The sequence below is a fragment of the Megalops cyprinoides genome, chromosome 1 (genome assembly GCF_013368585.1).
Source record: "Megalops cyprinoides isolate fMegCyp1 chromosome 1, fMegCyp1.pri, whole genome shotgun sequence".
NCBI lineage: Eukaryota > Metazoa > Chordata > Actinopteri > Elopiformes > Megalopidae > Megalops > Megalops cyprinoides.
The window spans coordinates 5480141-5552229 of NC_050583.1; the positions used below are offsets into that span (position 1 = coordinate 5480141).

General features: G+C 49.2%; 3 protein-coding genes and 1 non-coding gene across 7 annotated transcripts in view; 2 read left to right on the forward strand and 2 right to left on the reverse strand.

Annotated features, from left to right (window-relative positions):
• The window catches only part of LOC118774167 (bromodomain-containing protein 4-like), a 31724-nt gene extending 24882 nt beyond the window's left edge, over positions 1-6842 (reverse strand). The window contains 1 exon segment of the mRNA XM_036523325.1: positions 6200-6842. Coding sequence (XP_036379218.1) covers positions 6200-6300 — 101 coding nt within the window. The 5' untranslated portion in view covers positions 6301-6842.
• Positions 6843-16616: 9774 nt separating this feature from the next.
• On the reverse strand, positions 16617-44487 carry akap8l (A kinase (PRKA) anchor protein 8-like). Its single transcript, XM_036539544.1, has 14 exons — positions 44387-44487; positions 43066-43110; positions 41851-42079; positions 38658-39171; positions 37362-37479; positions 36717-36766; positions 36497-36530; positions 36133-36271; positions 35186-35327; positions 34196-34301; positions 33579-33709; positions 33388-33483; positions 32474-32700; positions 16617-16746 (listed from the first exon to the last, which is right to left on the reverse strand). The coding sequence occupies exons 1-14, from the start codon at positions 44409-44411 to the stop codon at positions 16617-16619; spliced, it is 1986 nt and encodes a 661-aa protein (XP_036395437.1). The 5' UTR covers positions 44412-44487.
• Positions 44488-46471: 1984 nt separating this feature from the next.
• Positions 46472-46554, forward strand: trnal-uaa. Its single transcript has one exon. It is a non-coding gene; the product is annotated as a tRNA-Leu (tRNA).
• Positions 46555-53972: 7418 nt separating this feature from the next.
• Positions 53973-72089, forward strand: part of LOC118775295 (calmodulin-regulated spectrin-associated protein 3-like) — a 39264-nt gene continuing 21147 nt past the window's right edge. For all 4 annotated transcript variants that reach the window (XM_036525135.1, XM_036525144.1, XM_036525155.1 and 1 more), the window contains exons 1-2: positions 53973-54560; positions 67663-67934. In XM_036525135.1, coding sequence (XP_036381028.1) covers positions 54428-54560; positions 67663-67934 — 405 coding nt within the window. In that variant the 5' untranslated portion in view covers positions 53973-54427. The remainder of the gene's footprint in view (positions 54561-67662; positions 67935-72089) is intronic.

The following is a 72089-nucleotide window of genomic DNA, read 5'->3' on the forward strand; positions in this document are numbered from 1 at the left end:
TGTTTTTTTTTTTTTTTTTTTTAAAGTTTTGCCCAATTGAGTTTTCACGCCACTGCGTGCCTTTCCGCTTAACGCTGTAATATGCAGGCAGAGAGCCCCCCCCCCCCCCCCCCCAGCGTTGGCGAGCAGGTCCTGGCAGCCGAGGCGGGACACAGACTCCGGCACAGGCTTCCCGGTAGCCGGTGATGTCATACGCCTGGCAGGGGAGGCTGGGGTAAAAAGGACATCTGAGTCAATGAGCAGGGATTGGGGGGGGGGGGGGCACGCCTGGGTGGTGTATTTATAATGGTGTGCGTTTGGTGATAAATCTTTGTGGGGGGGGGGGATCACACCATGTGGTCATATGCCAGGCAGAGTCATCACAGAAAGACTGGGAAATGACCTCTCCTGACTGATTCTTACCCTGAGGGGATTTCCCCACGGGACCACCCTCCAGTCTGAACGCCAGCTGGATGGGTTAGGCCAAAGCAACCACAGAAATTTCTGACGCTACCTCTATATGTTATGATACTAATGAAAAGAAACACCTCATAAACATGTCATGATGGCTGTTGTGATGCTGTTATTGTTGTCAAACCAGCGCGCTGTCTCATGGGGAAGAACTTTTTTTTTTTAAACATAGAATAATTCCACGCTAAAATGCTGTGCGCCTGTCTACCCTAATTTTAAACATCATAACAGCATGTGGAAAACAGTGGCTTATCCTCTGAGAATGTCACATACCGCGGCAAATACCGGTTTTCAGAGCTTCTGCATGCCAGCGTAGTCGCTTTTAACGGCTTAAACGCAACGCACTTTGATCTTCTGTTCGGGCCGCCTGTCTCTGAAAGGAACCAGCTCCGAGCGTCCCTGTCACTCACTCTGTCACGCGACAGTCCCTCATTCAAGCCACCCTTTTGAGATTCTTTCATATTTAAGGACCCCGATGAAGTAAATGCTATTAAAAAAAAAACCCAGATGCCAGCACTATTCTGAACACGGCAGTGTGCTGTCAGTTGGTCAGTCGGGTGTTTGGATTTCCTGTAGGGAATGGGTGAAAATGTCATTCGGTGGTACTGCTGGTGCAACCTCCAGTGCAAGCACTCACTGTGGGTGAAAAAAGACTGGAAAAGACCTTTTATTTAGCAGTGGTAAGAACGTGGCCTGTAAGGATAAACGTTACCAGCTCCCCTTCCCTAATAGGCCACTGCTTTTGTACCTAGTCATACCCAGAGTGACTTGCATAAATTACAGTACTATTTACATATATACAGCTGGATATTCACCGAGCAATTCAAGTTAAGTACCTTACTGCACCTAACCCTGACCCTAACCCTACTACAACAGCAGCATCTCACTTAGCCGAGAGGTTGCCAATTTGATTCCTATGAGCCCACCATAAAACAAAAGAATGGAGAAGCATGGCTTTTGACATGCTGCAGAACAGGGGCAATGAAGTGGCTAAAGGCAAATTACACACAGTGAGCCAACTATCATTAATGAAATGACAGTTATGAACTTTGCCGTGACTGCAGGACATTATGTATTTAAGACTGTAAGCATCAATCTTAATATCAGTCTGCAATTACAAGTTATGTTAATGTTGCAAATTTAAACAAATTTAAAAAGTAATGACAATGATAAAACAACATTTTCCTCCATTTTCTCTACTGTGATACTTGTTGCCACCTCCAGCACCTAACCTTCTGCTGACCCATCAATGTGTCGGATGTTTGTTTACCAAGTTGCCTTGGAAACGATCTTTTTTTATTTCGGGTTACCGGTCCAGCTTCACGTGTGAACTTCTCTCTCGAAACGCATCATGACGGTAATAACCACACCACAGAGTTAAACCAGAGCAAAGGCAGAGGGGCCACACCCAACACCTCTCGCCCAGTTCAGGCTGACACACACAACGTGCTACTTATTCAGGGGTAGGTGTACAATTGCCTTTTAATATGCAAGAGGCTCACTTAAAGTTGCACCTAACAAGCCGTGAGGGTTTCTTGCCCTGTCAAGGCTAAATTTAGGAGAGGGTGATGATTCAGGGAACTTTACAGATAAAACGGAAGGCAGTATTTCTGGCCTTGTCTAAACTGATAGTCAGAGCATATTTCTGACCGTGCTGATCTAACACAGTCAGGTCCTGATGAAACCCCCTCCTCAGCACCGGGTCACGTGGCGCGGGCGAGGGCCATCGCTTTTAGCACTGTGTGAAGTTAACCGAGGGGCTCAGAGATTTCCCTGGCAAAAACCGAACAGAGCACAGCACCCCCTGAGGGTGGACAGAGCGTGTAACGCGTAGGAGAGAAGGAAGGGCACCGATCACTTGTTCTTCAGGTGTGAAGAGTGACCAGCACTCAGATCGTGGGAGATAGGCAGGTATGCCAAGGCCTGCAGACAAAAAAGCAAAAAAGGAGGGAGGGGAAAGGGGGTAGAAAATGGGCAGGAAGGATGCGGAGAATGGAGGGAAGGGCTGGGAAGGGGAGAGAACGGGGGAAGACGGGGGAGGACGGGGGAAGGAGAGAGGGACAGAGAGAGAGAACAGGAAGGGGGGATGCGTGTGTCTTTAGCGCAGCGGCCATCAATTATTTACGATTCTGCTTTCAAGCAAATAGCTGGAGCCGCTCCAGCAGGACAGAAGCAGGGGTCAGAGAGAGAGAGAGAGGAGAGAGAGAGGGGGAGAGAGGGAGAGAGAGGAGAGAGAGAGGGGGAGACAGGGAGAGAGAGAGAGAGAGAGGAGAGAGAGAAAGAGGGGGAGAGAGAGAGGAGAGAGAGAGAGGGAGAGAGAGAGAGAGGGAGGGAGAGAGAGAGAGGGAGAGAGGAGAGAGAGGGAGAGGGAGAGAAAGGGAGAGAGAGAGAGAGAGAGAGAGAGAGAGAGAGCACAGCAGGGGTCAGAGAGAGAGAGAGAGGGGGGAGAGAGAAAGAGAGAGAGAGAGAGAGGGGGGGAGAGAGAGAGAGAGAGAGAGGCGCGTGCGATGGGCTGAGAATCCTCTCAAACCTCGAATTACACCAAACAGGCATTAATAATGCATCCAGGGGATGAGGGGGAGGGAGGCGACTGCAAGGATGCCACAGCCAGGATGCTGCACCGGCCTGCCTGCAGGAGACGCATGAAGGGCCGGGGGGGTAGGGGGCAGAGAGGTCACTGCACAGGGGCACAGATTGTTTTTTTCTCAGGAAACAGGCCCTCACTCCTCTGGCCCTGTGCTCATTCCTGAAGCGGAAGGCGATCTACATCCGGGTCAGATGCTCCACTTCCTGCCTGCCGGGTTCTACTGCCCTCGCCGGGCTTAACACGCGCAGGGCGGGCCAGCGTAACGTTCAGGGAACGCCGCACAAACGTTCGGGCCAGCTGGGCCCCTACGGAGAGAGAGAGGGGGAGAGAGAGAGGACAAAGGGGACAGAGGAGAAGGAAAGGGAGAGTGAAACAAAGGAGGGGGAAACGGGAGAAAGAAAGCAAAAGAGAGGGAGAGCGTGGAGCCTGTGCAGACTTTACATGACAGCTGGCTCTCAGGCATTAATTTAAGAACACAGCAGCCTGCATTTTTACATAAATTCCCTAACTATTTTGCTAGATTTTTCAAATCTGTTTTCGTGGGTTTTTTTTTTTTCCTGTGGTATTTGTTGCAGTAGCCAGGTAGGTATTTGTTACAGTAGCTGCAACACAGGCGCACCAAAGAGGAAGTCCACTGTAACGGCTATTCAGAGTGACACAGTATTGTGACAAAGGGCATTCACGGACACGCTGGCCAAGCTCACGACCCTGCTCCGCAATCCAGGCATCGGCCAAAGTCTGCAGCCTCCTGGGGCGCTTTCCAGCACAATCTATATTTCAAATGATGAACAAATTAAAGACCTCCAGTCACTGCTTCAAACATTGTCTGGGTGAGGCCTGAATATAATTTTTGTGGGGGAAGGAGCCCATGACACAAGGTGCATTTCAAAGTGACTTCTGAGCAGAGCTGTCAGGCAGTAAACATACAGTAGATGTACTTCCAATAAAATATCATATGGGGTAGCTGGCAGCCCCAGGTGTATATGTGCGTAACGACTCCATGTAAACTCTCTCATGTTTTAACAGAACTTTTTAAAATTATTGTCGGGGTTACCGGTTGGGGTAACACACAACTGGCCTTTTTGAGACAGCGGGAGTTTTGAAATAGAAACTTCACAAATCTTCAGTCTCTTCCCTTTATTCTGACCTTTCGCTAATTGTTTCTTTTTTCTCTGTGACACACCAGAGTGGAAGTTCTCTCTGGATGGTCCGAATAAGGCGGCGGTCATCACATCTCTCCCGCCGTGATGAGCGGCTTGGAGAAACCCCCCGCCCCCCCGATTTGGGTTTCGCTTGGCTCTGCTCCATGCTTCCCTTTTTCTACGGGAGGCCCGTGTGGTGACCGCACCCTGGGGGGGGGGCGAGGTCTCGGGATTGGGGACGTTGGCGTGTGAGCCGTCAGCGTCAAACTGAAACTGCTTTGCGTAAGTTTAAACAGGCTCTGAGCAGGGCCTGGCCCACAGTAGTAGTAGGGGGTACTGCTGCTGTACCCTTGGACAAGGTACTTAACCCACAATTGCCAAATATCCAGCTGGATAAATGGATAACATTGTAAAAACCTGTAATTGATGTAAGTCGCTCTGGATAAGAGCGTCTGCTAATTGCCAATTGTGTGTTGTAATGTAATGTAGTAGTACGACCAGAGAGTGTAGCAATGTCTAGGTTATGGAGTGAAAAATATACATGGATATTCCGCAACAAATTAAAAACTGGCAGCAAAACCAGTTGGCAGGACTGATGAGCCTGCAGATTTTTCTTGCATTTACAGGGGAATGACTTCACACGTGGCCTTGACTGTCTCTGTTTCAGCCTGCAACGGCAGGCCTGTCTGTGGCTTTATTTGAGATAGGACACTATCAAACAGCGAGAAGGTTACAGCGGACTCCTGCAGCTGTGCTGCGCTCATCCTGAACGTGCGGGCGTGAGTGAGGGTGCGTGCTTGTGTGAGCTTCGGAAAACACTGACCGAAATAAAAATAAAATGCGAACCCCCCGCCCCAGAGCACAAACATGGTGGTCTTTTCCCCTGTCAGGGTTGGAGTGGGAGTTCTACCACCTGTTCAAAGCTGTGCTGCCATTTTCTGCCTAACACCACGCCAAGACAACACTCCTTCCTGTCTCTGAGACATAACCCCCCTCTCAGCACCATTCTCAGAAAGCACTCCCTGTCTGACAGACACACACCCACAGAGGCAGACAGACACACACATACAGTATATCCTGTACTGGCTGAGAGAGTGGGGTGTGTGTGTGTGCGCGCGTGTGCGTTAAAGATGGTCCTACACTTGTGTTTAAAACAAAGGTCTCTGGGACAAAGCCCTTCACTTACTGAAGGTGCAAGATAATTCACTTTTTTCTGTCCCGAAAGCCCTCTTAGGTGGTGGCTTCGCTACTTTCTCCACAAGAGCCAGACGACTCTGTGCCATGCAGCTATGAAACCATTCAGCGCGGGGGCTGAGCCATGGGGTCAGAGAGGTTTTGGGACCACTAACAGCAGGGAGTCAATATCACACAAGAAACTTCCACAGAACTCGCTTTTCTTTCTCCTGTGAAACATTCACTTCACCAAAAAAAAAATGCTTGTTCTGCCAAACTCTTCCCTACTCTCTCTGCCTCCCACACACACAAACACACAAGCAATTCCAAAGTCCTCCTCAGAACTAGAGCATTTCTCCAAAACTTCCCTTCTGCCACAACAAATGAGGCCCCCCTCCCTCTCTCCCCCCCCCTTCCCACTCTCCAACTCCCCTGCTGAGAGAGAGAGAGAGAGAGCGAGAGAGGGACTTTCAGCCCTGTCCTCAGGGTAGCTCCGGCGTTGCTAACAATGCAGTCATTAAATCGCCGATAGCCACAGTTCTCAAAATGAGGCTTTTTTTTTTTTAAACTGCCACGACAGAGAACCAACCAGGAAGTGCTTGGTGGGGTTCAAATGCTGGCACCAGTTTTTAAAAACAATTCAACGGAATACAGGTTAGACAAGTTTACTTTCACTTCACAAAGCCCTGCGTACTACTGACTCTGTTTCCCCAAGCTTGCTCGGGCGCACACACACACACACACACACACACACAGGGCACGGTTCCGTGGTTAAATACACAAACACAGACAAACCTGAGATGCAGTAAAAAAAAAAAAAAAAAAACAACACGCGAGCATTCGTTACCTTTTCACAGTGACCGAGTAGTGTGCGATTTTTTCCAGGAGGGCGTCTAGGGTCTGAAAATCCAGCAAATCGTTGGACTTGGAGTGCATTTTGTAATCCATTTAAGAGTTAATCTCCCAAGACCAAAAAAAGGCAACCAAAAAAAAAAACAGAGGAGAAAATCCAAGAAGGGAGGAGGGAAGCACTCTGTGTTCCGTTCCTAACCCCGGCGCAGGCTAACAGATCCACGGCTCCACTCTGCCGGCCACAATCCAGACGCAGGGCAAATCCACTCCGCTTGTCAAGGAACACACACACATACACACGCGCGCTTGAAGCCCCACGGCTCGGAGAGATCAGGCAGGGACGCGGCGACGGGAGAGGCCCTGGCCCGGCGAGCAGCGGGATCCGCTCTCCATTCTGCGGCCCCCTCCCCCCCCTCAGCCGCGCGCCGGCCCTGGCCGCGCACTCTCGCCCCTCGGCGGGTCCATCCTGCCCCCCGCGGCCCGCGGAGGGAGAGCGAGAACGAGAGGAAGCGGGGGAGAGAGAGAGGGAGAGAGAGAGAGAGAGGAGGCCTCGGCGTAGATCCACAGGGAGAGCTCTTTCTTTCGCTCTCTCTCGCACGCACACTCGCACACAGGGCCAGGCGGTTCCTCCACACACACTGAAAATGGCTCTCTCCGACTTCCTCATTGATGATACTTTAAACCCGCACACCCCTCCCACTCTCCTCTCTCTCTCTCGCTCTCTCTCATTCTTCACATGCTCCGCCCCTCCCTTTTCTTTTCCCATCAATAGCTAGAGGCCGCTCTCCCTCCCGCTCCCCCTCTCTCTCTCTCACACACACACACACACACACACACACACACACAGATACCGCCCCCCCCCCCCACCTCCTCTGGACTGCCTCCCCTGCCCCTCCCCCAACCCCCTCCTTTCAGACTGGTCTGCCGCCGCCTCTCCCCACCCCCACACCAATCAGGGTCTTGCTTATCTGCTCTAACCCCCCCACTACACATCCCCCAGCCCCCCCCCAAACCCCCACCCGAGTAGTTGTGTCACATTCACACATGTCTAGACTAAACCACCGCAGAAACAAAAGAGTGTGTGTGAGAGAGAGCGTGTGTGTTCAAAGCAAAGTGTGGAACATTGGGCTTTCAGAGCAGAGAGACAGAGAGAGAGGGAGGGAGAGGGGGAGAGATTGGAAGGAAAGAGGAAGAGAGAGAACAGGGGCAGGAAGACAGAGACAGCGAGGGAGGAGAGGAGAGAGGGGGAGGGACTGGAGGCAAGCGGCCTGTTTGGGCTGCAGGAGAGGGGGATGCAAGGCTTACTGGTGGATCAAGAAATGAGCCCTGCACGAGGCTACGCTAGCAAAAGATCACCTGCACCTGACAGCCAGGGTCACACAGAAACTGACCACCAGGGTCACACAGAAACTGACCGCCAGGGTCACACAGAAACTGACAGCCAGGGTCACACAGAAACTGACCACCAGGGTCACACAGAAACTGACCACCAGGGTCACACAGAAACTGACCGCCAGGGTCCCGCCAGGGTCACACAGAAACTGACCACCAGGGTCACACAGAAACTGACCACCAGGGTCACACAGAAACTGACCACCAGGGTCACACAGAAACTGACCTCAGGTGTTGCAGTGCAGCAAGACTGACTGCCTGGCTGGTACTGTAACGACACAACAGCGTAGAGAGGTGAGAAAGTAACCGTGTAACATGGTTCTACAGCACAGCAGAGTAACAATTTAACAAGTCTGCAGTGCAACAGGCTGACAGCGAATCAGGGGAACAATTTGAGAGGATAACATTACTACATTACATTATTGGTAATAGTATTAATTTAGCAGACGCTCTTATCCAGAGCGACTTACACAGGTTACACTTTCTTACAATGTTATCCATTTATACAGCTGAGTATTTACTGAGGCAACTGTGGGTTAAGTACCTTGCCCAAGGGTAAAGCTGCGGGGAACTGAACCGGCAACCTTTCGGTCACGAGTCCTGCTCCTTAACCACTATGCAACAGTGTAACACAGCTCTACAGTGTAACAGAGTTATAACTGAACAGATAATCAGTGTAACAGACAGTAAAAGTGCATCAGGATAAGAGGGATCTCAGGGTGGCACTGTGGCACTGCAATGTTTGAGCAAAGCACGTGAAAAGACACAGGGTCTGCATGGGCCGGCTCTCTGTGGCAATTTTCTCAAAGCATTCACATGACATTCTTTCGTCATCCTCCGACGCACCGTTCTGGGTCTCACAACACAGTCAGAGCTCCGCAGAGAGGCCGCCGCAGAGAGGCCGCCGCACAGAGGCCGCCGCACAGAGGCCGCCGCACAGAGGCCGCCGCACAGAGGCCGCCGCAGAGAGGCCGCCGCAGAGAGGCCGCCGCAGCGCGCCGCCGCAGCGCACCGCCGCCCTGGAGCGACCCGAGCCCTCCGGCAGAGGGACGGCCCACACCACGCCACCGTTGGGACAACGGTCCCCTTTGTGCCGGCCGCTGGATCGGCTCACCGCCACGGGGCGCGTTCTGTGCGGGCAAACGGGCAGCGTGATCCCTGCCGGGCCGGAGAGAACGGAGCCTTTCCAAGCTCCCACGCTTCCTGTCTCTGCTGTGACTCAGCTCAGGAGGCCTGGAGGGCTGTCTCATGCTATTTCCATCTCTCTCCATCTCTCTCTCTTTCTTTCTCCCTCCCTCCCTCTCTCTTTCTCTCTCTCTCTCTCTCTCTCTCTCTCTCTCTCTCTCTCTCTCTCTCTCTCACACACACACGCCTTCAGCCCCCATGTCTTGTTCTCCTGTATGCACATACACGTAGAGTGAGTAATCAGTATGGACTTCTAAGGAACAGATTACTATAGAATTAGTCATCCAGCTGTGTGTGCATGTGCATGTGCGTGTGTGTGTGTGGTTAGTCAGGAGGAGGAACTGTAATTACAGTGAACATGTGTGTAAAATGTTTGTGAATATACAGAAGTCTATTTCAGAAAGGAGTAGTACTGTATAGTGTACATTACTAATGTACCTGTATGTGTCAATATACTCAGTCAAAAATAAGAGCGTCAGTGTTCACCTCTCTGCTACACAGAGTGATAGGTTGGGAATCATGGAACACAGAGAACACCAAGATACTCATCATTTGACATGGGATTTGCTCCCAAACAGAACAACAAATTTAATGTCGTAACACAATAAACCAGTGAAAAATGTGTATTTCAGTAATAATGCAATACATGCATGTGATATTTCAAACAGACATCATCAGTGTCGGCACTCTGGTGCTGTTAGTGCTGGTTTATGAGTAATAAGTACAGTATGGATGTAAGTATTGCATGCATGTTGATTAATAAGGAGAACCGAGTACAGTATATGGGAATATGGTATATGAGGTTTTTTTTTTTTTTGAGAGTAGTGTGGAGTACTGTTATGTGAACGTGACAATGGACAGTATGTGTGTGTTCATGAGGGCAGAGAATATGCTGTATATGACAGTATGTACAGCGAGTATATGGAGTATAGGATGTGAATGAGAGTATGTAATGCCCGGTTCAGACCACACAATTTTTTTTGTCTTTCACAACGGTCACCATGTCAGATTAGGCATTCATAATGCCATAAAATCTTGCCTCTTCTTGGTCGGGAGACTGGAAACACTACAAGTTTGATCCCGACCAGCCATCGTTCACGTCCTTGCGCGTCATCGGGGAGGCGGGTCAAGAAAGTGTCAATCACGGCTACAGAAGCGCTGTGTGTGTTGTTGCTGCTGAGTTCACGCATTAACGTTACACCAGAGAATTTGCTGTCAGCTCCTGAATCGCAGATACAGAATGTGCCTCGTTGTCTCTTGTACACAATTTCTACAACTAGTGTAAATGTCGTTGTAAGTTTAACAAATATGATAATAATACTGATTACTGTTATTACTGTAACTCCATGCAACTGACAGTTAGGCTACTGTAACACTTTATATGTAACCACAATTAAAATAAAATTACCGACGTCTAACAATAATATACTGTTACTATTCCTAATTTCCATGTTTGCAGAGAGCGCTCTGTCATCCTATTGGTCAACTTCATGGAACATGTCGTGGGAGATTCTCAAAAATTTCTGACATGCTAGACTTTCCGTCGGGGTGTCGTGGGGTGTCCCAGATGCCACATCGCTGTTCGTTGATGATGTCACATTATAAGACCCGTTCGTTGTGCGGCATTGTTCCCGATGTTCACAATCAGGCCCGACGCGGGAAATTTCTCAACTACGACAAAATCGTGTCAAAATCGGGGTGAAATCATGTAGTCTGAACCCGGCTTAAAGCAAGAGTATGGAGTATAGTAAGTGTCAGAGTGTATAACGCGTGTATAGTACAGTATGTGTCAGAGTGTATAACGTGGGTACAGGACAGTGTGTGTCAGTGTGTATAACGCGGGTACAGGACAGTGTGTGTCAGTGTGTATAACGCGGGTACAGGGCAGTATGTGTCAGTGTGTATAACGCGGGTACAGGACAGTGTGTGTCAGTGTGTATAACACGGGTACAGTATGTGTCAGTGTGTATAACGCGGGTACAGGACAGTGTGTGTCAGTGTGTATAACACGGGTACAGTATGTGTCAGTGTGTATAACGTGGGTACAGGACAGTGTGTGTCAGTGTGTATAACACGGGTACAGTATGTGTCAGTGTGTATAATGCGGGTACAGTGTGTGTCAGTGTGTATAATGCGGGTACAGTGTGTGTCAGTGTGTATAACGCGGGTACAGTATGTGTCAGTGTGTATAACGCGGGTACAGGACAGTGTGTGTCAGTGTGTATAACGCGGGTACAGGACAGTATGTGTCAGTGTGTATAACGCGGGTACAGGACAGTATGTGTCAGTGTGTATAACGCGGGTACAGGACAGTATGTGTCAGTGTGTATAACGCGGGTACAGGACAGTGTGTGTCAGTGTGTATAACACGGGTACAGTATGTGTCAGTGTGTATAACGCGGGTACAGTATGTGTCAGTGTGTATAACGTGGGTACAGGACAGTATGTGTCAGTGTGTATAACGCGGGTACAGGACAGTGTGTGTCAGTGTGTATAACGCGGGTACAGGACAGTATGTGTCAGTGTGTATAACGCGGGTACAGTGTGTGTCAGTGTGTATAACGCGGGTACAGGACAGTGTGTATAACGCGGGTACAGGACAGTGTGTGTCAGTGTGTATAACGCGGGTACAGGACAGTGTGTGTCAGTGTGTATAACGCGGGTACAGGACAGTATGTGTCAGTGTGTATAACGCGGGTACAGTACAGTATGTGTCAGTGTGTATAACACGGGTACAGTATGTGTCAGTGTGTATAACGCGGGTACAGTATGTGTCAGTGTGTATAACGCGGGTACAGGACAGTGTGTGTCAGTGTGTATAACGCGGGTACAGGACAGTGTGTGTCAGTGTGTATAACGCGGGTACAGGACAGTATGTGTCAGTGTGTATAACACGGGTACAGTGTGTGTCAGTGTGTATAACGCGGGTACAGGACAGTGTGTGTCAGTGTGTATAACGCGGGTACAGTGTGTGTCAGTGTGTATAACGCGGGTACAGTGTGTGTCAGTGTGTATAACGTGGGTACAGGACAGTATGTGTCAGTGTGTATAACGCGGGTACAGGACAGTGTGTGTCAGTGTGTATAACACAGGTACAGTATGTGTCAGTGTGTATAACGCGGGTACAGTATGTGTCAGTGTGTATAACACGGGTACAGTATGTGTCAGTGTGTATAACGCGGGTACAGGACAGTGTGTGTCAGTGTGTATAACGCGGGTACAGTATGTGTCAGTGTGTATAACGCGGGTACAGTATGTGTCAGTGTGTATAACGCGGGTACAGGACAGTGTGTGTCAGTGTGTATAACGCGGGTACAGGACAGTGTGTGTCAGTGTGTATAACGCGGGTACAGGACAGTATGTGTCAGTGTGTATAACGCGGGTACAGGACAGTATGTGTCAGTGTGTATAACGCGGGTACAGGACAGTGTGTGTACAGGACAGTGTAAATGTGTGTGCTGGTTAGTGGGGAGGCACAGCTGTGCTGCCAGCAGCTGGTTGGGCCTCTCAGGCTCATTAATCTCCCCTGTAATTGGGGCTGGTGCTGTGTAATGACTGCTTCATTTGAGAGCAGCGTGGAGGGGTGTATGCAGGAGGCAGCACAAGTCACCCACGCGCTGACCTACCTACGTTCACACACACACGCACGCACGCACGCACGCACGCACGCGCACGCACATTCACACGCACCCCCCCCCAGCTCACCCGTGGCTGTGAAGAACCCTGTACCGAGGTGCACCCTGTGACCCCCATGATCCTTCGGCAGCAGCGCATATTTACTCTGGCCCTCCCCCGCCGGCGCGCACCTTTGAGCTCAAACAGCAGGGTCCCGGCAAACAGCAGGGTCCCGGCAAACAGCAGGGTCCCGGCAAGCACACAAACCCGTGGCCTCCAGCGAGGGACCCTGATCCTCTCCCCGCTGATCCTCTCTCAGCCTGCCCTGGGTTGCAGCTCCGCGGTGCGTTTACCCAGAGCACGCACATCCATTACATTACACACACACTACCCAACCAGCGTTACCCACAGCACGCACATCCATTACATTACACACACACTACCCAACCAGCGTTACCCACAGCACGCACATCCATTACATTACACACACACTACCCAACCAGCGATACCCACAGCACACACATCCATTACATTACACACACACTACCCAACCAGCGTTACCCACAGCACACACATCCATTACATTACACACACACTACCCAACCAGCGTTACCCACAGCACACACATCCATTACATTACACACACACTACCCAACCAGCGTTACCCACAGCACGCACATCCATTACATTACACACACACTACCCAACCAGCGATACCCACAGCACACACATCCATTACATTACACACACACTACCCAACCAGCGTTACCCACAGCACACACATCCATTACATTACACACACACTACCCAACCAGCGTTACCCACAGCACACACATCCATTACATTACACACACACTACCCAACCAGCGTTACCCACAGCACACACATCCATTACATTACACCCAACCAGCGTTACCCACAGCACGCACATCCATTACATTACACACACACTACCCATCCAGCGATACCCACAGCACACACATCCATTACATTACACCCAACCAGCGTTACCCACAGCACGCACATCCATTACATTACACACACACTACCCATCCAGCGATACCCACAGCACACACATCCATTACATTACACCCAACCAGCGTTACCCACAGCACGCACATCCATTACATTACACACACACTACCCATCCAGCGATACCCACAGCACACACATCCATTACATTACACCCAACCAGCGTTACCCACAGCACACACATCCATTACATTACACACACACTACCCAACCAGCGTTACCCACAGCACGCACATCCATTACATTACACACACACTACCCAAGCAGCGTTACCCACAGCACACACACCCATTACATTACACACACATTACCGAACCTGTGTTACCCAGAGTGCAGACATCCATTACATTACACACACATTATCCAACCAGCAACCCCTGAGTGTGCAGTTACCCAGCATGCAGCTCACTGTCAATCACAGCCCTGCTGCTGCCTCTGCTAAACCCAGCCCAGCTCTCACACGGCGCAGATGCAGCGTGGCAAACCCTACCAGAGACACGCCTGCTGCTGAGATCAGAGGACACCTCTGACACAGACCTCTGGGCTAATGCAGCCGCCCTGTACGTAACAGACCTGGATAAAATGACAGTGTAGCATAGTGGTTGAGAAGCAGGGCTTGTAACCGAAAGGTTGAGGGTTTGATTCCCCACCAGGGCACTGATGCTGTACCCTTGGGCAAGGTACTTAACCCACAATTGCCTCAGTAAATATCCAGCTGTATAAAGGGATAACACTGTAAAAAATATACTGATGTAAGACGCTTTGGATAAAAGCGTCTGCTAAATGCCAGTAATATAAAAAGTAATGTGAAACAAGCCAATCCAATATGGATTCCGGAACGTACACATACAACACAGCTACCGCACACTCCAGAGGAACCACTATCATTGGAAAAAAAATCAAAACATTTATGTTTGAAAAAAGATGATATGGGCATGTAGAATGTAGGGCTCATATAGACGAGGGCTCATAACCTAAAGGTTGCTGGTTCAATTTCCCACTGAGGCACTACCATTGTAACCCTTGGGCAAGGTAAATAACCCACATCTGCCTCAGTAACCACCCAGCTGTATAAATGGATACCATGTAAAAACTGTAAGATGTCAGTCGCTCTGGATGAGAGCATCTGCTAAATGACAATAACTTGATGCGATGGATGTGAACAACAGGCATAAAAGTGTTCATTCATCTCATTTCCAATGCTGAGGTCTGTCCTGTTAATATTCAGTAATTCCATCCGAGTTCACTGCCTGGTCACATTCAGCCACAAACAGGATTCACGTGATCTCGTCAACGCCAGCATCGTGACAGTTGCCCTCACGCCCGGGACTCTGAACACACTGTGCTGTTACAGGCAGCCCAGAACAAAGGAAACACGGGAGAAATCAGAAAACATGCCTGTCAGTTCACAAGGTTTTCTATGTCCCTCCCAAAACTGTCAATGGTTTCCGACCGATCAAACTGCGATATGACTCACTGTAACACCCACAAAAGAAGAGCCCTGTTAACTAAGAGGCAGCTAACTTAAGCGCAACGACCCCCCCCCCCCCCCCCCCCCCCCCCTCCCCGAGCCACGCCAGGGTCCTGCTGAATTCAGAGCACATTTAAGAGTGGGTGGAGGCGGCAGAATGCTTGTTTTAATGACAAGAGGCCTTCAAACTGACATGCGTCTGACATAATTAAAGGGAAGACGAACGAGATTGTGACTTTTATTTGACTTCGGCACAGCGCTTGTGCTGAATTCGGACTTAGCCCTGTTTTCCCTGTGTGCATCTCTCCCTCTCCCTTTCTCACTCTCTCAAGCGCAGGTTATCGTCCTGAGATTCCCCTGAAATATCCAATGGCATGACCAGTATCATAAATCAGATCAGAAAAGGTCACTGGATGAAGATAAAAACCTGTGCTTACCCGCATAATAGCTAGCAGCAGCAGCATACTGTCAGTGTTAATGAGAGTTCAAGCCAAAACATTAAAAAAATAAGTCATTTTAAATACAACCGCGTGCACGAATTCTTTAAACTGTTTCATTCATGCATTTCATTCATTAAACCATTAGGTTACAGGTTTAGTTGTCATTAATGGATAATCGCATATCTCCCAACATCCTCATTTGCCACCTGACTTTGTCTGCCTTTATTTTTAATGATGGCACCCTGCATGCACTGAACTACTCCTCGCTCACAAACTACACACACACACATACACACACACACACACACACACACACACACTCTTCCTTTGAGTCTGCAGGTCTACACATGTGAAGCACAGCACTCCAGTAACCTGAGCAGATGAAGCTTCTGCCGGCCCCTAAGTCACCAGCTTCCCATCTCCGTGTGACACCATGACACCCCAAGCCCCCCCCCCCCCCCCCCCCCCCCCCAACTCGACCAATGCCTCCAGGGGGTGGACAGAATGAGGAGAGGTGATAAATCTATCCAAGAAGCCCAGTAATTACCCCCCCCTCCTCCAGCACAGAGCACAGACGCTGCCTCAGAAACCTACCCCCCACCCCCCACCCCCCCCACACCACGTGCATACCTCCGGGAGACAAAACAGCAGCTGCCACGGTGACAATGCAGCCTGCGACCGCAACGATGGGGGGAGGGGCGGGCCACGGAAACAGCAAAGCCCATTAATCAAGTGTGCCAAGTGTGTGAGCAGGGTGTGCACATGGGGGGAGGGGGTTGAAGCCACCAGAGTACAGGGTGAAGGGAGGTTGACACCCCCCCCCGCGCTCGCACCCCACCCCAACCCCCACCCCCCTCCTCCACAGCAAGCAGCAATTCCACTGGTACTGATCTGGTACAAATTTAGGTCCAGGTCCATTTTTTTCCCATTAATTGGCACCTCTGGGTGTATATCTGTGCGTGTGTGTTTGAAAGATGATGGTGACAATGATGATGATGACGACAGAGATCCCATTTTCATCCAAAACTCCACAAAAAACTCAAACTGCTAAATGACAAAGCTGGCCAGAAACCTTAATCTGCTGTGGTTTATGCAGTAGACACCTTTTTCAAAGGCAACAGGACGCAGTTCACAGCACACAGTCTCACTCACGACCAGTCGTGTAAAGATGTATTTGATGTAACAATGTTATTTGGCCACGCTGCCCCCCCCCCCCCCCCCCCCGACCCCCCGGGAGGCTCACATGCTTGCGTCCCGCGTGACAGCGCTCCTACTCCTTAGAGCTCATCGTCCTCCGGGCGCTCTCTCAGCAAAGAGGAACCGGTGCAGCGGCAGTGGATCAGGAACAGGCGGTCGGCGTATCCAAGCCCGCGGTCGCAGCAGAAACCGGGGGGAGGGGAGTCGCACCTGCGGGAGGAAGAGGAGGAGGGAGAGGAAGAGGGGGAGGGAGAGGAAGAGGAGGAGGGAGAGGAACAGGGGGAGGTTACATTACGTTACCGTCATTTAGCAGATGCTCTTATCCAGAGCGACTTACACAGGTTGCACCTTTTTAAATATGACTAATAAGGTAAATATGACAGGGCGCTTTGTTCAAGGTGACGGTGCCCACGCCTCACACACAGGCATCCTGATACCCGGCCAGAAACAGGAGTCACTGCAGAACAAGCTGTAAATGGCATTGCATTACTGTCATTTAACACACGCCCTTAACCTGCGGTGACAATTTTCACACGTTACCCACGTATACAGCTGGGTATTTAGTGTAATTGTAATTGCGGGTTAAGTACCTTGCCCAAGTGTACAGTGGCGGTGCCCCAGCAAGGAATCAACCCAGCAACCTATCAGGTATGAGCCCTGCTCCTTACTGCTATGCTACACTTCCACCTCACATGACGAGATCATGACGAATCTCTCAGTTAAATGGCCAAACCCCTGCACAGCTGAGGAGATGTCCCTCAGACAACTCGAAAAGAATGACGCACCAGGCAGCAGGAGGTGGGGATGTAAGGCCTTTCTGAGGAAAGGCAGCAAGACAGAAACGGAACCAGCACCAGAAGCAGGCTTGAGTCCGGGCTTTACCTCAACATCACTAGTAACTATCCAGAGCTGTGAGATCAATGATAATATAATTTTAAGTATAAATAATTTGCTTATGATAATAATAACGAAGAATTAAGAGCTGAAAAAAAGAATAATTATAATGCATAAAGTTAACAGGACCTTTCATACATAGGAAGGAGGAAGGAGAAAAATTACTCTAGGAAAATGACTCCAACCACAAAGCACTGGTTGTCATTTCTCACACTATCAAAAGCAAGTAAATCTGTGGCAAACTACTGACTGTTCAAGAGATGTGAACAAATGTCTGTTTTTCTTATTACACCACAAATGCATCACCACCAAATCTGTACACACTTTACTGAACACCACCAACTACAACCTTTTGCTTCTCAAGGCTTCTATGGTGCTGAGCCATGACGGTCTGGCACAGAGACAGCGCCATGACTAACCAAACCCTCGCCCTCAGTTTGGATGGCGACTGCCATCTGCAACCCTCCCAAAGCCACTCCCAAAGTAATTCTCAGCTGAGGACCCAACTGCAGTCTATTGAAGAGATCGTTAGTGAAGAGCGTCAGTTTTTGGCGGGTAAATTCTGAATTGTTTTTGGTGGCAACCCCACCCCCACACGCGCTCTCATACAAATATACTGCTGTTGGTTTGTGTGTGTGTGTGTGTCTTTGAACTGACACATGCTCTGTGGTTGTTTGGAAGAATACAAGACCACATCAAGAGCGTACCCAGAGTCACCGTGGCCCACAGTAACAAAGGTAAAAACAGAAAAAAGGAAAAAATAAATGCACAGGGTAACACCCTCCCTCTCTCCTCCTCTCTCCCTCCCTCCTTCCATCACCCAAGGAACCAGGAAGGTTCTATCTCCAATTAGGCAGAGGATGTGGTTTCCACGGCAACAGAACCAACACATGAATATAAAGAAGCTTTTTTTTTTTTTTTTTTGGAGGCGAGCAGAAAAATGTACATGACCACAGCAGAAGGTGCAGAGATTATGGAATCACTGTGCCAAAAAAAGGTGAAGTGTGTGTGTGTGTGTGTGTATGAGTGTGAGTGTGTGCGTGTGTGTGAGTGTGTGAGTGTGTGTGAGTGTGTGCGCAGTATTTGAGGGGACGCCAGATGAGTAATACTCCACATTACAGACATGTGAAAATCCCGTGAAAGCCAATCTCCACTTGCCATCTCACGCAGTGTGAAAAGTGGCACACCCATTCACTTTAACGGAATTCTTCCTCTTCCAGGAAACTTGCCATTTCCACACCCTTCTGCATTCCGAAAATGCGCTGGGAGCACTGGGACGCGTTTGTATCCACACTTCACCATAATCGTCCCAGCACGTTAGGATGTGTTTGCATCATGAATCTGGCGAGGCACACCGCCCGTGTGGGAAGAGTGCCGGCGCGTCCTGGGATGCCTCCCCCGAACGAAGGCAAACCGCGCTCGCCGTAGCCGAATGCCTCCTCATCGACATCTTCGCTGCCCGAATCGGCGACATCGTGTGCATGTCTCGCCTGGCGTGGAGGAGAACACGCCGTTTCCTCAGCGACGGCAGAAACGGAGCACTGCGCCCTGCGCGTCCAATGCTTCGCCGAACAGTTTGCCTTTAAATTGTCGGACGTTTAATTCATTTCCTCGTCATAGTAACACCCCAGCGGGTGACCTCATTTGCATTCAAGCTCTGTTTTTTTTCCAACTCTACAAATCGGAAGACTCGAACTAATTCCCTGTAATTACGCAAGGAAAATGTATTGAATTAAACGCGGCCAAGAAGCTATGCCTCCACATGAAAATTTCGGCTTAGAACAGGAGCAGGATTTGAAAATTTCACATCAAAAAGAAAAAAAACTGCATTAAACTCAAGAGGAGTTTCAGACAGGATCGCTGCTGACTGGGGTACAGGACTGGCCCTGATCAAAAGGAAAGGAACAGCTGATAGTTTCCACAGCAGCGGCAGCGGACAGAAACACCCAAATGAGAGAAGGCAGCCCCGCGTGCACATCTTTGTTTGAATTCTTCCGGAAGCCCACAGGATGGAAAAAAAAGCCTAACACTGTGGGTTAGCTGAATGCTGGTAGGATTTGCAGAATGCAATTCTGAGGTGCATATTTGAATATAGGGAACTGTAGTTCAGAATGTTAACAAACACGCTTCTGGAGCAGCAGATATTACGACGCGACATGAGTGACAACATATCAACAACGGGAACCGAAACAAATTTCGCTTTTGCAACAAAAGCGTAGCGCACACAAAGTTGTCCACGGGCTCATAAAGACTCTTGGCAAAACGCGATGCATGTGATGTATTCGTACCTCAGTTTAACCCTGCTCCACTGAACGGGTTTAAATCTGACAACCTACAGTACTCACCCCACTGCTACGGTCGTAGTTCAGATACTCAGATCAGTTGTTACCCACTCTGCTAGCACCCACATTTCCGTACGAAGAACGTTTACATGTCACAGCTAAAATGGAAACCCAAGGGAATGTCAGATTACTACAGATCAACTGAAATCAATTTGGGATAGAGCTACTTCGCTAATCTTCACCTAAGCAGCAGTCTCAACAGTCTTCTAATCCAACAGAAGACATGATAAGGAGAATTAGCCGGCTAATGCTGTTGTTTCTTCCGTGCTGCGTTCCCTTGCCTTGTTCGGGATCCACAGTCGACAACGCCTTTCTCAGTCAGGCAACAATCAGATGTTGCCGTCGCTGTGATTTAGTGTTGGTACTCTGCGCTATTAGCAACTGACTCTGGATCAGAGTCAAAATTCTCAAGTTGGGACTGGACAAACTCATGTTTTATCAAGAGTAAAGAGCCCTCACGTCAGTGTTTTTAGCTCAGCAATAGAGAGACAACAGGGTACAGACTGGGCTACGCATGAAACCTTCTTTATGAGAGGAAAATAAAACCCATCCAACATGCATGCGACCAAATTAATATGCCAATATGCCTTCTAGCAATATTAAAGCATTCAAGTAATACTGCTCGTACAGATGACCAGGTACGCAATTACCCATGGCCATCCCGAGCTAACCGAAATGATTTATGACTGTGTATCCAGGAGTTCTAGTAAATGCTTTATAGCCTTTGTAAGGGCAGCACCAGTATCCAGCATGTAGCACATGGCTCTGAACCTGCTGCCAATCCCTGAGGTGACGAGGCATGGGATGACCCCCCCAGTTTCAAAACTTGGCTGGTGGGTCGGCCCCCGGCTCCTCCGATCCTATAGTGGTGTGGGCTTAATGTGTGCCAGGTATGCTTGCTTGTGATATTAAATAATCACCGTGTGGATACTTTTTTTTTAAAAATATGACTAATAAGGTAAATATGGCAGGGCGCTTTGTTCAAGGTGACGGTGCCCACACCTCACACACAGGCATCCTGATACCCGCCCAGAAGCAGGAGTCACTGCAGAACAAGCTGTAAATGGCATTGCATTACTGTCATTTAACACACGCCCTTAACCTGCGGTGACAATTTTCACACGTTACCCACGTATACAGCTGGGTATTTACTCAGGCAGCACTGAGTTGAGTACCTTGCCCAAGGGTATAAGAGCAGTTACCCCAGCAGGGACTTGAACCAGCAACCTTTCGGTTATGAGCCGTGCTGCTTACCACTCTGCTACACTGCCACCTATAACTGATAGGTTATCAGTAAAAAACTGCCGTAAACAAGGAACATGGGCATTTGAAAATATGGGGTCCCAAATGAACTTTTTGGTTCAGGAGGCAGGGTGGCTGGTAACTGAATTAATTCACCAGCCAGTTGGATTTTTCTCCAGCTAAAATAATTTATTGCGACTCAACCGAACACTACACTTTAACAGGACCCTGCAAGGCACACGTCTGTATGGAGGCAACATTGGATCTTATTAGCAAAAACAACTAGCCAGCAAGGCAAAGTTGCAGCTAAAGCCAACAGCTAAAGCCACAGAAATGTTTGCTACTACCACTAGCTAGCCAGACATTATCTAAGTACAGGCAGACAAAGCATCCATGAAGTTGAATCAATGACGCTGCAACTTCTACCTGCCAAAGAGAAAGTCAACCCACTTTTCTGGCCTGTGGGTGTTCCTTTCTGACCCCGCAAACACTAATGAAACATACAATAAACTGCAGCTTTTGATGCCTCTGTTAGTAAATTCCCTGTAAAACGCTCTGAAACTCTCTATTTATGGTTCCCTAAAATGGACAAACTATTGATTAGTTGCAGATTAGTCACAGGTTGACCACAGGAAGACACTGCACAACTGTGGGGCTAGCAGCCTACAACCACAATTCATACAGCAGATCATGATCACAGTCAGTCAACTTAACTGTGCATGCATTTACAGAATGCTCCATACGGGACACTAAAGTTAGCAACTAATGCACAGTAACTTCTCTGACTTCAGGCTTTCTGAAGAGCGTGGCCCTGCAATGGCTTTGCAACAAACTCCTCAGACAAGCGTCAGACTGCACATCCTGGTCGCCTCCGGGGAAACACGTTTTTAAAAACACAGCGCCGATTCGCACAGACGGGTGATTCATCCTTTCCCCTGTGCTGACTGTATCAGCTGATCCACGCATCACAGATCAGTAAACATGCCCTCACACACAAATCCAAGTGAAGCAACCTTTTGACCTCAGCAAAAGCTGACAACAGAGGCCACATATCTGGCAGCAAAGACTGTGTGTATTGAGCAGACCTGACTCAGGACTGCGTGAGAGCAGACTTCTTCAAAACAGGGAGTGTAACAGAGTCTGGGTCAACTCCATTTCTGTACAGTTAATGCAGGAAATGAAATGAAACACAAGTCGCCTGTTGAGAAATCTTCATGACGGGCAATTTTCAATTCATGACTTGAATTTCAGTTCATTTCCAGAATTGAGTGAATTGGAATGGGACTGCCCTCAATTCCGCAGTGTGAGCAGTTCAGGACAGATGTAGAGCCAAAGACAGGACTGCTAAACACTGAAAGACTGCCAAGATTACACATAACAAACTCTTACAGCTGGACTGGAAATGCAAAGAAACCTAACCATCACTGCATCAGGATGAGAAGAATCGCCTTCTGAATTGGACGGCCCTTTACTGTAACAACTTACTCTGGTATACACCTGCGCCTGACCCTGTGCCACACTTCAAAGCCCTGAGACCATCGCGAGGTCTACAGCAGACAGCGACGAAACTCACACAAACCAGCGTGAACTCATTTTCTGCCTTCGCTCACGACTTGTCCGATTCGGCTGGCGTGGCCTGTCACACACTAGCACACTGTGTCCGTTATGTTGTCACACGGTTTTTCCTTCCGGTCTCACTGGGTCGGCGCAAGACGTATTAGCGTACCTGGGCCTTTAGGCACCACCTCCTCCTCCTCTTTCTCCATTCAAAATAAATTCGGTTGGAGAGAACACTCCCTCTGATGGGCCATAAGGCCAGCAGGTAGACAAACACCTCTCCCTCTGTTGTCTCCTTGCTCTTTGTCTGCTCCTTTTCATTTTGCCAGCGGAAAGTCCCTTAAACCCCCCCCCCCCCCCCCCAAACACACATACTCACAGATCAGTTTACATGGGAAGCTCTTGGAATCTCTTCAATGCAGGCTGCGTGAGGGTGTGTGTGTGCGTGTGTATGTGTGTGCGTCCGTATGGCTGTCCGATTTATCAGCAGGGAAAAGTCTGAACATTCCATGTCCATGTGTCAGAGGTCAAAGTTTAGCCTGGTGCAAACCAGGGAGGGTTTGGGCAGGAAGTCTTGGCCTTTGACCTATCTGGTCTCAAATGGCCAACAGGAAAAGCAGACCTCGTGAAATCTGACCTCTGGCGGGCCAGAGTCACTGGGTTCAACCTGTTCCAGCTGCAGCCGCCTCAAACCGACTGTGCTCAGCTGCTTTCCAGAGAAAAGCCAGGTCGGGTCCGCACCCCACCAAGGCCTGTTTACTTCTGAAGGAACTTCCCGCCTGTGCTGGAGTTCACCTCACAGCAGACAGGACCAGCTGGGGAGACTGCAACGGCACTCCCTCTCTTCCCAGCAGAAATCTTACAAGCCTGAATCCTTCTCCCGCCTCCTGGCTGATGACAGGTGGAGATGGGTTCAGTTAGTACATGAATGGAAGACCTTCCAGGAAGGCCAGTTTACTCCTGGAAGTGGTACCAGTGGGCCAGTCTTCCCTCTAGACCAAGTCAGGAGAACAACGCCACAGTGCAGTGATTGGCACACTGTGCTGGAGGAGGTATTGCATTTTCGATGAGACGTAAAGCCAACATCCTGACTCACTGTCTAAAGACCCCATGGCACTTTCCGCAAAAAAGAAGGGAGGTTCCCAGAGTCCCGGCCAAACTCCCAATACCGTTATCTTCTTCTGGCCGTCAAATAAATCCCAAGTAACTGGCTAAATGAATCACTCCCTCTTGACCTCTGCTGACACATGGTAGGTGTTACGGTGCAAAATGGCTGCCCTGTGCATCATTCAGGTAGGAGATATGCATAGGTGAGGACAAGTGCTTTAACATCTTCAATATGGAGCATATTAATGCAATCCATTTTCATTATTAGTAATGCATAGTCCGCTGTGGATAACTGTGGGTTTCTCTGAGTACAGTAATTGACACCAGACAATCACCTCCAAGGGGCATTTGAGGACAGTCACCCTTTTAAGATTTCAGTAGGCAGCAGCTCAGCCTGGCTCGTACAAAACAATGTATTGCAGATCTGATATCCCAGTAATGTTATTACTTTGAGTTCTGGCTGGCTAACCCAAGCATCACCTCCCACAGCTCAGTCCGTCTGTCCTTCTGTCCATGGGAGCCAGCGTTTATACAAGGAGGTCCTCTGACTGGGAGAAGACACAGCCTCCATCGCCTCCTTTCCTACTTCCCATCACCGATTCATTTTATAAATATTCCTCCTCATCTCAGAGATGGCGACTTGTTTTCTGTCTGCACTGTCCATGGTGCTGACACTGGCAGGCCGACTACGAAACACTTTTTCAAACTCTGATATTTCTGCTCGCCGCGCTGCCTTCATCAGCACGCTGTCTCCAAAATACCGCAGGTGGCATAGATACGAATCCTTCCCATTTGAAACACAGGCTCTGCGCTCACGATGCCTCTTCTAATCTCTCTCTTTACTGGGGGCAGAACTCCCTTGTAGCATGCAGCCCACAGGGAAGTGGGAGGCAGCACTGGATTCCAATCTTGTCTTTGGTCTCCTGGGTCTCCTGTGACCGAATCCCTCCGTGACACCCCCACGGCACCCCACCCCATCAAAAACACAGCAACAGTTTAAAATTTTTTTTTTTAAAATCCCGATTATCCAAATCCTACTTGCGCTCCACAGGGGCATGTAACAGACTGTGCCAAAGCAGGCCGAACGGGGCTGGGAGAGAGCCAGGGCTGCAAAGAGCGCGATGTTTCAACAGCCAAAGCTGAAATGCAGCCAAGGAACCAACGGACAACAAACAGCCTGTCTGTTCAAAACCTTTCACCTCTTCCCGTGGGGAGAGGCGTCCACCAATCACATTGTGTTTTGATGCTGGGGTTTCTGAACAGGCGCTTCCATGGGGGTACGCTGGATACTTTGCTTTACAGAAATACACCCAGAAAGAGGCATATTTAAAAAAAATAATTCAGCTAGCATCCCAAATTCACTGCGATAAGAAAAGTAAATGACGCCTGACACGCAATTATGTCATAATTTGACAAAACTCAGACTCCAGATTCAGTTATGATAAACTGGTACGGTTATTCAAAACAAGTTCAAAAAATGTAACTGGACTAGTAAAGACATCAGGAGCCCCTGTGCTCTTTAGCTTCAACTCAGTAAAACACAAGTGATAAAGTCAAAATTCCTCCTCACAAAACGCCAGAAAAACAGTTTAACATGAATTTAAGCTTGCTAACGGGGATTTTTAAATTCGCCCCGCTGAAGTGGTCTTCACTGACAACAGCTAATTCATCGTCAAAGGCTGCACTGAAATCCCTAGCGAATATGCACATACAGAATCGAGTTTTTCTCCTGGCAGATTGGTCACCTGCTTGAGCACTCTGATGCCACCCGGCCTTACAACACGGCATCTAAATTCATGACAGAGTAGCAGCTAGTAAAACTCTTGCTGTTTTTGAGGAGAGTTAAAATGGTACATCATATCGTGACAACATGAGCCACCGCCAGTGTGTCATCCCAAAAACTCGCTTTACATCAGCGCTGACAGAAAGGCACTGCTCTGGCTGCATATCCCTCACTCTGTCAGCAGTGCTACAAACATCAGCACTTCACACGCAAGACAAGTGGATGTGGACACTTCCACAATGTGTATTATAACAGGGTGCTGTTTTTGCTGCTTCATTGCAACCTACAGATATGACTCTAGGGGTGTATGCGAGTTCCTTTAACATCTCACACATGGAGGAACAGGCCAACATTGAGGACGAGGACAAGGTGAGGTAACAGAAACACACACAGGCTGAACGCACTGCTGACATGCAGACACTTAGCTGCTCTGTGCTGTGATATGTCGTGCAAGCAGACTGTAATTTGTACCGGTCATTCATCTGTATGACTCACTGACCTCTGCACCAGAAAAGAAGACGGCAGAGCAGAACAAACAGTTACCACAGAGCGGCGTTCTTTCTAAGAACAGATCAGGCAACTTTTCCTCTTCGTTGCCACCTCACAGGTTCCCTGAGCAAAACAAACTGAAGTACTAAAGTGGAAAGGAATCCAATTAAAGTCCCTCAGTGGGGACGAATCTTCAGCGTTTCCGTGTCTGTCTGTCTGTCTGTCTGTCACTCGAACCGTCTCTGGCTCCCCCACTGACACCCAGCAAGTGCACCCAGGGGGGGCTTCTCATCACCGGGACGTTCTCATCTCCCAGCAGCTGCCTGGAAGTGTCTTTGGAGAACAATGCACCGACAAACAATGTCTTACCAGGTGCTGAGCAGTGGAGAGCACTAGCTTACCAGCACCACTGGTCTCAGTGTCTACAGTACAGTCACCGGGCACAGAGAAAGTTCACACGCACCCAACTTCACACCTTCAGTTTTACTTCATATGTAACAGGGGGACGGGGCAGGGTGTGTTTTGAATTTCTTTTAAATACACATTATGCATTACAAACTGGACATTTTTCCAAGACATCCAGGTCACGCGACTGAGTATTAAAAACAACCATACCCAGGAATCAGAGCCTGCAACCTGTTGATCTCAGCATCAAAACAATGAGAACACAAAAAACTCCTCCCTTCAACAACAATTAAATTATATGCATTCTTGGGCAAACTAGTGATATGGTGACTAACTAAAACCAAAACGCAACAAACACTGCAGACGAGTGTCTCCCGTTATACAGAGAGAAACCATGAGCTGCCTTCCCTTCCTCAGGCTGAATGCGATGTCTCTCTCTCACAGAACAAACCTCACTAGATAAGGGGTCCAAGGTCGATGCAGGAGGACTCTCTTACATACCAACTCCAGCCGGGCCACTGGGAAGCCCCTCTCTACTATCTGCAGTGTTCTCACAAATGCAATCAACCCAGACGACTGGCTTCCCTGAAAGCAGACTTTTTGGTGCCTCGCTGCAATCCGGCGCAGACCTGTTCTTCGGAGGCGCTCGGGGAAGCTGTCACCGGGACACCTCTGCCTAAACAACACGATAACTCTTTGTCCCGTTCGGCAAGATTTCGGCGTTTCGGCAGAACTCATCGATAAATAACAATGAGATGTACACGATCTGTCCGTGCGACAACGTCAAGGTTTAAAGAAGCCCTATTTCTATGTGCAAGCACGTTTTGCTTTCCTGGCGCAAGCGCTGCGAGCTAGTCTGACTAGCCAGGTACTTTGGTCAATTACTACAAACGTTGGTCCTTGATTTAGGAATGCATCCAGCTAGCAACGCAACAAAAAAAACTCAGGCTAAAACAAAGCTCGTGCAGAACGCACCTCTGGTGGTAACTAAGTAACATGATCAAGAACTACCTGAAGTACTCCTCTCCAAGTGGCTGGCTAACTGGCTTTGACAGAGGTGTCACGCATGTGAAACAAGTTCAAGAGAAACACGTGTCGCGTTGAGACTCCAGCAGTCAAGCTGAGTACACCTTTAGCAAACTAGCTAAAAGAGCAATCACCCAACAGTTAGCTATCAGCCACACTCGCGAGTTTATAAAATATGCTACTCGGTGGGGACGTGGGTGTATACAAATAGGTGTCCCAATTTACAACCGCCAATCACCGTAAATATTCGAGAGATTCTGTAACGTTAGCGGGGTCGAGGGATTTTGATCTGCAGTCAAAACACTCTAGGGCCAGAAATCAAGCGGTTATCCTGCTAAACCAATTGTCTAAACGCGTAAGACACTGCTGTAAGATAACGCCCTTAAAATGTCAAGATTTAGCGGTCCCTTCTGCCTCTTATCTCTTCCCGGGCGCACAAAATGGCGGACGCGAGCTAGCCAGCCCAAGTCCATTTTTAATCCCAAACGCAGAGCTTTTTTTCTAAAAGTCCAGCGGATTGCTAGATAACACCTAATCGTGTATTTACTGTGGAGATCACAGTTAAAACCGTGTTAATCTGGTAAGATAGTGGACACACAAGCCATATTTTACCAGTTATTTGCTCCTTCCCTTGAAATCACTATCGCTGCAGCTGAAAAAATCTCTAGCTAGCCGCTCGCTAATGCTAGCTACCTAACGTTACGTATATTTTGAAGTGTCGCTAGTGTAGCTAGTTGCTTCACTTACGCATCCTACGCAGCAGCCACCATTGGGTCCACCGTCGCTAGTTAGCCAATATAATTTCTGCAAACATCGTTGTTAACATGTTAATTCAGTTTGATAATGCCATTATGCCAAACTGCCAATGTCATAGCTAATGTAAAAAAATGCCCATTTCACAGACGTCAAGAGGTCTCCGTACGTAAACACCGTTTCAGAATCCACGCTAGCCTAGCGTTTCCGTAGATTTCCTCCCCCCGAAACGATCTATGTGAGATTTCACACGTACCAACAGCGCCACAGAACGTCAGCTACGCTCCGCAGAGGACGTAACTCGTGTCACGAATACGGGCCTTGGGGCTACAAACAAACAACCTACGAAGGCTGGGAGCCGTTCAGGAGTCACATCCTCCACCGTCGGCGACAGCCGCGGACACAAAGACCGCTTAACGGTGACACGCAGTCGCCGCCGGCCGCCCGCAAGGGCCCCGAAACAACTCCACCTGAACCCGAAAACGTCATTGAAAATGTTTTTATCTTTTCTCCGCCTCACCGGGCGACAGGGCCTCCTCTCCGCTATGACTCCTCAGTCCCCCCCTCCTCGGTTTGGCGCCGCATATCCCGAGCGGCGACCTCGATACCGCCTCGGTGGGCTCCCGGTCGCGCTAAATTCGACACCCCGCTTCGAGGGCCGTCGTTTGCCGTCCCCGGGCCGCTCGAAACGGACGCCAAAAGCCGTTTATTTACCTCCGTTAATTGGCTGTCAGCGTGCGCGCGGATCTTCCTCTCCCCGAATCCAGAACAAACAGCTCGAGCGACGTCGGTGACGTCATACGCAAAGGCGAACGGAACGGAGCGTCGCAGTAAAGCAATTTCGCCGCCACCCGGGTCTCAAGCTCCGTACGATGCGAGAGCAATGCAATACCCACGCACTCATATATATGTATAGCCTGTATATATGTATGTAATATATGTCTATAATTAATATGTACTATATGTATATATAATATATGTGTGTATTTGTTAGTTTGTTTGCGTAGAGAGACATTACTGTGCGCACTTTTTGAAAGCCTATAACATGCGGAAAAACAAGCAGAAATACCTTGCCCCCGTGTCCTGAATTACGTTTAATTAATTTCATTGCATTGCATAATTACGTTGCATAATACCTTCATGCATGTGTGGTATCTGTCAAAGTCCTCCTGTCAGCAGAATGCTGAATCCGACAAACTTCGTTTTGGAAAACATTTTAAGATTTTTACACCTGGAAAATGTGTTTAGTGGTTTCCTACAGACATGTAAACGTTTACTTTTTGCATCTCTGTAAGAATGCTTCAAGCAATTATCAGGTCGATTCATATTTTCGAGTGGCGTTCTGGCGGCGCCATGTGGTCGGGTGAATATCCCCTGATTTCGGAAGGCTGGGACTATCTGTAGCCATGCGCTTGTCGGATGCATATCAGGAATATTGCCGAGGGCCGGGGGACTGATTTTCTACGCTTAACTGTTTGGATCGAGCAGAACTGCTGTCCGGTTCGTTTAAGATATCAGTAATCGTCCCAGGAGGGAATGAAAACAGTCCATAACGTGGAATGAATCTGATGCCTTTGTGATCTCGGTTCTCCCAAAATTGTCCAATATGAAAAAAGACATTAAAGCGAAATTGTGTTCAACTGCAGTGTTCCGTTCCGTTTTTACTGCAGTTAAGATAGCTGCACCAGCTGAGCTCAGTGGAGACGTTGACATGTGAAAGCTAACTAGCTCTTGTCCACGGGTAGAATCAAATGGATTACACACGCGCAGGCCCACTTAGAATTAATCGGTTAACGAAGTCAAGTGCACGTGCATTTTCCTGCTCTGAAAGTAAGGGGAACCATTTATGTAAAGTTCCCAATGCAAACCAACTGCATGTGAACTACTGGGAACAACTGGTGCCTTTTGTTTGAAGAAAGTAATGTGAGCTTTTGAGATCGTTTGAGATTCAGGGGTTGTCCCTTAGCTGACGTTCGTGTAGTAAAAAGATCATTCGTTCCTTTCCGGTAGGCGCGTCCACATGTGCGGTCATGGCCCTACTGTAAAGCGCACAGAAAACGGAGTATCAGAAGGTTGCAGCTAGTTGCATAATAGCACCAGTACCAGCAAATGTGTCAGTCTGAAGCGTCAGCGACCGTGTGCGATGCTACCTGCTTCCGAAAGAATACCGCTGTCCATAGGTTGTCATTTTTCATAAACAAGTACTGACGTTACAGCATGACTGTATGCTGCCCATAAATAGCACCCTCCCAGATCCTTATGAGTCGCCTTTGCAGTTTTTTTTCTGAACCAAAAATCGTCTTGTGCACTTGCTTGCAGCGCCAAGCGCGTATGGACGTTTGTGACCGGTACGAGCACTGCTCAGAGTCTGCTTTGGTGGAAAATTAATTACGAAAACACCGTGTTCTCACTAATGAGCAAGACCAAGCGGCAGATAAGATTATCTTGACGATGTAACGATAAGATAATCAAGGTTGACTGTGGACACAGATAGAGATAAAGTAACTGCACAGATCCACCGTTCTTTTCACGTTATTTGGATAGTCAGACAACAGACGAAGACTGATGTAATCAGAACGATAAGTGATCCAGATTACTTGAAGCTCTTCATAAAACTGCATAGTATCATCGTAACACTGTACCAGGGATAGAGCTGAACAATGCCTGTTCATTCCAGAAATGACAGCCCAACCGTTTGCACATTTTAGTTTAAACATCACAGTGGAAAGATATTTGAAATGCAGACGAGGATATACACTTTCCCTTAAGTTATTGTAGCCGTCACAGATTACAGGCAAATTATAGTCAAATGTCCCCTTTTCAACGTCAACCGTGTAACTCTACACCTCGTATTTCGTAATGTTTTAACACCGAATGGGTCGCCGAGTATAACAATGACTGGAAGAGACGGGGAAAAAAAAATCAATTACAGTGCCGCTTACTTTAACCTTTCCATGAACTGCATCTACTCTTCATAGCTGGAGTTTGCTTCAACACTTCAAAAGCACAGCAAAAGTTCCCATATCACAATGCTTATCTGGCACAAAAATTACCTTCTTAGCTCCCCAAGCACTATGCATCCACAAAAGACCATATCGTGTCCCATGATTTCAGATGGGGTAAGTAAAACAACATCACCCCCCCCCCCCAAATATATTTACGTTTTATGACTTTCACACATTTTTGGGTGCACATGCAGTACTTTTCTTGTATAATCGTTACCGGACCTCAGTTTTAGACTTTCCTCTGAGTAACATTGCTTTTTGATTTTTCTGCAGTATTTGCACAACATTTAAATCAGTCTTGATCTTTCCAGGAAAATTACTTCCACATCAAAACATACAATTTCAAAGGCGATCACAAACAGATGTGTTATAAACATTTATTTGTATCTGTCAGAAAAGTAAAAGGAAAAACGAAAACAACAAAAAAGTTATGTAAAAATGCTTATGCCCATCCCTTTCTCCAACAAAAAGAATGTTTCAGCTCATCTTCAACAGAGTACATTTGAACAATTCTCCCAGAATGCACTGCAGTTCCCCTCACTGAGAGGCATGACCTGTATTAGGTGGCTGAGGCATTGTAAAAGGTTAGGATGAAACATGAAAATGACAATGAACTCCTCCTTCACCCTAGCGATCCCGGGTCTGTGAGAGGGCAACAGACCCCACCGTCCAATTGGAAAAAAGGCACACAACAAAAGAATATATGTATACACATGAGAAAATGAAACGTAACTATGAGAGTGTGTGTGTTTGTGTTTGTGTGTGTGTGTGTATGTGTGTGTGTGCGCGCGTGTGTTGGGGGAGGATCTTTTGGGGCTTGGTCCAAGAGAGGGTGTCACAGTTGGAGTGAAGACTGAGCAGCGCAGTGTACAAGTCCATGAGTCACTGTTGTCCGGTGACTGGCTGGAGAGGAGGAACTTTGACCCCTAGATCACAGACACAGGGGAATGGGTGTGTCTGCACAATGCCGGGGCCTCTGGGGTTACTCCACTATAACTACCCCATCCCCACTCTCCTCCCCCTCTGCTGCACCCACCCCATCGTGTTCTCCCCCCACCCCCTCTTCCTCCTCTTCCTCCGCCTCCCCCTCAACGCCCTCTTCTTCATCTCCCAACTCCCCCTCCACACCCTCATCATCTTCACCCAAATCCACCTCCCCCACCTCCTCCTCTTCTCCCAACTCTCCCTCAACCCCCTCTTCCTCTTCGCCCAAATCTCCCTCTCCCACCTCTTCCTCCTCCCCCAGATCGCCCTCCACCCCCTCCTCCTCCTCTTTCAGGTCAGCCTCACCCTCCCCCTCCCCGTCTCCTTCTCCTTCTCCCTCACCCTGGTGCCCTTCCTCCTCCCCTTCCAAGCCGTCTTCCCCCAGCACTCCCTCCAGCTCCTCCTCTTCCTCCATCTTCTCCTCCGCTCCGTCCTGTCCCGTGGCCTGGCCGGCGTCGCCCCCCGCCCCCTCTCCGTCCTCCTGGGCCTGCCCCTGGCCCGCCAGCTCCGCCTCCGACACCTCCATCACCATGGAGTCCTCAGGGTCCTGCTCGTTGCCGCTGAAGGGGTTCTCGCCCTGCGTGAAAGAGACGGATGCAAAGTCAGGCATCGCTCACAGCGAGCGCATGAGCCACTCAGGTGAGCATCGAGTTACGGGCTCGGAAACAGGGTGATTATTCAGATAACCACTATGCTGTACTGCCGCCCCGTTAAGGAGCAGGTAACCGAAAGGTTGCTGGTTCAGTTCTCCACTGGGGGCACTGCCGCTGTACCCTTGGGCAAGGTACTTAACCCACAATTGCACCAGTAAAATATCCAACTATATAAATGCACGACATTGTAAAAAAACTGTAACCTATGCAAGTTGCTCTGGATAAGAGCATCTGCTAAATGCCAATAATGTAAATAATGTAAAGATAATGGTGCCATACAGGTGTGTGTCAGTCAGGTAGGATGATGCAGGTTTGCATTTTTTATGCAACATGTTGATACAGGCAGTGGACTGACACAGGAGCTTGTTACTCAGCTGAGAGGGTGATGCACAAAGATCTCAGCTAGCGAGGCAATACAGGTGTGTGCACCTCGTGTAGCAGGAAATATCAGGTGTGTGTAATATGAGTCTATGCAAAGGGGTGTTGCAAGAGAGACAATGAAACTGATGCAGTCTACCTAGTATGCCTGGTCAGGTGAGTGTGTCGAGCCTGATGCGGTCAGTGTGCGGTACACCTGCTCAGGTGAGCCTGACGCAGGCGGTTGGCGGTACCTTAAGGTAGCTCTCCAGCTTCTTCCCGATCACCTTGTGGTTGAGGATGCTGCGGGCCACCGAGAGACTGGAACGCTTCGACTGCTCCATCATGCCCTGGGCCAAGAGAGGGGTCAGAGGTCAGGGGTCAGGGGTCGCTCACCACCGAACACGCGTCAGGGCGGAGGCCCGGCCGAAGGGCGCGCGCTCACCTTGCGGTTGAAGTTGTGGTCGGGGGAGCGCAGGTGCCTCTGGATGAGGTGGTGCTGCATGGGGATGAACAGGTCGCAGGCAGCGCAGTGCGCGGCCTCCACCTTCTTCATGAAGTGCTCCATCCCGATGTCTACAGAGAGAGAGAGAGAGAGAGACAGGCCACAAAGGACCAGAGGAGGACAGAGGGGGTTCAGCACAACAGTGACTGCGGTCAGAGATAACATCATATCCACGTGCTGATATAATATGAAGGTGCAGTGCTCACGCTCACGCTCTCACACACACTCACACACACACGCTCACGCACACACGCTCTCTCACACACACTCTCACACACACGCTCTCACACACACGCACGCGCGCGCACGCACGCGCACGCACACACACACCCCCGCACGCACACACACACACACACACACACACGCACGTACACGCTCACACACACACTCTCACACACACGCTCTCACACACACGCACACGCGCGCACGCACACGCGCGCACGCACGCGCGCGCACGCACGCGCACGCACGCACGCGCACGCGCACGCACACACACACCCCCACACGCGCGCACACACACGCACGCACACACACCCCCACACACACAGCTCCCTCACCCCTCGTCAGGTCCTGCTCCTTGTACACCTGGCAGATGGCAGCGCTGATGTTTTCCATCTGTTTAGTTCTCTGCACGGTCTTCCTGTACTTGTTATTCAGGTACTCCTGTCGCAGCGAAACACGAAACTTACTTACAAAACGCTTGCTTACCAACAGACCACCCATTATCTGGGAAAAACCCGGGCCAATCACAGCCGCAGGAGCTCAGAGCAATTACACAATGCCCCCTCTCCCCCCAGGACATTTCACCTGGTGTCTCAACCCCAGGATCACTTTTGCCCATGGGCATTCCTGTCGAACAGTGATTTTAAAACAGTCAAGACCTGACACTCCTGCAATGACTCTCCCACATCCTGTGGTCTGCAACACGTACGGGCGTGTAGCAACTCAGCGTTCAGCCAGGCAAGTAGAGATCGATACATGAAACGGCACCAGCAGATTCACATGAGACAGCACATGCTGGTTTTTGAAGCAACTACTGTGGACAATTTCTGTTTCAGAATCAGTTACAGTTTTTTTTACATGCTATCCATTGATACAGCTGAATATATACTAAGGCAGTTCTGGGTTAAGTGGCTTGCCCAAGGGTACAACAGCAGTACCCCAATGGGGAATTGATCCAGCAACCTTGCGGTTACGAACCCTGCTCCTTACCACTACGCAACACTGCCGGCCCACTTTTTGCTGAAGACAACAGTATGAGTAGCCTAACAAATCTGAAAATGAATAGAAGACTCAAAATGAATAGAAGTCCCCAGGGTTTCCCGGGCTGAAGGTCAGCGGGTAAAAAGGGCCAGGCCTAATGGTCAGTAGGTTTCCTGACTGACATATTCAGACAGGACTATCCTTCCAGGAGAGTCAAAAGTCCATTCACACCTCGGGGCCAATCTAGGACTGTGGACTCCAGTATCACAGTCCTAGACTGGTGCCGCATACCTCGGGGAAGAGGGGGGTGGATGAATGATTCAGGGTCACAGGGCAAGACTCACCTCCAGGAAGTCAGTGGTGGGCTTGGACAGCTGGTTGGACAGGAACTTGAAGTGCTCTTTGTGGAAGCGGCTCTCCATGTGAGCGGCCATCTCGTCGTCGTAGAAGGAGCGGAACTTGCAGATGGAGCACGCAAACATCACCCTGCATGAGTGAGGGGGAGAGGCGGTCAGCGCATAGGCACGTCATACCCACACCTGTACTGCAGGGGGCACTGCGGAGCTGTCACACACCCCACCACGAGCAACATCACCGCACCAGTGAACCAAAGTGGCTCGCGGTAATATAACCAATGGGCTTAAAGCGCTCCTCGTCCAAGAAGAGGCTCACTGATGTTAGCACTTTAACACAGCAATGTATGCGACCCAACAAGTGTTTCCAATCCAAACATGCAAAAACCACAGGGATTGGTACCATGCACTGAGGACAATCACGTTCCTGTGGAAGGCATCACCTATGACGGCTCAAGGACCTAACAGTGTTCAGAAAATATTACTACTATAGAACTGTGTACCTTGCAGCACTGAATACCAAAGTGAATGGAATTACTGACGTGATTGGTATGTCCTCAAAATTACTGATTCATGAATGGGAAAAAAATTCAGCTGTAGTCCCCCCCAACACACCTACCCACCCACAAGAATTCCTTGCTTTGTTCGTTTCTTAAATAAACCTGTATTTCAATGATATTGTAAGAAATGAAATCCTACGCAATGATAATCATTGTTTCGTGCAGATCAGATGAATCTGTAAGACTTGAGACTGTACTCCTGCAGGGTGACGAAGAGCCTCCAGGGGGCGCCGCTGCTGCTGCTGCTTTCCTCACTGTATGCACCCTCCTGTCTGCAGGCTACTGATCTATGGTCTGCATGACATGAACTTTTGTGTGATCCAAACAAATCATAACTGGGAAAAAAAATGAAAGAAAGGGTTTTATGGCAAGTCTGACCTCTGAGTGTTAAGTTTGACCCCTGACCTTTCCAGGAAGCCCCTCCTCTTCCTCAGTTTGGGGAATTTATCCTGGGGGGGCGGCTGCTTCCCCTGCAGCTTCTGCTTCATCTGATCAATCTCCTCCTGCATTGTAAGAGCTAGAAAGAGAGAGAGAGAGGGATGAGGAAAGAGACGGGGAGATGCACAGGCAGAGAATGGAAAGGGGGAGAGGAGAATGGAGAGCGGGGGGGGGAAGAGATGGGGGGAAGAGAGGGATGACGAAAGATGCTGTGAGACAGGTGAAGAGAGATGGTAAAAGGAGGAAGGCAGAGGAAAGAGAAGGATGAGAAGGGAGGGGGGTGAAGAACAGGCCGAAGTCTTACCATCTCCGCCCTCCGCTGGAGCTTTTCCTGCCTGCTGGAGACAGAAAGATAATGAGTCATACACATGCGCGCACACTCTCTCACACGGACACACTCGCTCTCTCACCTGCATGCTCGCTCACACACACATTCATGCGCACACGCATAATCTCTTGCACAGACAGACACACACTCTTACAAACACATGTACACACACAGCTGCACAGGCTCACTCACTCACCGGGGCAGGACTCTTTCCTTCTGCGGTTTCTCCACTGGGCTGGGCCGCCTCTGTAAGAGACAGAGGGATCACTTCAAACTCCACTGCAACGGCCACTCAAATACATTATGCATTTACCTTAAACACAGAACCAGCTAAGCCAAAGCGCTGTTCCCCACCCATTCAAAATTAGCAGATACACCAAAGAGTCTGTTTAGAGACAGCGAGTACACCAAATCATCCATCTACACAGTCAGCACTTCACCAAATCACCCACTCATAACCAGACACTACACCAAATCACCCACTCATAACCAGCACTAATTCACTGGTACACTAATTCATCCACTCATATCCAGCTGGCACACTAATTCACCCGCTCATTTCCAGTTGGCATACCGAATCACCAACTCATATCCAGTCAGTACACTAAATCATCTACTCTCATCCAGTCAGTACACTAAATCATCTACTCTCATCCAGTCAGTACACTAAATCTCCCACTCAGATCCGCAGAGTGCACCAAAACACCCACTCATAACCAGCTGGCACACAGCATCTCCCACTCATACCCAGTTGGTACACTAAATCTCCCACTCGTACGCAGCCCTGAGAGCTGGGTGGTGGTTTGTGTGGGGACAAGCAGAGGTGTGTACGGTTGGTTACCGTTACCGTTGGCCGGCTCGGCGCTCTCTGTCTCAGTCTTGCCCATCTTAGACTCGGGCTCGTCTGCACCGGTCAGGGTCTGCTTCCTCTTCTTCTGCCCGTCCCGCTGCGGCTTCACCTGCTGGGGGCGACACTGCACTGTCAACACACACACACACACTCACGCTCACAGAGACACCACAGTCACAGAGACACACTCATACACATGTACACAACACATACACTCAGAGACACCACACTCACACAACACACATGCACACAGAGACACACACACATACTCATACATCAATACATCCTCACACACAGTCTTGCAGCAAAACACTTGTGCACACTGACACTAACATGTACTGTCTTACATCATCTCATACACACACAATCATATACAGGCACACCAAGACACTCAAGTCAGCACACAATCAACAAGTACATCAACACACCACGACACAGACAAGCGGCACATCTACAAACAGCCATCCCCTCTGAACACACAGACACACACACACTCATAGACAGTACACGCCACACAGAACATACACAAAAATCACACAGACACAGTCACAATGCCCTGGACCGCACAAGGCTAGAACACACAGGTGCACACATACCCACACACCTGTCAGAGACATGCACCTGGACCCAAACTCACTCATCTCTGAGCCAAGGCTTTTCCGGGCCCTGGGAGATGAGTGTCTCCTCTCAGCGTCTGACCTTTAACCCCGTATACAATCTCTCCCTACGGACGTAGGACGCGCCGAAATCAACGCTTACTTTACGCACTACCCACTGGACCTCACTCGAAGCACTAAAGGCGTTACTGTGCACAAAACCTTCGTTTTTCATAACTGGTAGAAACGAGCGAAACGAACACTGCTAATGTTACTCTGGTCTGGAGCTACGCGGTGACCATCTCAAAGGGGCCAAACCTCACGCAGAAAAGGCAGGAGGGACACACGGGCTCTCGGATTTAAAAACGAAAACCAAAAAAAGCGGCGGGACAAGAAGGCGTGATGTTCCGGCCCATATCCCACTCTCGGACGCTGGTCTAACTGTACCAAAAACGGGAAGGGGGCTTTTCTGGGGAATGCTGGGATACGAGAGAACGCGTTGGGAGGTCTTGCCCCTCTCGGGCCGAGTGATCCTTATAGGGGAGGGGGTCTGGCGGGGGGGCGGTGGGCCAGGGAGGAGGAGGGGGGGCTTTACCAACCACCCCAGGCCCTGAGGCTGTGGGAGGCAGAGAGGGGGGCATGGGGGTGGGGGTTGGGGGGGTGTACCCAGCGCTGCGCTGGCGATACTTACTCGGTTGACGGGTCTCTTGCGCCCGCGCTGACGGCCTCCAAAGTGCCTGGCGCCCAGGGGGTCCTGCGGGCCTGGGGGCTGCTGGTACGCGCCCGTCTCGGGGTACATGCGGTGGGACAGCAGCGACGGGAGCCTGCCTCGTCCCCCGGGAGAGTGGCCTCCCCTGGCCCCGCCCATTCCACCACCCATCGGGGGCTCCGGCCTGCGGCCAAACCCGCGTCCGCCCGGCCCCATTGCCCCGCCCCTCCGCGGGGAGCGCCGCCCGGCCCAGGCGGGGCCTGAGTAGGAGTCTCGCGGCTGCCGCACCAGGTGGGGCTTGGCGGATCCGAAGGAGGAGGAGCCATCATAGCCGCCTCCCACTCCTCCTCCGCCTCCTCCTCCCCCGTAGCCCGCGCCTCCCCGCTGGGCCAGCAGGTCCGCCGGGCCCTCACTGTAACCATAGCTACCGGATCTGTAGAGATCGCGGGGGGTTAGGGAGGAGGGACGCGAGTCGAAGGACTCGTATTGGTCAAACCTGCAAAGGAGCCGCAAGAGCAAGGAGAGTGAAGGAGTGACCACCTCAACCAGCTTCTCTCTTTTTTAAATTTTTTCTTCCCCCTCCTCAATGAGTCAAAAAAAAAACAAAAAAAAAACAGGGAAAATATGAACGAAACGTATGAATGCAATGACACATTTCTCTGTGAATGTCGTGCAAACACACACACACACATTTTCTCCCCCCCCCCCAACGACCCTCTCAGAAGAGGCTGTCCGGCTCTCCGCTCTGTGTTTGGTGCGGCCGGGCCTGCGGGTTTACCCAGCAGGCACCTGGGGCCTGGACGAGCTGGAGGGGGGGCTCCATGGACCGGGGGGGGGGGGGGGTGTGGGAGAGGGAAGAGGAGGGAGAAATTGGCGGGGCAAATCAGCACCAAGACTTCACAGAATTTCGGTGGTATGTGCATGACTGTCCAGTGACATCATCACCTCTTTCTGCCCTCCTACCTATAGGCTCTGGGAAGAAAGGTCTGGTCACCATGGAGATGACAGTAACATACATTTAAAATTGGAAACTAAAGGGGGGGGGGGGGTGTCAAAGAGGGGGGCAATGTTCAGAGACAGCCTTATTGGATAAGGGCCGGATGTGTGTGATATTTACAAACAGATGTACGTTATGCAAATGGGGCCACGGTGGACTCTCCAGACACATGAAGGTACACACAAGAAACAAGCAGCATCCCGGCACATCCTCCGGGCCAGCAGGGGGCGCTGTACTGGCCTGCTTGACTCAAGGCGGCCCATGTAGCGGTGCATCTCCTCCTCGCATCTCTTTCAACTGACATATAGTCACAGGAGCTGTGCAAGTCAGAGTGATTTCCAACAGCAACAGAAGAGACTACTGCCTTACAGACAGGATGCCCATTTGAGCCCAGGAACTCAAAATATTGCCTTTATTCTACTACCCATGAAAAAAATATATATATACGGCCAGAAGATTTGAATTTAGCGCATGCAACATTTGCACAGCAGATGATATGATGCGTCCTCTTCTGTGCTGACAGATCTTGAAACTTTACATGATCTCTCCTTTCCCCTGTGCAACACAGAAAATGTACACTAGGGGCAGGCACCTTCAGCACTCAATGGCTGGAACACAAGAATGCAATCAGTGATAATCTGCAGGACCGTGGCTCACTAGCAGCTAGACAAGACTTCCACCATCCACATCAACGTGAGGCCAAATGGAGGCCGTGACCCCGCCCCTTTCAATTCAGCTCTCCAGCAGCACCTGTCTCTTCTCAGCCAGCGGAGGTCTGAATTCCGGGCCTCAGAGCACTGTGGGAGGGGGAGGGGCATTTGGAACGTGACAGAGAGCATATGGAGGAGGTCTGATCAGGGGGACAGATGTACTGGTGATGTTTGGGAGAGATGGGGGGGGGGGCGGGGGATTGGGGATGTTGTTCAGATTTCACACCAGAATCGTTTCCTTGTGTGAAATTGAGTTCTGGAGGAAAGCTGCCCTCCTGTCTGGCCAAGTTCCGTTTCATCTGAGGTTCAGTGAACAGTTTTAAAATCTGATACATTCAGATTAGTCACCCTTTGATCCAATCAGCGCACAGGGAGCAACACAACCCTGCTTCAAGTCAATGATCACATCTCTTCTGCCATAGAGCTGTATTTTATGCAACCACCATCTCAGCTATGAATCTTTTAAAATAGTGATTGATTTGTGGATTTATCAATGAGGCAAATCACTGGTCCGTGTCCGAGTTTGGCCACCTGGGGTTCCCTGCCTGAGTCTAATTAGGCCTGACACATTCTCTCAGTGTCATACCATTCCTCCTCTTTTTGTTCTGAATGACGTGGTGAATTTTAATTCATTCATTCATTTCCAACGAGCTTACGCCTTTTTAACTTCAGTCTCATGTCCTTCTCATTGTCTCGCAACACGCCGCTTGGATTCCTGGTTGACTTTGCGCTGACACTCCTGCAAGTTGGTTTGTTAAGCTGACACCTTACAGACAAACTGGCCGGGTTACTTTATTCTAAAATCTCTTTGGTTTCATCTACGGAGGAGCTTGAGAATCACGTATTGGAGAAAAAAAAATGGAATCTGGAAAGGGAATGAGCACACCTTATACTAAAATATAACCCCTCTCCATCTTCCTAAGTACTATATCCAGAGGCGTGACCGGGTCAGAAACGGATTTTAGTAATCAAACAAGCCGTTAACATTTCATGCAATTTAGAGTAACTGCACAAACTGTTAAAGGCTGGCTATGACTGGTCCACCTCCCTCTGCTCTGCAGGGGGGAGTGGCTTTAGCTCCCTGTAGCGTCCTATTGGGCAGAGTCTTTTGCACTGCACGCTCGTCGGTCCCGCCTTCACGGCATTGGTCCACAATCGTTCGGATAGTTCACGAGAGACATTGGGGTGCAACAGACATGGGGGACACATGTAAGATGGGGGGGAACAGACATCAGACACTAAAGGGCAGACAAAAGGCACACAGGAGCATGGTGTTGGACAAATGAGAGACATGGGGGTGCAGGTATGAGAGACTTGGTGGTAGAGGGATATGACACACATGGGGGGGGGGGGGGGGGGTCGGTACGAGAGGCATGGTGTTAGACACGAGACAGGTAGGGGTGTGTGGGTATGACAGAGATGGCAGTTTTTGGGGGGATGGGGTGGGGGTGGGGGTGTGGTGGGTTACCTTTCGCTGCGGCCCCCTCCCTTCATGCTCCCCGACCCCTCCAGCTGGGTCAGCATGTCCAGGCGCTGGTTGATCTTGGCGATGACTGCGTCAGCGCTGGTTCCCGTGGAGAGGAGGGACCCCCCAGACAGCCCCCGTTTCATCTGGCCCCCGCCCCCGTAGCCCCCTCCATACCCCCCGCCGCTCGACATGGAGTCCTTGTAGCCGTACAGGTCGTACCCGCCCGAGCCTGCAGGAAAGGGGGGGGGGGGCAAACAAGGTAAGGGGGTGAGAGGGCAGGCGGGGTATATCACACTGTGTTTTGGATTCTGTAAGAGGGTCTATATGTGAGGTTTGTGTAAGGGGTGTGTGAGTGAAGGGAATGAATGGGTGTATCCAGCAACAGTGATGTATGGTAGTGTGTGTACTTGGCTTCTCTGTAGGCTGTCTAGTCAGGTTGTACAAGTTAACTTGTGGTAGGGCCTGAATAGTGTTAAGCTTCACACTCATTAGTCTGGGAGTGTTAGCCTGCTGACAGTGCTGCACATTCAACTTGAATGGATGCACATCTGTTCTTTGGTGCTGGAATTCACTCTGGGTAAGAGCGTCAGCTAAATGCGACAATGCACCTACAACCAATGCTTTACCGGGTGCTGAGCAGTGGAGAGTACCAGCATCCAAGCACCACTGGTTTCAGTGTCTACAGTACAGATACTGGGCACAGAGGAAGTTCACACGCGCCCAACTTCACACCTTGAGATTCATGATGTATTGTGATGTCTGTTTGTGCCTTTGTATGTGCGGAACGTGTGACTGCATGCGCATTAAAGCGCACAGCCCAGGGCCTGTACTGTGCACGATGCCTGAACATGCGTGGGTTTGTAGGGTGTAGCAGCGTGCCCGACCGACGGGGGCAGAACTGTATGCGTGCGTGAGCAATTCTCTGTACACAAGGCAGGGAGAGCGTGGGGGGGGTGTGCACCCAGCACACTCATATACCTCCTGGCCAGACACCTCACACGCTAGCACTGTTGACAGCAGCACTATCAACCCCCACAGCATGGGAGAGGAAAATTATTCGGCATTACACATTCAAAACAGCAGGACATTTCCTGAGCCACGGCCCACCTGGGAATCCAAACCCCATGCCATGGCTTAACTCCCGAACTGCCTGCCCAAACACACGAGAAGGCCACACGTAATGGCGGCTCTCTCTTTTTACGTGTTTTCACTCACCTCTGCTGGAGGCTCCTCCACCGCCACCACCCCAACTGGAGTAACCTGGAAACGAAAAACGGAACAAAAAATTAAAAGTGGCGAACGTACTCCAGACGACATACCGTCAACGGTCAATACGGCTCCCTGGGGTGAGAGCATTCTGCTCTACTCGACATCTTACCATTTAGCCCAGGGTTATCCCTATGTACAACGTGCAACACTTTAGGCAAGCGACGTTATATCGCGTCATATTACATTAGTATTCTAAATATCTACATTTTATGTAGATCAGACAGCGAGTTAATTGTAAACAAAAGGAGAGAACGATTCATCCACAGTCATCCTAAAGCAGGCAAACTGACGCAAACTTAAAACCTAGATGTTTGCTAGCTTGCCTCCGCATGAAGTCAGTCTACGAAAGCTAATAATAACTTTGCGACGAGTTGGCTCTAATTTCCTGACTTGATCAAATGTAAAGGGAAAACACGCAGAGCGATTTATGATGGCTCGGCTTACATAACAAAGCGATGGGAAACGGGGGGTGTGGAGAGCGGAGGGAACCATGAAAAAGTAGAAGGGCACGGCGGCCATTTTATTCAGCTTGGGATGCACGGGTAACCGACTCCATTTTAACGGGACGGATCAATTTAAAAAATTACTCGTGAGCCAACACGGTTACTACCTAACCTAATGCACAAAGCGTAGGGCACGGCCGTGCATTCGGGAAAATACCGCCGCGATGCAACAAGGCGATTAAACGGTAGCTCGTTTTAGCTAGCTGGCGTGTTGACTTGCAAATCTATCAGGCTGTATTGGCCTTCCATTGTTTGCGAGTCGCTCGGGTGGCTAGGTAATTGTGATCAACAAAAACGACAGGTACGTTTAAGGGCGCAGATGCAGCTTTTCCGATTTCCCCCACCATCTGCTACGTACGTACCGACCCATCTGCACAAACTCTTGCTAGGCTAAAACGTGACGGGGACACACCGCAAGCTAAACAATTAGCCAGCTAGCTAACAGGGCCTAGACGCTAGATCGTCAGCTAGCTAGTTGTGAGATCGCTTTGCCGGAACCCGCAAAGGTGCACGGTCTATTTCACCGGGCAGAGTGTTGGATTCACGTTGTACAAAGAGGTAACCAGCTAGCTAAGCTGCTTAACAAGCAACGACATCCCAAATTCTTGTGCAGCTGGAAAAGGTGGGCTGGTTCGCAAGTGGGTCGACTGGGTCCAAACACTGTACACTAAAATAAATGTATGTGCCGATGGCTTTGCTACTTCAAGCAAACACAAATATTCGCCGCCGTTAAAACATCTGCGTAGCAAAAACGGCATATTTACCTGAACCATAGCCCCGACTATCCATGACTTCTGCTATTATTGATCTCGCTGTCCACACCGGCGTCGCTGGAGCTAGTGAACATCCACGGCGGCCAATACGCCGTTCCCCGAGCACTGCATCGGGTGAACGGAGGCAAAGTTGCATTCTGATTGGATAGGGAGGTGATAAGTCACATTACTAGCCGTGGTGATGTCCAATCAAAGCTCGCAGAGATTGGCGAGGGATGGGTCTTCCTTTGGGGACGGGAAGGTGGGGACCGGGGGGCGCGGCTCTCAGGTTTAAGTGAACTGTGATGGTTGAATTGAGCAGTACCGCGACCCGAGATAATAAGCTTAATAACTTTTATTTAATAAGATTTTACTAGTTCCATTGGCGGCCCCTTTCCCACATTCCATTTCGATGACCTGCAACTTGGTTATAAACAATATTTATATTACATACATAATTTGGAATGAAAGGATTCGAACATATATTTTACGTCCAGTTACCTAAAGAGAAATTACTTTTTTTTACTTTGCAACCAGCGGGTAGCGGATAAGGTGGTGTATTTTAGTCTGCATGACAGTTCTTTATATTTCGTTTTATAAGAAATATATGCGTTGATATATTATTATTATCATTATTAATAATAATAACAATAATTATATTATATTACTTTCTGGAATCTAGCTATTGCTCCAAACCAGAAATACCTGCCGTTTGGCGTCACACTGTTGCTTTCCTGTTGTTAATGAAGCAAAAACCGGCTGGAAGGCACATTAATTAAGCAAGGGGTGTGTCACTGAGTTGCACTTCAACCCGATCTTCGTAACACTTTTGTTTCAATTGACGTCGATCATTGGTCATTATTATGGAAATCGACGTCTCTATCTTGCTAACAGTAAGGGTCGAAGTGTCTGACGCATTTCTTTTTGGTCCACGGTGAGGAGATTCCTGGACACAGCGGTTGCTACGGCAATTTTCGTTGGAGAAATCAATCTCCCACAGTACAAAGCAATGACCAGTCTGATGGTTTCACGTGCTCTGGAAATGGTGTTTAGCTGAAATGTTAGCTAGTCTCTTCAAAACTTGGTGATTCATGCAAGATACACTCTCTTTCGGCGGCTGGTAGAACATACAGTCAGATTCAATAGATCCGTTTAGGTAAAGAGAACATTTACACATTTTGTCTCGTACGTGGTTAACATTATTCTTGTTTACTGCAAGAGTATGATTTATGCTGATTTATGGTTTACAATTTGCTCGCAAGATATTCTCATTCAGAGAAGCTTGCGCAGTTACCATCCTGACGGTTGCCATAATAATGGTTTATGCAGGAATCGAACCCACAGCCTTTGCATGAGAAGCCCTGTGCCTTACGGAAACACTACACTGCCACTGACCGCAGTGTAGTGTGCTAAGTCTCTACATCTCGTTTCATTGTCGTTGTGAACAAAATGCACATTGTTATTATTATAATGTGTAAGGTGTGTTCTAAGTAAACCGTGGCTAGCTTGTATGGTTTCCCTGTCTGTCTCACTGTGTCACAACAGAGAGAATATTGTACTGTGTGGCCTTGGCAACAGATCCCATCGGTGGTTGTGTGAATTAGGTGCAGATTTACTGGTACAATTGCAACAATGGTTGTGAGTTGACAACTAGCCCACTGAAGTCTATAATCTGCGTGACTGTGGTATGGAAAAGTTACAAGCTCTTGATAGCAATAAAGGATGCTGCACCCAGGCCTGGTGCTCTGGGGGTGCTTAGGGGTGCATTGCACCCACAGACAGTCCTCAGTGCACCCCCAGTTGTGCCCTTATATCCTGATATCTACATCATATTAATGACTTTTTGTGCACCCCCTGTGGATTGCAATTGCACCTCGCTGTGTTTTCCCCTGGCGCCGAGCCTGAATTGACCCCGCTTGTCCAAATGGTTTAAGAGCTTTTACTGTTCTGAATTCTACTCAACACAACTACACACGAGCGATTAAGTCCTCAAACTTCACTTAAGCATCCCCTTAATGTTTTACACTAACTGTAATGCTGGTAAGGGAGCAGCGAATAGGGCTCACAAATGAGCTAGATACCTATTAGAAACCACGGACCAGGATGGCCGAGTGGTGAAGGCGTTGGACTTAAGATCCAATGGACTAATGTCCACGTGGGTTCGAACCCCACTCCTGGTAATACATTATATTTGGCAGTGGTGGAGTTATTCATTCAAAGATGGTTCTCTTGGGGCTAATTGGTTGAAGCAATGTGGCTTCACTATTATGAGAAGGGAATGTGTTACCTCACTGATTCTCGTTAACTGCTCTTGTACCCTTGTGTAAAGTGGTACCTGATTGCCTCAGTAAATATCCAGCTGTTCATCTTTAACAAAAAAGTCACAGTAAGACTGCATGCAAAGAAAATATAGTGGAATCTACAAATGTGTTTGACTCTTCTCCCATCTTTGAGGATGTAAAACAGAAGCCTGTGGTTTTGGTCAAGCACTGGGTGAGGAGAAATTCTGGGAGAGGGGTAAAGGAGCTGGGGAGGCCCACGACAGCAGTGGGGCATGTTTTCCCACTTCTTTTACCAAAACAGCCATTACAAGCTTGTCAGCACTGACATTTCCTCTTTATCTGAAAATGCGAATTTTCCCACAATGCGTGGAAATCGTAGGTTATCCGGTTTCAACAGGATACGCACTGAGAGGCTCGCTTTTTTCTGTTGGCGCGCACGCAGTCCTGTTATTTGCCTCAAGGTCGAACATGATATACATGGGCCAGTCACAAATGATAATGCGTTTTAGCCAGAGGAAATGCAGGGGCTCCTATTATATTTGTTTATTTTTTGGGAACGATTTTGGATTAGTGTTTTTATTCGAGGATGCAGGCATCAAGGCATAAATCGGGAAAAAAAATGCAAGCCTTGGGCGAATACACATACGTGGAGGTGACAAAATTGGCACGACTACATCGACGTCATGGACTTTGGATGCGTTATGTGGCTAGTTTCAACCATATATCCACAGCCTGATTAGGGTTGATGGGTTTAAAATGAATTTTGAGATTAGCGTGAACCTTTCGCAGGACTCTTCTCCGTTTTTTCAGCTCGAGGGCTGTTTTTTTTTACACTTTGAAGATAATCCCATTTTGAAGTCTCGAAAGAAGATGATCGTTTCGAGGAAGACTTGTTGACACACTGAGGACGCAACGCTACTCTATCGATTAAATAGATCAATGTATGCCGTTTGTTTGAATATGATTACCAGATATGTTACCTGAAATCATTCCATACATATATAAAGCACACATACATGAATATAAACAAATTTAATAAACGAGGAGGGAGGGTGAAAATGGCGTCCATTTCACCAGTTAACAATGTACTGCTGTAGAGTTTCACATAAATCGGGCTGGTATGCTGTCTATTATAAAATTTGAGCTTTTCGTACACCGAAAAAAAAAGGAAAATCCATAGCAACGCCACTTTGCGGTACGCGACGCACGTCACAAACATATCTGGCTGAATCTGTGTATGATTTTTTCATGGGAGCGTGCTGGCATTGGGATACAGCGGCGAAGGGATCTATTTTCATGAAGTGCTACGAGTACGGGGCGTAACGCACAAGGTCGAGCCTCCAAAACTCACCACTCGGAGTCCCTGAACGTCCACACGCCCCTCTCTGCCGTTTTGCGCCGACAGAATTTTTTTTTGCATGGCTGCAGTGACGCTTTTTCACCACACGGGGGAAGCAGTGACAGGCACTGTCAGTGCATGAGGACGTCACTGTCAATCAACAGATGGCGCTTAGTCCGTGTGTTCCAAACCCTCGAACAATATTGCACGGTGTGTCTGTGCTTCCCACGAAGACACTCAGTTCTGCTCAGATCTGACACAGGCTATCTGCTGGTCATTATCTGTAAAATACCACCAGGGCGATATCCAATATGGCTGCCCAGCACATTTTCACCCATCAGTAAGTTCACACAGATTGCACTTACCCACTTGCATTCATTCAATTATTCATCAATCTGCTCCCATTAGGTCCGTACTCTACTTGCGCTCAGACTCTTTGTCATGGACCTTTATCCCCGACTACCGGCAGTATGCTCACAGAAGATCATTTCCGATCACCTTCTCACGGCATTGCTTGATTGAGCTTTGGCCCTGGACGTTTATTCGTCGACGTGTTTATCTGTGTGTGACCTCATTCCCACCCACCCGCCCCACCACCTGGTCATACGTACTACTGCCTCTGAGTGTCCTTTTCAAACAGATCAGTGCCGTTTGACATTGCTCGCTCCTCACTCATTATCGCACATTTGTCTCGCTTATCTAGCCTCCCCCAGGTCCCCGCGCACCTGCAGTCGTGACTCCTGGTCCTTGACGACGGTGGGCAGACGTGTTCTGCGCTTCACACGCAGTGCTTGATAATACTCAGATCTGAGACACTTATTCATACCGGTCGCGCAAACTATTTTTTCTTACGGCCTTGGCTGTGGAAAACAACGTCTCTGGATGTGCTGTTGATCACAGCACAGTGTCCAGCCTTGGGGGGCTGACTGTACTGCCTCTGCACTGCCCTGAAGCAACATAATTTAATATTCCCTATCAGAAAAGCATGACCAGAAACCAGGGTTTACATTTACATTTATTCATTTGGCAGATGCTTTTATCCAAAGCGACTTACATAGGTTACAGTTCTTTACAATGTTATCCATTTATACAGCTGGATATTTACTGAGGCAACTGTGGGTTAAGTACCTTGCCGAAGGGTACAGCAGCAGTGTCCCAGCGGGGATCGAACCGACAACCTTTTTTTGGTTACGAGTCCTGCTCCTTAACCACTATGCTACACTGCCGTTTTCTTTTAAAGAACCCATATATGTGAGCAAACAAGAGGAATTAATTTATTAAATTGCATTTTTAAAAGCTACAACACAAAAGGCCTTTAGCGTTTCTGGCTTGAAAGACAAAAAAGTCAATATTCCACAAAAGCCTATCACTGCTTTGTTGAGTTTTAATGGTGTACGGTCATTGACTGTTAATATTTGCAGTGTAGAGACTGCCTACCCAAAACTACCCTTTTGACTCCTGGCGTTGTTTCCACCTTGAAAGCTCCCCCTCCGCCGCCTCACCAACAGACACTCATCACTCAGAACTCTTGTAATCTTTAATCGACAAGTTAAACGTGTGACTTTAATCTGACTTGTTTAAAGTTCCTCCGAATCCTTGCAGCCAGTCCATAAAGATGAGATCTCTCAGCACCTCCCTCTCCAGTGCCCCCACCCCCGCATGTCTTCCTTGGTTAAACACCCAATCACAGCTGACATGTAAACAGCGTTTAACTGAAGATCACCGCATTGTTGACACATTGCGACAGCGTCACAATCACACCGTGGTTCTGCTGACACAGTGTTGGTTTAACATTGTGACAGCGCTGTGAGAACGTTAACCCACTCAGTGTGACGATTGACCAGATTCAGGGGTGGAAGGCCGCAGTGGAAATCGGCAGCCGCGTCTCTCCTGTCATGGTAACACTGCGATTTCCGCCCCTTGTCTTTCCTCTACAATATTAAATTATTGTTCTGAGAGATCCGGGCCTCAGCATGCCACCAGCTGGCCACCCCACCCACCCTCCCCCTCTTCCCCTTTAGTGGAAATGACTGGCGGTTTTGGCTGATCGTTTGCTTTTGGCTGCCTTGCTTTCCTCACCGGCTGATCGTTTGCTCTTGACTGCCTTGCTTTCCTCACCGGCTGATCGCTTGCTTTTGACTGCCTTGCTTTCCTCACCGGCTGATCGCTTGCTTTTGACTGCCTTGCTTTCCTCACCTGCTGATCGTTTGCTTTTGACTGCCTTGCTTTCCTCACCTGCTGATCGTTTGCTCTTGACTGCCTTGCTTTCCTCACCTGCTGATCGTTTGCTCTTGACTGCCTTGCTTTCCTCACCGGCTGATCGCTTGCTTTTGACTGCCTTGCTTTCCTCACCGGCTGATCGCTTGCTTTTGACTGCCTTGCTTTCCTCACCGGCTGATCGCTTGCTTTTGACTGCCTTGCTTTCCTCACCTGCTGATCGTTTGCTCTTGACTGCCTTGCTTTCCTCACCTGCTGATCGTTTGCTCTTGACTGCCTTGCTTTCCTCACCTGCTGATCGTTTGCTTTTGATTGCCTTGCTTTCCTCACCTGCTGATCGTTTGCTCTTGACTGCCTTGCTTTCCTCACCGGCTGATCGCTTGCTTTTGACTGCCTTGCTTTCCTCACCGGCTGATCGCTTGCTTTTGACTGCCTTGCTTTCCTCACCTGCTGATCGTTTGCTCTTGACTGCCTTGCTTTCCTCACCTGCTGATCGTTTGCTCTTGACTGCCTTGCTTTCCTCACCTGCTGATCGTTTGCTTTTGACTGCCTTGCTTTCCTCACCTGCTGATCGTTTGCTCTTGACTGCCTTGCTTTCCTCACCGGCTGATCGTTTGCTTTTTGACTGCCTTGCTTTGCTCACACGGTGCCGGAATTGCTTCGACAATCACTATCAAACGGCCGAGGATTGTGGGAGTTTTGGGATCGGGGTCAGAGCGTTTCTTTCGTGTGGCCCTGATAAAAGGAAAGTGTTGTGTAAACTCCAGATTACCCAGCAGATTAGCTGTGGCTAAGCACCATGTTTTGCTGGCTGGATGTTATCCTTTATCTGTTTTTTTTGCTGCATACGTCTGCAGGGGGACAGGGGCGGGTTGCATGAGAGCGTAACGTTAGTGTTAAAGAGGGAGGAGATTAAGGCAGCACTGGGGTAATCCAGGTTATGAGGCCTGCTCTTCTCTGGGTTTCCTCATGACACCCAAACATTCTCTGAAATTTGTTTTTAGGGTGGGTGTTGCACCTGCGAGTTGAGTTGGGTGTGTATGTGTGGGGGGGCTGCTGAACAGGTCAGAAGTAGAACTGGAATAGTTCTATGTAATTGGTGTGGTCTTAAGCAAACTCGTAACTCCAGCATCCTGAACCCACCCATAGGCGCACATCCAAGTCTAACACCACCAAGGTGAGCAACGTGATTGGGTCTGAGTGGGTGAGCAATTGAATCCTGGCACTCCAACGCAAACTACTTAACTTCCCATCCTGGCAAAAATAAATGATGCTTACTGAGCTAAACACCCACGTCCATTGACGGCAGACCATTGAAGTTCCTGTCTTTAGTCCAAATTGACATTACCATCCATAGTGAACTTATAGACAATGCTCTGCTGTGTACAGTAAGACAATCTCCACCAATCCATGTCCCAACCAATAAGAAGTAAGCGCCGATAGGAAAACAAATGTTGAACACAAATGTGTACAGTCTTCATGCTAATACGAAGACAATGGGAAGGGTTGTTTAATTATAATCTAAATGTTAACATTCATAAAATGTTTTGCATACGTGACTGACGGTTTCTGTGGAACGCTCTAATCTGTCTTTGACGCCTGCTAATAAGGACCTTATCTGGCTGAGGGACTGTGGTGGCGCAGAGCATTTGGGTGATATCTGTGGAACGACAAAGGGCTTGTGAGGCTCGGCTGATGCGGCAACATGCTCTCTAACCAGGGCGCCTACGTGCTGGCAGGGCCTAGGAAGAGCTGTCGTGGCAGCATACACTTCCTAACTTCAGTTCACATATTTACAGGGGAGGCAGTGTAGCATGGTGGTTACAGAACAGAATTCACGACCGAAAGGTTGCTGGCTCAATTCCCCGCTGGGGCACTGATGTTGTACCCTTGGGCAAGGTATTTAACCTCAAAGTACTTAACCCCAAATTGCCTCAGTAAATATCTAGCTGTATAAATGGATAACATTGTAAGTGTGTCTGCTAACTGCCAATAATGTAATAGGTTTAGATGTCTCTGGTACACACCTGGTGTGGTGTATAAGGTGGGGAGGTTCCATGCTGTAGGTGGCTTTTAGCCATTTCATGAAGGAATTATACTTATGGATGGCAGTGTAGCATAATGGTTAAGGAGCAGGACTCATGACCAAAAGGTTACCAGTTCAATTCCCTGCTGGGGTACTGCTCTTGCACCCTTAGGCAAGGTACTTAACCCCCAATTGCCTCAGTAAATATCCAGCTGTATATAAATGGATAACATTGTAAAAAAAAAACTGCAGCTGATGTAAGTTCCTCTGAGTAAGAGTGTCTGCTAAATGCCAATAATGCAATTCCTCTTCATATTCTGAAATAGGGTAATGTATATAGTATTATTTAATATTATGTACAGGATATGTAGTATACTAGACGTGCAGGTGGTGCAGTCACCCTGGCTAGGGACATCTTCTAAGCAAATATATTATAACATGAAAAATATATTTCTACTTTTCAAAAGGTGACATTGGTGTATGGGCGGTAGTACTGTGTATGTTAAAGTGATGCTGGACCAGAGAAGGAGAGAGAGAGAGAGAGAGAGAGAGAGAGAGAGAGAACAAACAAAACAAAACCGAAAAGGTATGACAACTCTACGGGCAGTGAACTCCTTTCAGGGCGCCATGATGTCTGCTTAAGGGTTCGCTCTGTCTCCGCACGGAGGATATATGCGAAGATAGAAATGCTGTGCTGAAAAGAACTGTTTCACGCTGTGCTTTTGAGACGATACAGTAACGATAGCCTAAACGAAAAAAAAAAAAAACAATGGCTAAAAGCAAAGCTCAACGAACTCTGGCCCATGGTCTTAGAGTAACCCGTTCGGATTGATTTTTTTTTTTTACTTTATTTTAAATAGCCTGTTTCGGCGAAACTACTTGCCCAATATATGAAAGATTAAGGCACTGAGTAAAAATAGCGACATGAACATTCAGGAGTGTGTCCAGGAGCTCACCGCCCAACATCCACACGTCATCACATTTTTTGATAAACCTCGACCTTTGAAATTGATTATCTGTTGTTTGCGGTACCCACGAGTCCGCAGACTTCCGCACTGGTCTAGAAAGCGCTTAGGTAGCCCGGGACTCTGATTAGTCGACGTGTTTTTTGAGCTTTTAACGGAACGTAAAAAGCACGAGTTGTACAGTTTTGTCATATGTTCGTAGATTCTGATTGAATATGTCTCACCGTATATCACTCTTGACCTGGTGATGCACTCACACCGAAGAAGCACAGCCCAGAGTGGCTTACTGTAAAATAATGACCCCCGTCCCTGTCCTCCCATAGGGATATTGTCCTTCTGAAATTACACAAACAGACAGTAGAAGGCTACATTTATCAGAATGTTTAGGCTGATACCATTATTCACAGAAATGTAAACTATAGGATGATAAGATCAGCTGGACATTCATTTGACATACTTCACAAAAACAGCCAGAAGTTTATAGTTTATTTGTCAAACGATTATATTCTTGCATTAAATTGGGCTTTCCTAAAATGATCAGCGTTGTATACAAGTAACAGAGTGTAGCGTTCTGAGATATGCGTCTGGCGTTTTCTGCGCTTGCGTCACTGACAAGTTCTACCTGTATTGCACCTGTTTCAACGAGCTATTCACCCTCAGCCTGCCGGTCCGGATCACACGCCCGGGAGACCCGCCCCTTCTCGTTCCCGGCCGCACGTCCTCGGACGCAATTGGACGCTCGACCGATGAATGACGTGTGCGAGGAGCACCTGGAATTCGGTCAGTCAGCAGCGGAGCTCCGCTCTCAACTGCGCAGAAAACACACCGCGATGGGCGGACGGCGAAACCGACTCGAATAATGTGTTTTCCGCTCTAAATCCCACGGAGCTGGGGTCTCCTTTTACCATCAGACACCGTCGTCTTCAGCGAACGGACGACAGGGAACACGACTGACCATCCTTTACCCGGATTTAAAAAGGGATTCCTTGAAGCGAAACTCGCCCATTTTTTTCTGGATGCTGTTTTTTTGTTTATTTAAACCCCGAAATGCTCAATGTCTGTACCCTCCAGGCCCCAAACGGCGGAATACGAATAGAATGACTTCTTGAATTTCATTCCTTTTCTTTTTTTACGCCTCAAGCTACCTCTTCTTTGTATCGCTCGTTCTCCTTCCCCGTTCTCCTCCCGTCTTCCCTCCCCGAGGCCACTCCAACGGATTCTGCTATGGTGGATTCGAGTGCGATGAGGAAGACGTTCACGGTGCCGGAGATAAAGCCTTTGGATCAGTACGATTTCAACCGAGCCAAGATATGCGCTAGCTTGGGATGGCTGCTGGCTAAATCATACGGCACTGCAGGTATGTGTTGAATGTCTGCGTGTCTTTTTTTCCCGGCCGATCCCCACAGCCCCTCGCGTCCGTGTGCCAGCGTGCTGCTCCCAGCCTGTCATTTGCAACGAGCAGCGTGTGAAGGTGAACCGCACTTTGCCCGTATAGATTCGGCGATTCACGGCACGGCAGTAACGGGCAGCGGCGAGCCTGTGTAGGTGTACGTTTTCTAGCAGCAAGCCGTCCCCGGTCTCTCGGGCGCTTTTCAGTTTGATACCGTGACCATCGCATAAATAACACACAAAGCGCAGCCGTCCGTCCTGGCTTCGACATGCCCGTATCCGTCTTTCGCGGAAAGCCAGTGAATATGCTACACAGTCAAGAGCTACACGGACGAACGGCTGGTTTGTGTTCCATTTTAAAAAAAGCAACGTTTTTAGCAGTTATTGTTGTGGGTGGCGGTTGACACATAACCCACCGCAATCCTTTGTCAGAGATGCGCTACAGCCGACCTCTTTAAGCGTTAATCTTTCAAGACGGATAATGCTACAAAAAGCGATACGATGCATTAGTTGATGCAATTCGTCGCGCTCAGCAAAATAATAATGAGGAACAAAGTAACCAAGTGAAGTGGTCCTCGTGGGGTGCTTAATGTAGCAAAAACATACTTGCAATGTTTCCTCGCGCGTTGGGGCTGATGCATTAATTAAACGAGCTGTTTCCAATTAGCCGAGATAGGCTATTTTAAACAAGCTGCTTCGCGATGTTTGCGGCCCATGGAAAATACGAATATTGATGTCACCTTGCTGATGGGCACACGTTAAAATAGGGCACTGACAATGGTTATGTGGGATGGTGTCGACGTTGTATTTTACCGTAGGCTTTGTGATTTAGGCTAGAAATTATCCCCAAAGACATATATGCAGCATTCTTATTTGTAATTTGTGTGGGTGAATCGCATATTGCTTTCGGTCTAGGATAAAACGTCGATTTGAACAAAGACTCCCCAAATGCATGTTGTTAGACTGACACCACCCTGCCCGTCTCTCACGCGCACACACACCCCCACGGGGAAGCCCTTTGTCAGCCACGTACCCGCCCACCGTGGAATTTAAATGGACTTCGGCATCGAAGGTCTTGAACTGATAAGTGTGTCTCGATACCTTGAAAACGTGTGTTTTGCAAAATTCCACGTGTTCGTCAATGATTTTTCAATGGCTTGGACACCGTTAGCTGTGCAGCCTTGACATTTAGCCCCCACCCCGCCCCCACCGGCTACCTGAGATGTATTACCTACCTTAAGCCGCATCTACATTAAATGACTATATGCTGAATATCTGGACTTTTAGTAGGCCAAACTTCGATACACTTTGGACTCATTTGCCTTATGTGTTCATTTATGATCGCATATTAAACACTTTTTTTTTATTATTAAAGCCATTGGGTACATTTTCTCTTCCGTTAGAACTCCGTATTGTTGGCTCGGTCGAGTTTGTATGGATTATTCACTTGATTGTCCCTCAAAGCGGGTTCTCTTTAAAACGGAAACCCGATGACACATTTCCGAACCACGTTTCCATCCATGCTTTGTCGGTGAAATTTGCAGCCTTATACCATCGTGAATTCGTTTCGGATCCATTTAGACAAAGCGTTGGTTACTGGCGTCATCTTAATGTCTTTTTTTCTGATCCGTGACATAGCATAATTATTGTTTCCTTCGTCCCAGAAATCTTGACTTGTTCATCCTTTTCGAAATACAAGCTGCGGTTGGTCTCAACCTTGGCAAATACTCCTGCCTCGCAGGCTAGTCTGTTCGCATTAACTTTGCCATAGTGCAGTGGAGATCTGACACATCCAAATGTCTGTCCACATGACTCTGGAGAACATTTCACTGCATTCAGTTTATAAAAGCGAACAAAAAACGTTGTCGTGTTTTGGGCCGTTTTTTTTTCTTTGCTAAGGCCGACACGTTCTAAAGTGTGGAACTTAATTGACTTGAGCCGATTAAGTGATTACGAATTACTACCCAGGGATCAATGCATTAACGCGATCTCCGCGTCGGACAGCCTAATAGTTAACACCTCGCGGGAGAGCAGGCTACCTGAGTGAGAGAGAGAGAGTAACAACTATGTAGCTCAGAACAGGCCAGCAAAAACGTCGTATTTCATTAAAAGTCACTCAGTGCGACCACATCTCAAATTTTCCCATATCCCCTGGACCATAGCTGTGGAAATACGATTGGCCTGTTGTTTATAAATTGATTAGGAAGCAGCTCGCCAAAAGCACCTCTTTTGGTGGTTTGGTTTGGTTTTCTTGGTACAGAGGCAAAATAAACAAACATTTAATCACCAGAGATGTATATAAATAATAAAAAGGTTCAGTATTAGTTAATGACTCTTTAGTGGTGTGATTCTTGTTATCTCTCAGGCCCTGAGATCAGAAAGGCAGGCTGTTTGCTGAATCGTTTCTCCGGTGTGTGTGTGTGGGTTGGAGTTGCGTAACGTGGGTGGGGGTGTGTGTTTGGGGGGGGGGGGGTGCCAATGGAGCCCCGTGTGCATCAGCTGCACCTCCACAGACACAGCAGGAGACGCAAGGCCACCAGAGGAGATGGCAGTGCATGATGCTTGGTGTGTAGGAGTGGAGTCAATAGCCCTGTATATCATTACATTACATTACATTACATTACATGCATTTAGCAGACGCTCTTATCCAGAGCGACTTCCAGCACAATAGAACATAAATGTATCCATTCAATTTAAACAAGTGTCAGACCAGGCTCACAACACTCCCAGACCAGTGAGTGTGAGCATAACACTATTCAAGCCCGATTCTATTCCAGCTCTATTCTCCAGTGCACAGTGTATAGTGCATGGCGTATCGTGTCAAGTGTGTAACAGATCACTTAGCAGTCCATGGTGTATAGTGTATGACGTTTGGTGTACAGTAGTGTGTGGCGCATAAGTGTAAACTGTATAGTGGTATATATTGTGCACTATACACCGGTGCATGGTGTATAGTGTATAATAGAGTGTGGTGTATAGTGTCAAGTGTTTTGCAGTGCACGTTGTATAGTGTGTGGTGTTTGGTGTATAGTAGTGTATAACATAAAGTGTATAATAGTTTAAAGTATATAAGATTCAGCAGTGCATGGTGTAAAGTGTCAGGTTTTTGGTGTATAGTTGTCTGTTGTGTATAGTGTAAAGTGTGCAGGAGTATATTGTGCATAGAAGATCCAGATCAGTGCCTGCACTGATTTCCTGATAAAATGGTTCTGGGTTTTTGTTACAAGTGGGACAATCCTCTGTTTCCCTCACAATTAAACTTTATTTAACTTCAGATGCACCAGGAAAGGTTATAATGTGTATATGTGTGTGTATATGTGTGTGTGTTTGTGTGTGTGTGTGTGTGTGTGTTTGTGTGTGTGTGGAGGTGGGGGGAGTATGATTGTGGATGCGTTTGTATGTGTGAGTGTGTGTATGTGAGAGTGTGTGTGTTTGTGAGAGTGTCACCTCTGCTCTGTTCTGCTGATGCAGGTCTGTAGCTGTTGTTGCCCCCCCCCCCCCCGAACCCATCGTCAGTTCTCTTCCCAGAACCCCTGAGCATGCAGGATGAGGTCACCCACATGACGTCATCGCCTCAGGCCGCGGTCCGAGCCTGGCCGCCGTGCTGATAGGTGCTGGGCGAACTCAAACAGCGTCTGCCTCTCCGAACCAGTGTCTCAGACACTGGATTACCATGGTGATACACATGCTGTGCATTCTGGTACACAGGCCATATCAACCTGTTCTGAGACCTTACCGGGGCAGTGGTCAACATACTCCCAAAAAATTACAACTAACTACTGACATTCTGGGAGATGGACTGTGGCCATAGTCCTGTTATGTGACCTAGTGCCCTTGTGCATCCCATGTGCAACAGGCTACCTATGTGACTTCCTTGTTATTGCAGAAATTGAACAAAGGTGTGAGTGTGTTTCTAATGACAACCAGGTACAGTGTTAGAACCAGCAGCGGTGTCTTTTCCTCTCAGGCAGTGATGGGACATTTCTCTCCCTCATTTCCCTGGCTTGGTTAGGGTTGGGGGGGGGGGGGGGGGGGGGGGGGGGGCGACTGTGGAGTGTGGTGGGGAATATAAACGGCCATGGGTTTGTGGTGGAAACAGTTGCGTTTCTGTCCAGGTCTGCTCTCAGTAAAATAGCTCCCTCCATGCCAGAATAGTTCACACTTCTCAGGTTCAGAGAGAACAGTGCTTTTATTCTACTGTTTCTAATGAGCCACTGCCCAAAAGGCCTGGCTCTACCCCTCTATTGAATTACACCTCTCCCAGCAGATACATGGCGTCCCCCCCCTCCCTGTCTCTCTCTCTCTCTCTCTCTCTCTCTCTATCTCTCTATCTGTCTGTCTCACTCTATCAATTCAATTCAATTCAGTTCAATTCAATGGTGCTATTTTGGCTGGACAATCCAAGGCAACATGGCCAAAACGGTCACGTACAGAGAGACAGAGAGAGGGAGAAAGAGGGATTGAGTGTATATTTTGTTGTCTTCCTCTTTTTATTTCTCTACTTCTGTCTCTGTCTGTCAGTAGCTGTTTCTCTCTCTCTCTCTCCCCCTCTCCCTCTCTCAGGCGCTTTCACTCCATTGCCTTCGGTCTCTGTATCCACTTATTCTCTTTCTCTCTTTCCTCATCTGTCTGATGCTTTCTCTCCATTTATATCTCTGTCACCATGTCCACTCATTCTCTCTTCCTTTCTCTCTCTCTCTCTCTCCCTCCCCCCCCCCCCTCTCTCTCTCTCTCTCTCCCCCCCCCCTCTCTCTCTCTCTCTCCCCCCCCCCTCTCTCTCTCTCTCTCCCCCCCCCCCCTCCCCTCTCTCTCTCTCCCCCCCCCCCACTCTCTCTCTCCCTTCCCCCCTCTCTCTCTCTCTCTCTCTCTCTCTCTCCCCCTCCCTCCCTCCCTCCCTTCTCTCTCTTCAGTGATGAGCTCCCAGATTACTCTGATGCAGTGGACAGAAGCTGCCAGCTGCAGTCCCTCCTGCACCGCCCCCCCCCCCCCGGCCTCCTTCGCTGTGCTGTGCTTTTCTCATTACTCCACATCCCTCTTCTGTCTCCTCTCACAGGGGGGGAGCCCCCCAACCCCCCAACCCCCCCCCCCCCCCCCCCCCCCCCCGCTTCACTCCATCCCTCAGCTCCCCCATACCCCCAGCTCTGTCCTCCTTTCCTACCATCTATTTATTATTTTTTTTATTCAGTTGTTTAGCAGGTGCTCCTTTCCCGTCTCGGAGTGGTGCGGGGGGGGGGGGGGGGGGGGGGGGGGGGGGTACGGCCAAGCGCCGAGCTGTTTGGTGGCGTCAGGCACGGTTCTCGGCGCGAGCGAGTCGCTTGGTAATCGTTTTTAAGCGCAGCTAATCCGTATCGCGCCGCGGGTGTAAGCCAGGGTTAGACTGACCCGCTTTGGCTGAGAGCTCTGCCCTTGTGAAGCGGGTCACCGCAGCGGTTTACTTTACATTCGATTAGATGGATCTCACCTGCTGTTATAAACGGCCGCTGACATGACATTACAGTACTGTCATTCAGCAGACTCTCTTATCCAGAGTGATTTACATAGCAACTTACGCAGGTTACAGCTTTATCCATTTATACATCTGGATAGTTACTGAGGCAATTGTGAGTTGAGTGGTGCAGCTGAGGGTATAGCAGCAGTGCCCCAGTGGGGAATCGAACCGGCAACCTTTTGGTTACAAGCCCTGCTCTTTACCACTACTTGAACTTTTTGCAGGGCGTCCACCTGCTTGCCTCCTGTGTGTTTCTGTACGTGAACGAACACGGTTTGCTTGTCTCGCTGTGTTTGTGTTAGCTTTCTCACGCTGGTTTGAGGTCAGAAGCTGACCCGAGGCTTGTGAATTCCTCACTGATGTTATGGAGAGAGTACGAGTAGAAGCACAACACAGTGCAGAAGCTGACTTTGCTTCTTTTTTTTTTTTTTTTGAAGTTGCGCTTAAAGCCCATCTGACCTGGTGGTCAGATAAAGAAAGTGGTAAAGAAGTGTACACAGACCTAACACACACAGCCCTAACGCAGTGGTATAGACACTGGTAAAGAAGTGTACACAGACCTAACACACACAGCCCTAACGCAGTGGTAAAGACGCTGGTAAAGAAGTGTACACAGACCTAACACACACAGCCCTAACGCAGTGGTATAGACACTGGTAAAGAAGTGTACACAGACCTAACACACAGCCCTAACGCAGTGGTAAAGACGCTGGTAAAGAAGTGTACACAGACCTAACACACACAGCCCTAACGCAGTGGTAAAGACGCTGGTAAAGAAGTGTACACAGACCTAACACACACAGCCCTAACGCAGTGGTAAAAAAGTGCACACCAACCTAAAACCAGCACAACTATATTAATATGAAATATTAACAGCCTTTGCTTTGTACTTCTCCCAAGAATTATGTCCTCGCTTGCCTTGATATTTGATAATCAATCAGGTCCATAAAGGAGTAAATGTTTAGCTCTTCCGTCATCCAGCTTGTGAGATCAGCTATGCTTTGAGCACTGGCAGGCGGATGTCATGTGTTAAACACACCTACTTCTGCTGAACACGCCTGGGCAGCATGCCAACTTGCTGTCCCAGCTGGGGTTGGGCTGCGTGTTACGGGCCCGGGTTCAGCGTGCTGTGGAAAGACCTCTGGCTAAGGGCAGGTCAGGGGATATATGCCTGCAGTGCCCAACAGCGATCCCTAACAGTGACATAATCTTACAGCAGTGTAGCATTATGGTTAAGGAGCAGGACTCGTAACCGAAAGGTTGCTGGTTTGATTCCCTGCTGCTGTACCTTTGGGCAAGGTACTGAACCCAGAACTGCCTCAGCAAATATCCAGCTGTATAAATGGGTAAAATGTAAAACAAAAAATTGTAAACTGTGTAAGTCACTCAGGATAAGAGTGTGTGCTAAATTAATGTAATGTAATGTGATGTGATGTGTGAGGTCGGATGCATGTAGGTGCCTCGTTTCACCACCGGGGGCACCAGCGAGGAAAGAATACGGTGGGCTCAGGTTGTATGGATGTTGAGAAAAGGAGTTACCCTACCCAGGAGATGGATACACAGCACAGGATAATTATCTCTGTCTGGAAAGAAAATGTCATAATGATTTTGCCTCAGGGCATTGCTTAGCCTTGATAGGATGACAGTTCTGAGCCACGGACCAATCGCAACGCCCAAATTTCCTCTTATTTGAATAGCATGACAATAACCAATCGGGCACAGTGGGCTGAATATCAGTGCAGAAAGTGAAAGACTGAATGGATCAGCAGGACCCTTTCGACAACTGCATTATCCTGACACACGATGACAGTGATGCCAGCCAGGGAGAGAGGTGACCAGGTAACCAGAGGTACAGCAGAGACCTCATTCATGGATGTAAGGCCTGCAGTGTAGCATAGTGGTAAGGCGCAGGGCTCGTAACCGAAAGGTTGCTGGTTCGAGTCCACTCTGGGGCGCTGCTGCTGTACCCTTGGGCAAGGTACATAACCCTCTCTACTCTAAATCTCTACCAGCTAGCTTGTACAACTATTGAAACTTGGTCATGCAGTGCTTCTAATATTGCTTACCCCTTATCTGGCTTTTTGCTTGTATTGTACTCTACCTCACTTGTGAGTTGCTTTGGATAAAAGCGTCTGCCAAATGAATAAATGTAAATATAACCCAGAATTGCCTCAGGAAATATCCAGCTGTATGAGGAGATAGCATGTAAAACTGTAACTTGTAATTCGCTCACTGTAGAGGAAACGGAGCTGCAACCGATGCACACGGCTGTCGGGTTGTCAGTTGGTGGCCGCTGGAGTGGCGGAGAGCGGACACAGGGTGCGGTGTAGAGCAGGGATCAGGGATTGAGTTTCTCTGCGTGGACCTGGAGCGAACCCGAGCCTCATGCATGAATAAACGGAGCACCGCCGTGCGCTCGGACACCGCCGCCTCTCAGCTCCAGTTGCACTGGATCACTGTTAGCGAAGAGTAGGCCGGGGGAGTAGCGTAGCGCTCGACAGGATATGACATCACAAAGGCCACAGGGGCTCAGGGCCGGAGCAGCGCGGTACATTATGACCAGATATTCAGCTCTTCCCTTCCTCCCATCCTCCCTAATTCCTTTTCCAGTGGGGGAGCCCCCCCCCCCCCCCGCAATGCGGGTGAGATAGACGGGCACGTCCAAGGCGACTAATCGCACTAACGACCTTCCTAACGACCTCGCCTTGTTAACGACCCCACTGCTTCGCGCAGCCAGGAAGGCGGCAGATATGAAGATCTAAGACAGTGCAGGAGTACTGGATTTCATTGCTTATCCTGCCAAATAAAGGACCAAGGCGACAGGCCAGATGCCCAGGGTGAAAAACCTACCATTGTCATTATTATTAATATTTCAGGTTTTAATGGAATTTTGTGTATTGTAAAGCACCTTGATTGCAGCTAAAGTGCTCTGTAAATAAACTTTGTCATCATTATGACACTGTACATTTGTAGTTAGTCATGTGGCAGCTATTATCTTGTATGACTCATAAAGGAAAAGTACAAACTTGTGCGCAATTTAAGGAATTTTTCAGTGGTGTAATTATTAATGATCTGTTTTCCAAGGAGGGTTTCGGGGGTTGGGAGTCATTTGTTGTTGCTGGGAGTCCTTGGAGGCTCATGGCTCCAAAATCAACTCCAGCAGCATGACAGTAATATTGTGGAGTCTAAAGCGAGTGGAAACGGAACAGTGGGCCCGTGCGGTTCTGTGGAACTTTGTGAAGCTGTGCCGTAACCCGCACAGTTTGGAGGGGGGGGGTGGGGGGGTGGTGGGTTGCGTTAGAACAGCTGGAGGAGGAAGTGTATTCCCCTGCAGAGGTACACACTGGTCCATCGGGCTTCGGCTCCCAACCCCCAATTGACCTGCGCACCGGGGCTAATCGGTCCGTGTGCAACGGTAATCGCTGATAAAGGTTCCTACCTGGGAGCCTGTGGGTGGAGGGGAGCAGTAGGGCTCGTTAGAGGCAGTGTAAGCAGACCGTAGGATCAACACGCTGGTGAACTACACGGGGGGGGGGGGTTTGCTGTGCATTACTGTTTAGACAGCGTGATCTAATGCAGTCTTTAAAAGGGGGGGGGGGGGGGGTTCACGCTGTTTAAATCTCTGCAAACGGCCCTGCCCTGTCACGTGACTCTGCTGTCTGAAAGCGTGAGGACCGTCCCATTCGGACGTTGTTTGCATTGGAGGGCCCCGGCGTTTCGGCGGGAGGACAGCGAGGCCTGCTTTGATCGCTAAGCAGACTTAATGTGATGTAGCGGACTCCGCCCGGCAGCCCAGACCTCCTGTCCCTCTAATTAAAACAAAGAAGTCTTCCTGTTCTGCTGTTCCTATGGCGACAGCAGTCCCACCTCTCGCTCTCTCTCTCTAGGTCTGTCTGTGAGTTTGCTTTGTCTCGTGTCGTCTGCCTCTGTAGGGTGGTGCCTGTAGGCACGCAAACACAAATATTTCCACTGCCTCCTCTTCTCTCTAACCACATTTTATGGAGCTCCTAGCACACTGTGTGTGTGTGTGTGTGTGTGTGTGTGTGTGTGTGTGTGTGTATATATATATCTGTATGTGTGTGTACATCTGCGTGTGGGTGAGTGAGTGTGTGTACGTCTGTGCACGTGTGTGTGTATGTATATACATCATGTACATACATCATATATACATATATGCACGTGTGCGCATGTGTGAGTGTATGAGTATGAATGTGTATGTGTGTACGTGTGTGTGTACGTGTGTGGTGTGTGTGTGTATGTGTGTGGTGTGTGTGTGTACGTGTGTGTGTGTGTGTGTTTGTTGTGTGTGTGTACGTGTTTGTTGTGTGTGTGTGTGTGTGTGTGTGTACGTGTGTGTGTGTGTGTGTGCGTGTGTGTTGTGTTGTGTGTGTGTGTGTACGTGTTTGTTGTGTGTGTTGTGTGTGTGTACGTGTGTGTGCGTGCACGCGCACTCGGTTTGCCTTGTTGGCAGGGATTCTGCAGAAGAGATTATGTGATCTGCAGGCAGTCGCTGGGTGTTTGTTTTGCTTTAGGCAGAGAGGACAGGAGGAAGAGAGCGTTACCCTTTCTCCCCGCGTTACCCTTTCTCCCTGTGGAGAAATCCACTAGAAGATCAGGCTAACCGGCTTGCAGTGTTATCTAAAACGGGTTAGAAGGTAAACGCTCTCCCGTGCAGAAGTCCTCTTAAAATCATTACATCAGTGCGGATGAGGCTCTGCTCCAGACCTGTCGTCCCTGGATACGGTGCAGCGATATGATGGGATGGAAATGACCCTCAGCTGAAAGGGAGGCGGGGGGGGGGGGGGGGGGGGGGGGGGGAGGGGAGGGGATCGGGCCCTGACTTTAACAGCGCTGTGAAGTCAGAATCAGCACAGGCAGCGGGAAGCCGAGGACCTGCTGCCATGGCAACAGACAATGCTGATGACTCTCTCTTCCTGCCCTCATTGTGGAAATTTACTCTTTCGTTTTACAAGGCTTACTGTACACACACACACACACACACACACACACACACACAGACACCAACACGCTCACATGCACGCACACTGGCATACACACTCACACATACACTCACATATACACACGTACACTTGCACACACACGTACACTTGCACACACACACTCACACTCACACACACACTCTCACACACACACACACACACACTCTCACACACACACACACACACACACACACACTCACACACACACACACACACTCCCACGGACACTCACACACCAATCTCACATACAATTTGTATGTAATACCCAGCTTTGTAACTGGGCGATATGTAAGGATAAATCACTTGCATTATGTGTCTGAAGGTCTGTTAGTTAATGTTGACATTATATATTTTATTCTATTTCTTAAGGGGTAAATGATATATGGTATATGACACTGGAATGAGGATGAAGAGGCTCCTCTTAACCGCTGACCTCGCCTCTAGAAGACTGAGCTGCAAAAAAACTTTGTGGTTTTTTTTTTAATGTCCCATTTTTGGTAGTGTAATACATTGCTCTGTTGAATTGGTTTTTATATTACTGCCCTTGAAGCAGTAACAGATTTATATGCACAGGTGGAAATGAGGTGTAGTGTAGTGCTTACACAGTGGGGTTAGAGTGCCACCATTTACGTTTGTGTGTGTGTGTGTATATGCATGGTTTTGTTTGTTTCTGTGCCTGGGGGTTTACATGAGTTTATATGGCATTTACTAATGTGTATGTTTACAAGTGAGTGAGTGAAAGAGAATGTGTGCTTGTGTGCTTGTGTGCTTGTGTGCTTGTGTGTGTGCGTGCGTGCGTGCGTGCGTGTGTGCGTGTGTGTATGTGCGCGCCACATTCGCTGGTCCCGGCATGATAAGGCGAGTTGGGATTGGAGTGAAATGTGTGCATACAGAAGGGTCTGCAGAGGCCGTAACGTTCAGTCCTGCTGTCACACACACACAGACTGGTGGAGTGTGTGCCTCTGTGAGACACTGAGTGAGTCTGGGGCCACAGACAGCAGCGATGCTGCCCTGGGAGAGGGGGGGAGTGAGCCGCTCACACCCCGGTGCTCAGCGTCGGCGCCTGTCCCCGCCTGGAAAACCCCCCCTGCGCTCGGAGACCGGCCTCCGATCGCTGAGATTACGCTGCTTCCTTGAGTGGATGTCTGGATGCGGGACGCTGGAATGTGGGTCACAGGGGGAGAGGGGGACGAGGAGGGGGGCGAGGGGGGTTTGAATCTCGGTGCCACGTGGTCACGTGCCTCTCAGTGTGTTAGCGTGTCGCTGGTGCTGTGTCCTCCGAGGACAGGGCTTTCCAAAGCTGCATTCTCACACACACACACACACACACACACACACTCGTACTGTACATATCCATACTCGCACAAAGGGAGAGGCATACACATGCACAGACAAACGCACACAATCACACTCGTACTGTACATATTCATACTCACACAAAGGAAGAGGCATTCTGACATACACACAAACAGATTGGAGAAACTCATATATATTCACACAGTGATACACAGAACCAGAGACACGCACAGGCACACGCACACGCACAGGCACAGGCACAGGCACAGGCACAGGCACACACACACACACACACACACACACACACACACACACACACACACACACGGTCACTTCCCCTCAGCGTCACAGACATGCTCTCCTTGCCGCTTGGTTTAACCCTTTGCTGTGTGTACTCATCCGGATGATGCTCAGAGGCCCGGCGGCAGCGGAGGCCCTGTTTTCACTGGCAGGGCACCCTGTGAATTCAGGGGCTGCCCGTGTGACACCCCATCAGCAACCCCAGTGGGCTGTCGCTTCCAGCGTGCCCCCCCCCAGCTCTGTCCCTCACCCCAGTACAAACACGCTCGAAAACATTCCCGAAGAAATGGATACACTGCTGATCTTACATTGTGTCATTTCGCAGACACTCTTATCCAGAGCGACTTCCAAATAAGTGCATCACAGTGCTGAGAGTAGTTATCAAAAAAGTTCTGTTGTTGTAATTATTCTAATGTTCTATTGTGCTGAAAGTCGCTGCGGACAACAGCGTCTGTTAAATGAGTGTAATGCAATGTGATGTAACGTAGTGAGATCCGGTGTCTGGTAATTAGAATATTTGACCACAAGGTCCTGAATGGGCTACTTGGAGTCAGTGTTTGAATGCATTGGTTGCTCCACTAAGAAATGAACTAATCCCAGAGCTGTTCCCTCTCATCTGTAATTGGGAAAGACAGCATGGAAAACAGTGTGTAAAATAACAGCTGCAATGCGTTATTCATCTCTGTCTGAAGGCGTGAATAAATCCATTTCCTTTGCGCTGAGTCATGATATTCACAGAGGGAATTTGAGCTTCATACAGTGTTTGGGGGGGAGGGGGGAGAGTGGGGTTCATTTATTTAAATATTCAATATTTCACCATTTGAAAATACGCAGTCGTAGGAATTCCTCGATTGTCCCTGTACAGCTTCTGTAGAGTGTCATATTGCACTGTTTGGGCCTCGCCACCCATTAGTATGGCTGAATTTCTCCCTCCCATCTCCATGTAGCGTAATGTTGCTCTGCTTGTCCCTCCCGTCTCCCCGTAGAGAGCGTGCCGGCTGAGCTGCGGGAGCCCTTCTACCGTGACCAGTATGAGCAGGAGCACATCAAGCCGCCCGTCACCCGGCTGCTGCTGTCGTCCGAGCTGCACTGCCGGGCCTACAGCCTGCTGCCAGGGGCTCGCACCCGCGCCGGCGGTGAGGGGCCCCCCAGGGACGGGGCCACCCTTCTCAGGCTCCTGGCCAAGCGGGGCGTGCCTCCCAGAGACCGGGATGCCCTGGTGACCGAGGCCGACCTCCGACACAAGCCTATCAAGATGGTGAGAGGTTTTGGGGAGGGGTGGGGTCTGAGCGCTGGAGAGGCCATCTGTGGAAATGGCCTCTACTCTGAGAATCAATGCCACTGTCCTAGTCCTCCCAATGAGTCACTGTGTTCAGCTGACATTGAGTCGCTGTGTTAAGATAAGGATCAATACCACCATTGTAGTCCTCTAACTGAGTCACTGTGTTAAGCTGACTTTGAGTTACTGTGTTAAGATAAGGATCAATAACATCATTGTAGTCCTCTAACTGAATCACTGTGTTAAGATGAAAATCAATAGTACCATCCTATTCCCCCATTGAGCCACTGTGTTAAGCTGACATTGAGTCACTGTGTTAAGCTGAAAATCAATACCACCATCCTAGTCCTCCCATCAGGACACTGTTAAGCTGAGGGTCAATAGTGCCACCCTAGTCCTCTAACTGAGTCACTGTGTTAAGCTGAACATCAATACCACTGTCCTAGTCATCAAGACACAGTGAAACTGCCACTCTCAGCCTGGGTGCTGGGGGTGTCTTCTGTCCATGAGTGTGTGAGTCAGGATTGTAATACCAGAGTGAGCCACACCAGCTAAAGTGGTAGGACAGGCTTGGGGGGCTGAGACGGTGATGTTGTATAAATGCAGTGATACTGTAGAAACACAGCCTTGCTGTATAAGGGTGATTATGGCTCACATGGACATGGTTCAGTAATGGGGCTCCTGCCCCACATAGAGCAGTCAGACAGTTGGGGCACAGGAAAACTGCAGAGGCATGAGACATGTCTGGTGATATCTGAGCTCGGCCGGTGCTGTCTAGTGCTGTGGAGAGAGATCTGAGCTCGGCCGGTGCTGCCTGGTGCTGTGGAGAGAGATCTGAGCTCGGCCGGTGCTGTCTGGTGCTGTAGAGAGAGAGATCTGAGCTCGGCCGGTGCTGCCTGGTGCTGTGGAGAGAGATCTGAGCTCAGCCGGTGCTGCCTGTTGCTGTGGAGAGAGATCTGAGCCCGGCCGGTGCTGTCTGGTGCTGTGGAGAGAGATCTGAGCTCGGCCGGTGCTGCCTGGTGCTGTGGAGAGAGATCTGAGCTCGGCCGGTGCTGCCTGGTGCTGTGGAGAGAGATCTGAGCTCGGCCGGTGCTGCCTGGTGCTGTGGAGAGAGATCTGAGCTCGGCCGGTGCTGCCTGGTGCTGTGGAGACAGGGGAAAGTGGGTCAGCGCATGGCATTATAAGCATCAGTTTGTCCTCAGCAATCTGCTGCAGTATTGCATCCCATTCTGCTGTGTGGGCTTTCCCTTCCACTCACATATGCACAGACCCACACAAACACACACAGACGCACTCACACACACACACACGCACACAAACGCGCACAGACCCATACAAACACACACAGACGTACTCACACTCATACGCGCACACACACGTGCACACACACACACACACGCACACAAATATACACATATCACACACACACGCACACAAACATACTCACACACACACACACACACACACTCACACACACAAACACACAGACCCACACAAACACACAGACGTACTCACACACAAACGCATACTCACACATATGCACAGACCCACACAAACACACACAGACGTACTCACACACAAACGCATACTCACACATATGCACAGACCCACACAAACACACACAGACACACTCACACACACAGACACACATAAACACACACAGACGTACTCACACACAAACGCATACTCACACATATGCACAGACCCACACAAACACACACAAACGTACTCACACACAAACGCATACTCACACAAACACACAGACCCACACAAACACACAGACGTACTCACACACAAACGCATACTCACACATATGCACAGACCCACACAAACACACACAAACGTACTCACACACAAACACATACTCACACACACACACAAATATACACATATCACACACACATGCACACAAACATACACACATACACACACGCACACAAACACACAAACACTCACACACACACACACACACACTCACACACACAAACATATGCACAGACCCATACAAACACACACAAATGTACTCACACAAACACATACTCGCACACGCACACACAAACACACACACACACAAATATACGCATATCACGCACGCACGCACGCACACACACGCATACACGGATGCCCGGTGTTTCAAACAGCAAAAGGAGAGGGTGAGAAGTGGAGCAGAAAGGACAAGCAAAAACAGAGCACTGAAGTGAGTGAGAGAGTGAGAGAGTGAGAGAGAGGGTGAGAGGGTGAGAGAGAGGGTGAGAGGGTGAGAGGGTGAGGGGGTGAGGGGGTGAGGGGGTGAGGGGGTGAGGGGGTGAGGGGGTGAGAGGGTGAGAGAGGGAGAGGGTGAGAGAGTGAGGGAGGGGGTGAGAGAGTGAGGGAGGGAGAGAGGGAGAGAGGGAGAGGGTGAGAGAGAGTGAGGGAGTGAGGGAGAGGGTGAGAGAGAGAGTGAGGGAGAGAGGGAGAGAGGAGAAAGTGAGGGAGGGAGAGAGTGAGGGCGTGAGGGAATGAGGGAGTGAGGGAGAGATGAGAGAGTGAGGGGGAGAGAGGGAGAGAGGAACAGAGAGCCATCAGCAGGAATATGAAATGAACAGAGGTACAGGGCTCCCTGTAGCAACTCTCATTTGCCTATACATTATTACTACACGCTAACACAGGCCTACGCATAATTTCACCGCACCCTAACCAAAAATCCTACAACTCTGCATATTACTGTATCAATACTGTGTCTCTACATCATCCAACATTCCTGCAACCGCATGACTCCGTTACACTTAATGCAGTATCCCTGCATCCTCACCACGTTCCTACACATTTGTAATCGCATGACAGGTTTACAAAATGCCTGCACTACAATATCGCGACGCCTGTACAGCACTCAATAACATCGCTGCAGCCTTACATCACCGCTGCATGTGCAGCCTCTGGACATGCCTGTAGTATTACTACACCTCTGAACGTCTCCTCTGCGGCTGGGTTTAGATGGTCCTGCCATCTCTCTCCCCAGAGGTCCAAGGGATGGTATTATGGGATGGCTGTGTGCAGGTCACGTCCACTGCAGAGTGGCTGTAACTGAAACATCGGGGACAGGAAAGCGGGCCAGCTTCACTCCTGCTCTGAGGCTGGGTTCTGACCCAGATCGATCGCTCCTGTTCTCTCGTCGCTCTGGATAAGAGCGTCTGCCAAGTGAATGTAATGTCATGTCATTTAATGTGGCGTTCTGGGTTCTGACCAGAATAGTCGTGTTCCAGGTTATGTCCCAGATCACAGGTCGTCACGGTTCCGAATGGTCCCACGGTCACACTCACGGTTCCACTCACTGCAGACGTGGGGTACCCACCGCAGTAGGGAATCAGGCAGGACCCGGTTCTGGTGCAGCCCGCTCCGGGTGTTCCTGTCACCTGACTCAGATCTCGTGCCAGTCAGAACCACCCCCCCCCTTCAGGGCATTATTGGGTCAAAGCTGTTGAGCAGTTTGAATGCTCTGAAGATCCACCAGCCTTAAGGTGCATTTCAGCTCCGTCCCGATCGAGCCAGCTCAAGAACCTTTGAGCCCGTCCTCTCTGGGGGAGTCCTGAAGGGGGCTTTCCCTGGCCCGTGACCTGTTTTCAGAGTCCACAGCCTGTCCCAAGCACCCCATTTCATGGTCCTCATGTTTAATCAACCATCCTGTCTCAAGATGAGTCTGCCCCCATTTGCTCTGGTCCACGTCTCGTAAAACCCATCTTGGCAGTGTAGCACAGCGGTTGAGGGGCAGGACTTGTAACCAAAAGGTTGCCAGTTCGATTCCCCACTGGGGCACTGCTGCTGTTCCCTTGGGCAAGGTACTTAACTCACAACTGCCTCGATAAATATCCGCTTCCTGCAGAGTGCAGATTACGCAGTCCAGACCAGCATGTTCTGAGCTCTGCAGCTGTGTGCATGTTGAAGTGTGTTCAGTGGGCGTAATACAGGGGGTGGCGATCGTGAAGAGAGGCAAAATAAAGAGCCGGGAATGGCTGCCACATGTCAGTGTAGTTCCCTGGGCTCTTTGAAGCCATGATGTCAGATGCTCTGAATTAGCCTGACATTTGCTGGCCATCTCAGTTCAGCTTTTTGCTGCGTGTTGGTCTTGTTGTTACTGAATGGCCCTTGTTAGACAGA

Excerpts from the sequence above, each read along its gene's own strand:
- akap8l (XM_036539544.1), bottom strand. The coding sequence starts at position 44,411 with ATGGATAGTCGGGGCTATGGTTCAG. Across the intron at positions 43,111-44,386 it reads TAGTCGGGGCTATGGTTCAG|GTTACTCCAGTTGGGGTGGT; the intron begins GTAAATATGCCG and ends TTTCGTTTCCAG. Across the intron at positions 35,328-36,132 it reads GTCAAACTTAACACTCAGAG|GGTGATGTTTGCGTGCTCCA; the intron begins GTCAGACTTGCC and ends TCACTCATGCAG.